Source organism: Vidua macroura, chromosome 26, assembly GCF_024509145.1.
Source record: "Vidua macroura isolate BioBank_ID:100142 chromosome 26, ASM2450914v1, whole genome shotgun sequence".
NCBI classification, from domain to species: Eukaryota; Metazoa; Chordata; class Aves; order Passeriformes; family Viduidae; genus Vidua; species Vidua macroura.
In genome coordinates this window covers 1,075,564-1,126,545 of record NC_071596.1, presented here as the reverse complement: position 1 = coordinate 1,126,545, position 50,982 = coordinate 1,075,564, and the positions used below count along the sequence as shown (strand labels likewise).

The 50,982-nt window shown below is 43.8% G+C and overlaps 1 protein-coding gene across 5 annotated transcripts; it reads left to right on the top strand.

Annotated features, from left to right (window-relative positions):
* The first annotated feature begins 8,264 nt into the window (after positions 1–8,264).
* CERS4 (ceramide synthase 4) lies at positions 8,265–50,202 on the top strand. Of its 5 annotated transcripts, XM_053999659.1 has the most exons (12): positions 8,265–8,337; positions 8,659–8,994; positions 25,189–25,362; positions 33,866–33,983; positions 36,394–36,512; positions 38,479–38,536; positions 40,967–41,017; positions 44,672–44,764; positions 45,390–45,518; positions 45,773–45,879; positions 46,248–46,404; positions 49,076–50,202. In XM_053999659.1, exons 3-12 carry the CDS (start codon positions 25,190–25,192, stop codon positions 49,265–49,267), a joined length of 1,197 nt encoding a protein of 398 aa, XP_053855634.1. In that variant the 5' UTR covers positions 8,265–8,337; positions 8,659–8,994; position 25,189; the 3' UTR covers positions 49,268–50,202. The 5 variants fall into 5 exon arrangements, with proteins under 5 accessions (XP_053855634.1, XP_053855632.1, XP_053855633.1 ...); XM_053999657.1 differs by lacking the exon at positions 8,659–8,994 and having other exon boundaries at positions 8,296–8,337; XM_053999658.1 differs by lacking the exon at positions 8,265–8,337 and having other exon boundaries at positions 8,652–8,994.
* The last annotated feature ends 780 nt before the right edge of the window (positions 50,203–50,982 follow it).

The following is a 50,982-nucleotide window of genomic DNA, read 5'->3' as shown; positions in this document are numbered from 1 at the left end:
TATTTCTTAAAGGTTATAGAGTGTTACCTAATGGCCTATTGTTGATCAATTGCCTGCTGTTCATCCCCTGTTAACTATCTGTTGTTCCTTCCCTGTTAATTACCTGTTGTACATCCTGTTTGAAATCCCTCCCTGTCGGGTTGGGTCTCACCCCTGCTGCTTCCTAGAAAATGGCACCCGGGACTGTGAGGAGGAAGTGACATCAGAGGCAATATGCAAATGAAGAAACACACCAAATCCAGCACCGAAAAACCCCTAAAACAGCGAGCCACAATGAAATTGAAGGCCCCAAACAACTGCAAAGGGTGAGCAACTAGTTCTAGTGTCTGCGGGAACCTTTTTTAATCTCTCACTCCAACCTGCAGAGATGTTGGCTAGAATGAGGACCCGAAGCCACAACTCCAATTTCGGAATCCCACTGCTCCCATGAGGAAGGACTCCCCGGCTCTACCTGCATGTAAAGCGGACAAAACTGCATTCCTCCTCCTCCTCCTCCATGCCAGTCCAGGAAGCAGCGGCGGCGTGTGTGTGACCCGTCAGGCCCCCACCCAACCTGGCATTTTAAAGGAGCACGATCTCCTGCCTGATCTCCTGCCCGTTCCTATCAGTTAAGGCTTATGCTCACCAGAAGGCCCCATGGAAAAGGCACAGCCGCAGACTGGACGGGTGGGAGGCAGCTGGGAGTGAGAAGAGACTCAGCTGGAAGTGAGGTTGTGATTGGCTGGAGGGACACATGGACACTGCATAAGCAGGAAGCTGATTGGCTGGAGGAAGCATGGACAGCATATGAGCAGGAAGCTGATTGGATGGTAGGAGGCGTGGACAGCAGCATGGCAGCTGAGCCAGCCAATGGGTGCCTTTTTTCTGTTAAGTTCTGCTAAGTCTCAGTTTGGTTTCAGTTATGTCAGGTTAAAACTAAAGGTGTAAAAAGGGGCTGATTTCTACAATAAAGCAATCTCCTTTGGATGCATAAGGGGGTCTGTGTTGCTTTGTTCCCCACTGCTACAGTTTTCCAGCTGCACAATGGCTCCCAGAGTTAATTTTGTTCCCAGTGGCTGGTACATCGTTGTGGTTTTCTGATTCATGAAGAGAATAATGTTGATCACACACTGATTTCGTCGTTTCTCAGTTGTGCTCATCCCAAGTCAAGGACTTTTCAGTCTCTCATGCTCTGCCAGTGAGGAGCTGCACAAGAAGCTGGGGGGGAGCAGGGCTGGGAAAGCTGACCCAAACTGGCCAGCGGGATATTCCACACCACAGAACGTCCTGCCCAGTGTGTAAACAGGGGGCAGCTGCCCAGGAGAGGCTGATTGCTGCTCAAGAATGAGCTGGGCATTGGTCAGTGGATGGTGAGCAACTGTATTTGGCTTTACTTTTTCCTCTCGCTTTTTATCCCTGTCTCCTTTTCACAACAATTATTAGTATTGGGTTTATTATTATTGGTGGGGTTCTTTTGTGGGTTTTTTTATTGTTAAACTGTTCTTCTCTCAGCCCATGAGCTTTAACTTTTCTTTCTGATTCTTCCCACCAGAGGCAGGATGGAGGTGGGTGAGGAGCAGCTGTGTGGTATTTAGTTGCCAGCTGGAATTTAGCCATGACACATGCTCAGGGTCACAAAACAGATCCTTCCATATGTCCAAACATGGGTCTGATAGATTAGCAGGCATCAACAGGTCTGTGAGAGTGAGGCTAGAAACTGTGCTGATTTGGCACAGCCTAGTTTTTAGTATTGGAGAAGAGCCACAAAAGTAGCTTCTATGAGAAGCTGTTAGAAGCTTCACCACGTCCGACAGAGCCAGTCTCTGATGACTCTGAAGATGGACATGCTGCTGGCCCAACTCGAGAGGTTGGTAATGCTCTGTGGTGACATATTTGAGAAGGAAATCAAAATTATGCATGGGAAGCTTTTTCTGAGGGGTGGCAAGGCACCGCTGCCAAGGGCGATCCTGGCACCGGATGTGGCCATACAGCTACCACAGCCACCACAATTTTGGCACAGCCTGCTGCAAGCCTTGCCCGCCTGGCCACTCCTAGCCAGCTGTGCCACAGGCAGAAGGGCAGGGGTGGCGGCAGTTTCTCCTTCCCGGTGCCCGGTGCAAAGAGAGGCAGTGAATGGTGCCAGTGCCACGGCAGCCACCACTGCCAGACAGTGGCAGGGTCGCATGGCTGGCAGCAGAAGCATGCCAAGTGATTCCCCAATGTGGAACCTAGACGAGATCAACTTCTCAGCCCTGCAGGATCCTGCAGGAATCTTTGAATTCGTGGGATTTGTTGGCAGTGGTACTTATGAGCAGCAGGTTTTTATCTTCTAGTCAGAGAAAGAGGAAGAAGTGAAGACATGTGGAAAAAGACAACATGGTGGCACCAAGGTCAGTGGAAAGAAAAAAGGGGAGGAAGTGCTCCTAGTGTCAGAATCGAGATTTCTCTGCAAGCTGTCGTGAGAGAGGACTGTGGTGAAACAAACTGTTCCCTTGTAATGCATGAAATCCACAGGGGATGAAGAGATCTACTCGCAACCCATGAGAAAAGGTGCTCATGCTGGAGCTGGTGGATGCTAAAACAGCTGTGGTCTAGTGGGAGACCTGAACAAAGAGAGACGGCCCATGCTTCCAAACTAGAGAAGCCTAGCCTTAAAAGAATACATCCCATGGACTAGTGCATGACATACAGTTTTGGGAAGACTCTTTTGCCTGTGGGAGGGGCTTATGTTACAGCAAGTTGGGCAGGACTGCTACTTGTGAAATTAGAACCACACTGAACCACATTCACTGAGACCTGTCTCCCACAGGAAAGACCCGCCAGTATAGCAGAAGAAAAAGACTCCTCTCCGTAAGCAAACTGTAGAAATATCTCAAGTGATGAACTGAAAAGCTTCTTTTACTCTTCATTATCCTCCCCTGACTTTGTTAATATTAAATTTACTTTATACCTTTAAGTTTGAGCCTGTTTTGCCCTTAGAGTGTTTTCTTCCAATTCTTAGCTCATGAGCCCTTCATTATGATTTTCATGCGTGCCTGATGTCTTAAGCAGTGTCAAACCACAATAGAGGTAAAGTCCTTTTTCTTGAGTGCCCCCAGTCTATAACAGCAAGGATTGCAAATGACACAGGATTTATGAGCTGAAACCTATGCTTTGAATTACATTTGAAAACAAGTTGGTAACCAGTACATTTTAAGACCATCTTCTCTCCTCTTCAAAGGGCCACACACTGCAAATGAATGTTGGCATAGCACATCCTGAAACAATTTACTATAGCTGTAGTAACTGCATTCCTGTTCCCATAAATTGGGCCACACAATTTAAAAAGTATGTGAAGGTTCTCGAATGAGTCCACAGGAGGGGAACCAAGCTGGTTGGGCTGGATGGCATGCCCTTGAGGAGCAGTTATGGGCTCTGGTCTTGTCTCCTTTGGGGCTGAGGGATGACACTGTTGCTCTCTGCAGCTTCCTGAGGAGGGGATATGGAGAGGGAAGTGCTGAGCTGGGATCCAGGCACAGCACTCCTGATAATGGTTCAAAGCCATTCCAGGGAAGGTTCAGACTGGACATGAGGAAGCATTTCCTTATGAAAAGGGTGGTCAAACCCTGGAATAGGCTTCCTTGAGAGGCAGTCAATGCCCCCAGCTTGTTGAAGAGGCACTGAGACAATGGCCTTAAGAACAAACTTTAGCTTTTGGACAACCCTGAAGGGAGCAGGCAGGTGGATGAGATGGTTGTTGTAGGTCTCCTCCAACTGAAATATTCTAGTCTGTTCAGTTCCTAGGGCTGGCTGCAGGGGTGCAGGGTCCTATCTGTGCCATGGCAAGGTTTGGTGAAGCCCTGGCACTCTCTGGAGCAAGAGCCTCGGGGTGGGTATGAAAAAATGCAAACTGCAACACTTGGCCACCAACTCCTGAAGAGATGAGAGATGTGATGAGGACTCAGCAGCCAGTGTTCTGTTTGTGGTGTTACCTCAAGTAACACCACTTGCACACATTCATTTCAGTACTTCTGTATGAGTGTCAGAGAACCTGTGAATGAAATTCAAAAGCAAATGAATGGAAATTAAGTCAGTTTTGTTTCTAATAAAATCACCTATTCAGTATATCATCCTGAGTTTTGCTGCACTGGCTGTGCAAGGGAAGGGGAGGATGTTCTGACACTCCAGCAGGCTCACTTGGGAGACTTCACCCTCTTCAACAAAAATATCAGCAAGGGATCCTTAAGTGTCCAGTGACATGAGTCCTGAGGTCCTGACATTCACCCTGAAAATGGTGCTACAGGATGAAATCACAGCAGGTATGGGCAGAGCCAAGCAGCACAGAAAGGGCACTGGATTGCTTGCTGAAGTCACAGAGTCTAATATTAGCCACAGGTCAGATACTTTAGAAAGCCTTTCAAGAAGGACAGAGATTGTGGGACAGCTTTCCTGCCTGTAATCCCCTGGAGCAGCACACTGAATAGCAGGTCTTTGAGGCTTGTAACCCAAATCCTGCCAGGCTGCACAGAGAGTACAAATGGCTCTTGGATACTTCGGTCTGTACCTAAAATAGGAACAAAGCTGCTCCCATGTGCCTCCCCACAGAGCTGGGGGAGGGGCTCACACGGTATCTGAGAGTACCCATGGTGTCTGCATCTCTCCTATTTCTACTACACTCACAAAATTGTACCTTTCTCTCAAGATACTGAACTTTGGCACCTTCTAAGCCACCTTCTCTGCGCACCCAATGTTGTAAGGATATCCAAGGACAACCAATTCAGGCTGATAGATGGCAGGAAAAATGTGCAAGTAAGACAGTGCAGCAGCTGCCAGCAGCAGGAGCGGGTAAGTGAACTGCAATAAGCAGCGATGGGTATGGGATGTGGGACGTGCTGTCTCTGCACAGAGAATCTGAGGTCCCTCTGTGACCCTAAACATTAGGGTTCAGAAACCAAATGGCACAGTAAGAGCAGACACCAGTGTCAGAATATTGGGGTGGGGGTGCCAGCGGGAAAGACAGTAAGTGGAGCTGTGTCAATGGGCATCACCTGTCACTGCAGGATTTAGGACAGAGTCCAGGTAGCAAACAGCTGCTGAGAGACAGATAAGGGGACCTGATTTAGCCCAAACAAAAAATTCTGCATCAGGCTTGAACAAATGAAGAAACTAAATGGCACAGAATTCAGGATTATCTAAGTGGGAAAAAGGAAAGTACATACATGAAAATATCCATACAATTGTGTTAACAGTAAGCTGCATGTTATCTTCCTAGGGAATAGTATGATCAGCAGTAAAGGAATGTCTTGAGATGGTGTTGACCCTCAAAGAGGAGCTGTTATTCCAGAAAATTCATAGAAGACATTGCTTTTACAGGACTAGCCATTGGTAAATGGAAAGAGACCTAAAAGATTTTAGATTTTCCTAATAAAGAACGTTCTTTAAATCCCACCATCTTTGTATTTCAGGGTAACTAAGATGGCAGAGACCTGTTCAAAGCACTCCAAGCACACTCTCAAGGAGAGTACATAATTTATAAAGGTCCTGTGAGTAAAACTAAGCTCTTGCTGCTGTAATGTGCAGGCTTTGATGGCATTCACAGATTCAGGCTCTGCACCACTGGCTCATACATTCCATTATTGTTGTACAGTTTTTTTAATTGCTAGACTCCTTCTGCTTTAGTCATGTAAAACCCAATACCCCATTGGCCACAGCCAGTGCCAAAATGATGCCACATCTGGTGCCATGAGCAAGCAGATGTGGAGGCACCCAGGTGGAACTGGAATTTATAGCCTCTACAAAAAGAATCCACAGCAGACTTGGAACAGAGATACCTGCTTTCTGTGAGGACAGCGGGGATTTATTTTAATGACCTGGCTTAGCTGATGATATGAAGACTTTAAGACTACTCAGACTGTTAGTGTTGGAAGTGCTGGCATGAGAAATGTCACCAATTCAGAACATGAGTATTTCTAGAGAGGAGGTTTAGTGCAGTTAATCATGGTTAGGCTCCTCTTGAGAAGCATCAGTGATGTGTCAGCCATAGTATCTACTCCCTGACACTCTCATTGCCTGACCACAAACATATGCCTCTCCATGATCTACAGGAAAGTCAATTTCTGAGTTTGTCTGCTAGTGATAATTTCTTCAAACTCCCAGCTTACCCTGCTCTGACAAAAAAAAAAAAAAAAAAAGCCATAAAGTGATAATAGAAAGGCATTTTCAAAAGGATAGTCCTGTTAGCAACAGCATCTTATCAAATTTCAGGTGTAAATAATAGCACGTTCTTCCATGAACTACCTGCGCAGTTCCAATTAGACACTGTACCACAGCATCCTCTCTCCAGACCTGAGGAATTGTCCTGAAGACAAGCCTCCTCCTTTCTTCATAAAAAGGATGTATTTCAAGAGTAGATGAACAATTTCCATGAAAATGCTGTGTCCTGATCTTGAGTTATAGTGGCTTTGGGATCCATCCTAGGATGGAGAGGTGCATGAATAAGACAGTAGGATTAAGTGTCATGAGAGTCACAACTCAGAAGTGACTTAAATGCAAGAATCCACACAAGGTGAGATTTGTTGATGGGCAGATGGACCAGTAAGGCTGCAATGGCCAGCAGCTCTGCCCAGATCATGTGCCACAGCAGGCACAAGCATTCGCTCACCATTGCCAGACCTAGGCACTCACTCTGGGAGTACCAGTGCTCAATTGCATTTGGAGTTTCATAGAATTACAGAATGGCTTGGGTTGGAAAGGACCTTTAAGTTCATCTCATTCCCACCCCTGCCATGGGCAGGGACACCTTCCATTATCCCAGGTAGCTCCAGGCTGGCCTTGAACACTTCCAGGGATGGGACAGCTACAGCTTTCCTGGGCAAAGTGTGCCAGGCCTCACCATCCTCACAGGGAAGAATTTTTTTCCCAGTATCCCATCTAACCCTGCCCTCTGGCAGTGGGAAGCCATTCCCACTTGTCCAGTTCCTCCAGGCCCTTGCCCAAAGTCCCTCCCAAGCTCCCTTGGAGCCCCTTAAGGGACTAAAAGGGGCTCTGAGGTGTACCTGGAGCCTTCTCCAGCCTGAACTAATTTTGCTTACCTCAGGTCCTGCTGACTAGGAGGAACTTCATTTTCCCACTCGAGGGTGCTGTTCCCATTGGCAAAGGGAACACCCATCTGCTTTTCCAGTGCCCAGCATCACATCCCAGAGCTCACAGACAAAATGGCCATCAGGCTTGCTCAGAGCTTCATCTGGACTCACTGAACACGATTTCAGAGGGTAACATTCTCATGTACTGTAACTAGAGGACTTGTTTGACCTCTGAACACATTTTCATCCTGTTCACAGTGGGCATCTGCTGGATAAATGATTACATTTTTATAAATCTGTGTATACTCATAAATATATTGTCATATAAATACTAACCCAGCAGGGGTTCAGCAGTCCATATTCTGAAATGGTAAGTGATTTTTAAGTACCTCATATCCTAATTGTTTCATGGAGTATTGAACAAACCTGATAGGTAAGAGACTGTGTGCCCATCTTTGTCCTTCAGACCCCTTTGGACGTCTCAAGGTACAGATCCCAAAAAAACTGGTATCTTTCATGGCTTGAAGGCAGCACTCTGCAGAGGGATTGAGTAGCAGTATTCAGCACTTGTAATTCTACACTCACCATGATTTATGATTATGGACTGCTGAGGCATGCAGGGTTAGCACTTCTGACCAAGGCTCTGCTCTGAGCTGTGCTCTGCTCACAGCTTTGCTGTGTGGAGGGTTGTGGTGCTGCTGTGGCTCTGTGTGCTGGGCACCCTCTGGTGAGGACACAGATGGGTCCTCCTGAGTGGGAGGACTTGGGTCACACCTCTGTAACTAAAAGAGTCACAGTGAACGCAAGGAAAATAAAAGGCAAACAACACATGAACACCTTCCTTTGCTCCAAGGGTCTTAGATGGTTTTGTTCCACCTATTGCACACACTGAAACAAGCAGACTTTTGCTTGTGGAGGGCCCAATCCCAATCTTTTGGAAGTCAGTGGGAGTTTTCGTTCACATCAGTGGTCTTCAGATCAGCCCCAGAAAAACTGGCTTTATAAATATAGGCATTGCAGATCAAGCACTGTTTTAAGTTGGTTTCAGTGATACCACACGATGAGCCACTGGACGACCACCTGCTTGTAGGTGTACAGGGGTCCCCTGGGGCTCTGACATGGCCAGAGTTTCCTGGCAGGATTGTAACTCCAGGGCCCCAGTACTTTGTGCAACTATGTCCTCTGATACGTGTGTGGCAACGTGGCTACTGTAACAGAGACTGCTTACAAGCCATCCCTTTGCCAGCAGCTGGATTGCACACTGCCTAGTGAGAATGGAGCAGGTGGACTCAAATGGGTAAGCAAGAAAACTATCAGCAAGTCTCTGTGTTTGTTTTAAAATTGTTCACATTTCTGTCTGCAAAGGTATTTATAACCATGTTCTTCATAACCGGGCTGACTACAGCTTTAGAAAAGTCTGGCAAGAAAGAGCTGATGGACAGCATTTCAGTGAGACAAGGGAAGAGCCTTAAGTGCTCCAAGAATGCATTATAGCACAGGAACAGCTAACAGGAGCTGTACTCCCAAGGCTTGAGAGCAAGAATGACGGAGTCGAATTTTTTTTGGCCTGCGTAACACGGGACAGAATAGATCATCTTAAGGGTGTTTTTTTTTCCAGCCTTGAAATCTACACAGCTGTACTGCGCTGATTCCAAAGCTGTGGCCCACAGAAGGAGCACTTTCTCCCTGTTTCGACTGAAATACTATGTATTACTTCAACCACTGTTTTCCGTGTAAAGAGCAGCTGCAGTTTCGCTGAAGGAGCCCCGGGTCCCCCGCGCCGAGATCTCCCCGCGAGGCCGCCCTGAACCGGGGCCCGGGCGGGCAGGGCAGGGCCGGGAGCGGAGCGGGGCAGTGCCGAGCCCGCCGCCGGCTGCTCCGCCCGGGCGCGCAGGGGCCGCTCGTGGGGCGCGGCGGAGCCCGGGCCGGCGCCGCCCGGCGCGGGAGGCCGGAGGTGAGCGGGCAGCTGGCGAGGGCCGGGGGAGCCGCGGGCCGGGCTGGGGGAGCCGCGGGGCTGGCGGGGCCGTGAGCGCGGCCGCGGGGCGCAGGCTCCGCTCAGCCTGCGGCGAGCACGGGAGCGTCGCTTTCGCCCCGTGGCACGAAAAACGATGGAACTGAGGGAAGATTTTCTTGCTGGCAATGAAAACTGTTTGCAGAGATAAGGACGGCAAAGCTGGGCAAGAGGCTGAGGTATTTGGTTTGTGATTTGAATTGTTTTTAGAAAGATTTATGTAATGATCAAAATTCAAGTAGGATAACGACAAAAAGCCAACCTAGCAAACCAACCAACCCTAATTTTAGACTGGAGTTGCCAAAAACTTCAAATCAGATACTTGACGGCAAATTCCACTTCTGGAATCGTTTCAAGCCAGACCAGCTGGTAGGTTTTAGGAGGTAATGGCAATGGGATAAAATAAAGTTTTATTTGTCAGGGCATGAGGTGTTTTTGGAGCAGACCAGTGTTAATTTGCAGTCTGACAGCTGAATTTTAGCTCACCAGATTGGAAAATGCATCTTTATCTATATCATTTTATCATAATTTAAAGGTAATTCCTTCTTTTGAAAGTGTAATATGGAACTCTGTGAGATAAGTTTTGTCAAAGTCAGACGGAAGGTGTGTGTGAGAGGACGCACGTGGTGAAGTTTGTCCTCAGAAGGAACCTACTTCTCCTTCAGCCAACAGTGAGAACTGGGGTGAGGTGTGAAACTCAGCTGATGACTGATGAATCTACAAGCTCAGGTTATCAAGATAGCCATGAGGCTTGAAAATGCAGAGGAATTTTTTCTGTATTTCTGTTAAAAAAAAAAAGGCCAAAGCTTTTTTTTTTTTTTACCTGGGGGTTGTACACTGAAAGATAAGACTTTGTGAGATACTTGTGTTCAGAGCAGCAAAGAAGCTGCCAAAATGGAAAAGTGCATCTTATATTCAGCCAAAAGAGCTTTATACTGAGAATCAAATCTGCTGAGGCTTATTAGCTGTTAAAATCTATTGAAATTTGCATATAATTTTCTTAATCTAATTCCCATCTAATGTTAGAGTTAAGGAGATAGAGACTTCACAGCTTGACAACTGCTTCCAGACAGGAAGGAGAGTAAACACCTGAAATGAAAAATTACTATTGTCCTTTCCTTCTGTTATAGTCTACCAAAATCCACAGAAATTGGTTTATTTCTGCTGTCTCTCACACCACTAACTACAAGAGACTTGGCTCCTCTGTTCACATATGGCAAAGATTAGATTCATGCTGCCAATCTTTCATGTTTGGCTTAAGGTTTTCAGCTCTAATCAAAATAAAAAAAACTTCTCTGAGTTGGTGTCCTTTTTCCATGTTGTTGGACAGTGTCTGGGGAGACCCTGCATTGCCAAATGAGAGACAAGTGGTGCTTGAGGATGTCTCAGCTATCTGCTCTTGCTTCCCAAGTCTGTTTGGGGACACCAACCTGTCTGAACTCCAAAGGCCCACGGTTGTGTACTCGTGCAGGCATCCTCACAGGCTTCAAAGTTCAGTTTCCTGGTATATGCCTTTTTGTCAAAATAGAGTTGAAGAAAGCTTCTTTTTAAAGCTTCTCCTCGTGACGGAGCTTTTTTTCTTCACTTCCTGAGGTCACCAGATTGATGGAGCACATTTTCATTGGTTTTTTAACACCACTTACAGTTTCTGACGTCCTTTTGAATGCAGAACTTAAATGATGTCTGATCTGAAGGATAGCATGAGCTCTGGAGAGTCAACATCTTGACAACAGCCAATCTTTTATAAACCTGACAGTGTCCAATAAACACAAAAATAACTAAATTAGGCATTCCTGCAATTCATATTTTTTTCTGACAGGCAGCTAATGAGAATCATTGATCATATTCATGAGCCCAAGAAGGCTCAAGAAGCAAAAAGGTGTCAGGAAAGTCCAATTGCTTTCTGTTCTTTGAGATACATAACAAGAAAAATGATACCGTTTTTCTAAATTTTTATTCTTTATTTTAGCTCTAGCTTTTATAATACTCTAGACTCTTCCCTGCAGAGCTTTTGGGGGGAAATTGCTTTCAGGCTCAGAGAGTTATCCAAATTTTTCTTTTCTGACATGTTTATGGCAGAGAACAATACTTTACAGGGCAGGGAAGGAAGTGAAAGCCTCTGTAGATCACTTATTTTAGCATTATTCTAGGAAGTGGCTTATGTGGGCTCAATACACAAAAGTCAAACTGCAAAGCTGCTAATTCTGCTTGTGAAAAGTGATTATGGTAAAGGAGTGTTTAGTCAATACAGCTTCAGGTGACAAGGCTCCAGCCATCTGGGTGCACGCCTGAGCATGGTCTCATTTTGTTCCAAGGCAGTTCCAAGGTAGAAGTCCAGGGGACTTCTCTTTTTGGAGAGCACTGTGCACAGAACTACTATGTGAGTTGGGCTTGTGACCTGTGCTTGCAGCAGATCGAGGGACCTCACAGCTGAGCTGTAGCAGCTGGGTTGCCACCCGCCAAAGCCATGATGATTTGTCCAGACTTTGGAAGCAGTTGTTGTAAATGAAAGATCCCTCAGGGAATCTTTGGATCCTAATGCATAGCAAATTTCTCTGCAAGAGGGTAAAATGCAGCTAGAATGTTATTTTACACTACTTTTTCAGGTCTAAGATGAATAGGGGATAGTTCTATAAGTTTGTTACTCACTCCTGAGAGAAATAGGAGAAAAATGCAGGCATGGTGTTTGGTGTGATATGATGCAGAGGGTCCCTGCAGTTGTGTATGTACACCCAGAAATTGCTTGGGGCTGAATCTATCACATATTTAGGCTTAATTTTCTGGTTGGCTTTTGTTTTGTTTGTTTTCTTTTTTTGTTTTATATGGGTTTTTTTTAGTTTTTTTAGGTTCCTTTTGCAGAGGCCAGTAAGGATTTGATGATATGAATTCAGATATTTCCAGCTATGATGTAGCAGATAGGCATTTGGAGCTCAGTAGAGGTACAGTTTCATTAGCTTGACCTGCATTTCTGTAGAGAGAGGTGCCACCTTTGCCGGGTCTGGGCCACTTGTCATTTCCCCTTACACCTTGCATTGAGCCTGCACATATGATTTTGAAGCCAGGAAGTGAATTGCACTGAGGAACTGGCATGAGGTAAAATCACCCCCAAGTAAAAACAAAAAAAGTTTGGTTTAAACCTGAATCTTTTTCTCAAGCTGGTTCTCTGTGAAGCCTCACAAATTCCTGGGTTGTGGCAGTGATGTGGGAGGGCTGGCCAGGAGCGGGTGGAGGCCAGGGTCCAGTCTTTGATGGCTCTGTTGGTTTACACTGGCTCTCAGTTGTAAGGAGCCTCTCTCAGCAGGGGAATCTTCATGCTGGAAAGAGCAGCAGTTTCATTTTAAGGACTGTAGCGGATCTCTCCACCCACTGATAGAATCTTAAAAGTAGTACATCTGTTTCTTTTACCACTGTGGTCCTCCAGTCTTAGGCTTTGTTCAGGTGAAAGTAAACTTAGAAGAAAGAAGATTATGGAACATGAAAGAACTGACATGCACAATTTAGAACAAAGTCCATCGTGATTTTCTGTACTGTAGGGTGTAAGTAACATGTACTTGTTCTTTGAAATGCTGAAAACTGAGTCATTATATCGCAGCATTTTCTGAAAAATCACAAATTTGTTTAACAAATTTAGACTCATTGGATGTATCCAGATTTTACTATGACATAACAAGTCCACACTAAAATCCAGTGGGGGTGCAGTTGAACTGAGGGGCGTGCAGTTTTGAACTGACTCCACTTTAGCTGTGAATTTAGAGCCTGTTGATAAGAACAAAAATGTCATGAGATTTCTGGAGTCAGAATTGTTTATTATGCTCTGTGTTTTATATCCTGCTTGTATTTCTAATGTCTGTTCCAGATTTCTTCCCTGTAGGAAAAAAGCCATGCTTTCATGTAAAGGAAAAGCAGAAGTCAAAAGGCTTACTTAAAAATAGATTGCTCTTTCGGAGGCCAAAATCTTGTAATTATTTCTTACTAGTAAAATTAATTATCTTCATTTTAGTTAATATTAATTGAGTAATTGAACACTTCAGTGGAGTCTGTTGCAGGTGTGGAGTTTACACATTTCCAACACCTGCAGGTTCTGTTATAAAAGCTGCAGCTCATGGAGTCCCTAGACCTGGAGTACACCTGAGAGGAGCTGTAGGGGAACCTCTGCCAGGAGCTGGGGCAGGAGCTCCAGCCTCCTGCCCAGGAGCGTGGGCAGCCCTGGAATGCCCAGTGCAGGCTCTGGTTCTGGATGAGTTCCAGGAGCTGTTACTCAGCCCAGGCTGGGCCTGCTGTGAAGGGCTGAGGATGCAAAGCCTTGTTCTCCACTGGATGCATCCTGGCCACCTCAGCTGTTGGCAGAGCTCCTGTCCTTGTGCCTGCTCGTGGTGTGACTCAGTGCTCCTGGTCTCACATACTGACATGGCTGTGGGGTGTTTTCCACCTTATCTAGGTGTCTGCAAGTCTGTTCTATGCCCTTGGCCACCCTCCTCATTCAAATAAAGGTTTGCATTTTATTGTGGGTCTCTGCTATTTGCATGTATTCACCTTTAGTATATTTGTATTGAAGGTTTCATATTTAATTCTACTGGCACTCTATAGCAGGTTCCTCTTAAGTAAAAAGAAAAAATGTCATCATTTTCCCAGTTTTGAAATTCCACTTAAGGCTGTTCTGTTGGGGGTTGTTTTTATAGCGTTGTCATCTTTGCTGATGAGTACGCCTCAGCAGGTTTGTCCAGAATTAAATAACAATGTCAAGAACCCAGTGCATGTTCCCCACTCCTTTTCCAATATGCTTTAGTTTTAATTAATCCAGGAGTTTTATTTGGAAAAATAGGAAATACGTTCAAAGAGGACTGCAGTAATTCCATAAACTTTGAAACTGATTCACCTTTTACTGAAACTGGTTTCAATCAGAACTAGTGTCTTTGTTTTAAAAGTCAGTTCCAAAAATAAAGAAATTCTTCAAATATTTTTCTTTGTGAGTTTGCTGCACTGGTAGTCACAGGTTATGGCATATGCCTTCCAACACAACAAATGCCAAGGCTTTGAATCAAAACAGATTCAAAACAGGAAAAATAAAATGTGAAAGAGGTAAACTACAGGCTGTGTTCACATTATTTTGTTTGTAATGAGCAGTGTTACTTTTATCCCTGAGGTACTATAGGAGCTTTTGGGACAACGGCTTCCCTGTTGTTCATCTGCCTGTCTTCATACATATTTGAAAGATCCTTCTGCAGGGTTTGAAAGATGAATTGTCAGAGTTTGTGTTTAATGTTTTCAAAGAAAAGATCAGAGGAATTTTTCTGTTTAGAGAGGATATTGAATTAAAAGCATGAAAGCAGAATTCCCCAAATAATAATTTCTGTGTGACTTTCCTTGTAAAGTTACTTGTGGTGAATTGAAGCAAGGAGAAAGTGACCCTCAGTATCGGTATTTTAAAAATAAACCCTGAGCTCAGCCAGCGTGAGTCAGGGCCGTGCCGCAGGAGCTGGAGGTGCTGATGGTGTGCTGGGGGATCCAGCTGGCCCAGGCCGGCACTGCCGCCTGCTCGGGGCCGGGGTCTTCACCCTCTGCGGCTGCTGCAGCCACGATGGCGTTGGCTCGGGCAGGGCAAAACAGCCGGCTGCAGTGAGGTAAATTAATATCTCTTCTGCAGAGGAGTTGGCCCAGGGAGCAATAAATGGTGTGTCAGAGTTCTCTCTCAGATCCTTCAGCAAACACAGCAGAGCAGGAGGAGTCCAGCTTGAGGAGTGACTGTGCTCATCAGAAGACCAAGAGGACCCCCAGGGCTGAGCAATCCCAATGAGCCCTGTCTGTGTCCAGCGGGATCACTCATTGAAAGGGTCCCACTGCACATGTAGTTAAGCCATCCCATAATGCCAGAATTGCTTGATAAATAGCACAGTGTGGTTGCAGCCTTCAAATCTTGACAAGGAACACACCATCCTATAGTGATTTGTTTATGTAATAGGTAAAGCTCCACTGGAGGCAGGTTCTCTTCGTGTTAGGCACTTTCCAGCAGAGAAAATAGCACATTGCCTATGGAAATAACCATTCTGCTTTATAGGCTGCTCCTATCACAGAGATTTTAAGTTGTCTGTGCTATTCATATTCATATTTGTTTTTCAATGAACACCATCATGTGACAGATTGCATTACTCATTAAGTAATAATGCTTGTGAAAAGTGACTCTCAATGCTTTTAATCTTGGAGAAAGGGAAATCTTTCTATCAGTTGCTATCTCAATGTTTTTGACATATTTTGCTTTTGCAGTAATGTTGGGAATGTAGATGTTCTCAGATAAGGTTTTAAGTTTTGCGTTTTGAAATGAAAAATCATGAAAGCATGTACTAGTTTTACAGGTTGGAGTATAATTTAAAAGAATCTTAATTTCAGTGTAATTATTTTTTTTCCCTAAGCTTTGGTACAGGTTGGGAAATTTGCAGGAATAAATACCTGGGAAACTGATGGAATTGTTGATACTGAAATTTAAAGCCAACTCATAGAAAGTAATTAAAGCCTGTGTGTTCCCTGCATAAGTGAGGAGTTGTGTGAAGTCATTCACTGTGTGTGTAGGTGTACTGCACTGTAATACGGGATGCCTCCCTCAGCTTCATGCAACAGATTAATCCCAAGTGATAGGTAAGCACGTTTCAAATCTATATGGGCATTCAAGATGATCCAATTCCACTTTTCTGTTTGATCTTTGCAAGGTCTGTGGCAGAGGTTGCACAGATTGGTCCCTTAGGCCTCCTTATTTAACACAGCAGGTTCTCTTGTTTTGACCCAACATCAGCTGTTCAGGAGTTCAGTGCTTCGCTGAGGGGGATGCTCAGAGGTGCTGGTGTGATGAATCAGAAAACTTGTCTGGGGAAATGGCCTGGCTGGGGGAGAAAGAGGGATAAGAGTGTTTGATTCACTGTAGGAATTGACTGTATGAGTTAGGAGCAATGGTGATGCTTTGGGCTGCAGGGAAGTAGGAATTGTAGGTGAAACTATGGATGAAGAGCTTCTGAGGGCTGCACAGACTGTGGAACCCGGAGTGTGGCTGAAGGCAGAAGGACAGAAGAGGAGGAGCTGAAAGGGACCAGAAGGGGTTGCCAAGGGTGATTCTTAGAGGATAGGTGAGGAGAGGGCCATCAGACCACAAAAGTATAATTATTTAGGAATGTTTATGCTTCAAAAGGGCTGGAAAGTGAGGTAATGCACTGGAGAAGCATTGCACTGACCCATGAGCTCATAAGAAAGAGGCTTTATTGAGAGCTGTGTTGGTATTTTAATGTGACTCGAGTATGACTTGGAAGCTTGAACCTCCCACCTGCTTTTTGTTATTCTCAATTTTTAAGTTAGAATTAAACTTTTTAAGTCTTGGTATGTGTTTGTTGAGTAACAGGATTAGTGATAATCAGTTGAGTGATTTCACTTGGTAGTAGAAAAAGTGTCAGAGGTATGTATTGTCATTAATTATCTGGACAAGTATTTTTTGCTTCTCCAGCATACACCTGAACATCCATGCCCATAAACTGGGTTGAAAGGCCAGAACTTGCCTTTGGAAGAGTTTCTCACAAGGTTTTTGCTGCCCAGGCTCAAAGTCTTGAGCCTTATTCAGTGTGTATTCTCACAGTGTGATTCCTTTTTGTGCCTTTCTTTTCCAAAATCTGTCAAAAGGCTTCTATTGGTGTATGAACTGCTTGTTGGTACAATCTTTGTGGATAAAAAGCATTTCTAATTAGAGGCTTTTTGGCAGTTTTTACTGTCTCTTAACTCAGATTGAAGGACATGATCTCATTAAGATTGCCTGACTCTTTCTTTGATACTGATAAATTTAGAGAAAGAACAGGTGAGCAGTTCTAGAAGTAATCTCCCTCTTGATTCTTTGAGTGATCTTCCAACCTGTCTTCTTAGCTCACTGTGGCCTGAGGCCAATAACTTGAATTTCTTCCTCAATTCTATCAAGTGATGTCAGACAGTGATGGCTGTTTCTACAGTGAGACTGGAGGAAATAGTAGATGTCAGGAGAAAGAATGAAGGAAAAAAATGCAAAGAAATTGATAAGTAGTTCATTTGGGGTTTATAGGTACCTCCTTCTTATATTTTCCATTTGCACTCTTGAGAAACACACATAGGTCTGGGACTGTGTGTTTTGTGGAGATGTTGTAGCTGGTGCTTTGAGTGCCTCAGTTGCTTTACTTGGATGTCAGTGGTGTCTGATGTTCTTGATAAGCCTTAACATGGTCTGTAGCTTTCTGCACAGTGATGTGGCCAAACAATCAGCATGCAGTGTCCTGTGGTTTTTCGATTATTTTTTTTGTTTGTTTGTTTGTTTGTACAGTTAATGTTCAGTAGCAGAACATTGTTCCCAAGTGTCAGGACAACAAGGTTTATATTACCTCACTCTGCCCTTGGAAGGTATGTTACTTCATGTTGGCATGTAACAGGAATGTTATTTCTTTTAATAATTCAGCCATAGACCAGGTACCAGCCAAACAGCAAAGGTCTTCAGCTTTTGTCTCTGTTGCTTTTACCCTGATAATTTAATACAGTACTTTGTTTTTCAGACTAGTTTGATGAGTGCTGCAGTTCAGCCCAGGTTTTTTGCAGCATTAGTAGGGAAGTATCTCCAGGTTCTTGGAGGAAAAATATGGCACAAACAGCTGTGGTATTTCAAAATTTGAATCTACCTTCTTGGGTTTTTCTTAAGTTTCAGGAGAGGAGATTTGCGCTTCTTCAGGGATCTACTTGGCAGGAGTTCATGGGAGACTCTCCTGGCAGGTAAAGGTGCTGATCTTCCAGAACAGCCAGATCCAAGCACGTGTAGTCCATCACAACATGCAAGAAGGCAAATAAACATGGTCGGAGGCAAAGGAGCACGAGCATGGAAATATTGTTTGAGCTTAAACACAAGCAGGAAGCATCAGGAAGGTGGGAGTGGTATGAATGGCCACAAGCAATACAGAAATGTTGTCTGGGGAAAGAAGGATGCAGGTAGGAAAGCTAAAGCTCAGCTGGAGTGAGGGACGTGAAGAGCACCCACAGCAGCTTCTGAAAGTGCATTGGTAGCAAGAGGGAGGCTAAGAAAAATTTGGGCACAGTGCTCTTATCAACTACTGACCAAAGACATGGTGAAGCCAGAGGTATTGGGGGGCTTTTCCGGCCTTGTTTTTAGCTGAATAAACTAATGCTTGTTTTTCACTGGGCACAACCAGGAAGTTGTACTCATTCCCCTCAGTGAGGGATGATTGAATGAGAAGAGCTGTCTGATTTGCATTCTGACGTGGTGAGTGACATCAGCTGAAACCTGTGCTGTGGGTCATACCTGCAGTCTGCTCAGAGCCCGGCACTCGCAGGCAGAGCAGCCCAGCAAGGAAGGAGCTGGCAAGTGGAGCATAAGGTATGGGAGGTTAGTATGTAATTTATGCTGGGTAAGGAAGATGTTCTCTGCAGATCTAGGTAAAAAAGTTTGTCTATTTTGGAACTTTTATTTGCAGTTTCAAATGTTTGATTGGGCATTTTAGGGTTTTTCTGGAACAGAGGTCTCCCAAAAGATGGTGTACATGAAAATTTTTGCCTTTGAACAGAACAGCACATGACTTGGAAAATGAATTTATTCTTGTGTAAACAGCAGACATGAAATAATTTGGTAGGAAATGTCAGCTGGTAGATCTAAGTGAGGGGAACATCTGAAAGCTAGGGTGTTGAGGGTAACTGGACATTGGTGTAGAAAAAAGGCTGCACAAATAATTTCAAATTTTCAATTATCTTCCAAAGAAGAGGATATGGAGAATGGAGTCTGGGTGAGGAGGGTCAGCCTGGAAAACATAGTGTTGCTGATTTTGAAGGTAAGGAAGTTGTGGTTTCATTTCTCTTGCTACTGGTGAGAGTTGAAACATCTTATTTCATGCAAAAATAAATGGAGGTTCTGTCAGAAACTCTAGTTTTAGGGAAAGGAGTGTGTAGAGTCACAAGAGAAAGAGATGAGAAGGCTGGGGAACTAGAGAAATAAGGCAGAATTAGTTGCAGGTAAAAAGAGATTGATACCAAAACCTGTGCATGTGATTGGAGATTCTGCATCAGTTATGGTCAGAGATACCAGGCTTGTAAAAATCTGCAAAAAAAGTTCAAAGAAATGGAAGTGTAGAGGGTGATGGGTTCTGTAGGAATGTTACTTTGACAGGGTGAGGAAGCATGCTAGGAGAGCTAAGGTCAGTCAGTAGTTCATGGACTGGTACTATATGGAAAGGTTTAAATATTTTTTCATTACCATGGGAGGACCTTCTTAGGCATTTTTCTTAATTGATAAATTTCAGCTGAGTCCCTTGGACACATTGTCCATCAATGATTAAATTTGCATTATAAGAAAAGCCTTAAAATGGTGAAAAACCAAGAGAAACATAGTTTAAAAGGGGATCTTAGTCAAGGGAAATGTTGTTTTGAATAAGGTGGTATCTGAAAGCAGATATGACTCCAGGATGGGTAACAGAGATGAGGAAATGGAAATCAAAATCAAAACTGAAGTGAAATTTGAAAAGCTTAATGTATTCCCTTCAGGCAGGAGACTCTAGCTAACTAATCTCTGTCTCAGTATGCTACATGTAATTAAGAATTTTGGAGCAAAAATTTTTTATCCATAAATTTTACCAAATCTTTAGTGATTTTTTTATCTATAAATTTTACCAAGTCTTGATATATATTACAAGAAATGCATAAAAGATTTTAACAAAGAAAACAAACAAAAACCCCCAAACAAACAAACAAACAAACAAAAATAATTAAAAAAAAATTATCCTAGAACGATAATACTATAATACCAGCATTGTGATCATTAGTGTGAAAGTTTAAAAAAAGAAAAATCCTTGGAGATGGACATTAAGATATTAAATATAATATGAGTGTTCAAAAGATAGCCTGTGCTATGTTAGTCAGAGCTTTATTTGTTATTTATTTCTGCCCAAAAGAGATGCAGTAATTGTCATGTCTAAACTAGTAACTTCTCTTTGGTAGCTCTAAAAAGTAGTTTTAGTTGAAGACATCAAGATTATGGGAAGTACCAAACAAGAAACTGCCTAGAAAAGCTATCAGGAGAGAATTTATTCATTGAGTTCTTGGCTAATTGATTTCTTAGTAAAATGAGTTAGAGGTTCAAATGCGTAACAGGCAATGGAAACTCAAATTTAGGCAATATGGACCAGAGTAGGGCAGGAACATAATGGCTCTTCCAGGTTGAAATAACAGGAACCTTTAGAACTATATGAAGGACTTTGTTTCTTGACCCCAGTTTCTCGGGAAGATAGGACAAGCCTCTCCATTTTGGTCTCCAGCATATCAAGACTGAAGAGACTGTTTTGTTTTCTTTAGCATTAACCCCATGGAAAAATAAGGCAACTTGACTCCAGAAGCAGCATAACTGCATCCTTGTGGTGGTGTGCTTCCACATCAACCAGTGATTTCCCCTGTGGCAGTGCTGTGCTGCAGGGGATAATTGCATCCTGGGAAAACTGGCCCTACCAGGAAGGCTGCTGCAGGAATCCCTGCACTGCTCTGGCAGCCAGGCCATTAACATGATGCTGCACTTAAACTAACTTGGCTGACCTAAATGGCTTGGCCCAGAGCCACCCAGGGATGTTTGTACCTTTGGCATGGTTCACCCACAAACCTGTATAATCCACCAGCAGACAATGGACCATGTCTGCTATAAATGAACACTCAAAGGCCTCTGTAGCCAGTTCTTTCCAAGATGTGTAAGCTGTTTGTTTCATCTCCACCCTTATCTGCTATATTCACACATGTAAATTTACATGAATAGTTGTGTACCAATACAGTAATATTTTGCTTGGGAATGGAGTCTGTAAGTGAAGCAAGAGAGAGTAACTCTGAAGATGTAAGGAACAGTTAACATTGCCTGTGTAAATCTGCTTAGCCATTTTACCTGTGAGACAGGCAGTAACCTCTTTAGCTGGGTGCCCTGCTTCTTCTCAAACAGTTCTGCTTCCAAAGCGAAACCAAGCACAAACCTGGCCCTGCAAGGTTAAGTGCAGTGGTGTTCTGTGGCTCGGGGTGGGGAGCCCTGCTGTGCTGCTCTGCTGCAGGCACTGCGGATGCAGCAATTCCTGCTCTCCTTGGAGCAGCTCAGCAAGCCCAACAGCAGAAACCTTTGTAATGCTGAGGATTCAGATGAAACCACTATGTTCACAAAAACCAAAAAAAAAAAAAAAAAGCAAGACCAGGAAAGACAAGATTCAACAAAGTAAATACAGTGGATGGGGCCACTGGGCTGCAGAGTCCAGTTGCTTCAAGACCTGTGTCACCCCAAAGGAGCTCAGTGAACTCCACTTGGCTAGTCTCCTCTTGGTGCACTATGGGCTCAGGAAGTGCCGAAGCCTTGTCCCCCCTTACCCCATGGTTTAGCTGTGATACTTCTCTGGTTTTGATTTCATCCTTACATGTACCTTTCTACAACCAACCTAAAGCTGTTCTTTCAGCATTTACTATTTTGTTGGCTGTTTGTGAAGTCCTTATGTTGATCTGTCCAGTGTTTCCCACTGTTGTTTGTTATCTCTTTTCTTGCTGAGCTCTGTGTGAGGGGGTGTCTTCTCTGTTAGACCTTTGTTCAGAGCTGAAAGGCTTGGTTCTGCACGTTACAAAGCTACAGTGCAGAATAGATGCTGTGTGAGGTGTAAAGAACTTCTGAGAAAGAATTGGGCCCACTTACACTTTTCTGTGAGTGCTCAAAGGGCCTTTTAGACACACCATTGTCTTCAGCTTTCCAGCGGCCTTGACTTGAGAACTTGACCTGTATAAATTGCAAAAGATATATGTGTTGCTTCATGTAGTACCCTGTTCTGTATTTTTGCAATGTGTGAAGACTGCTGCAAAGATGAAGAAATATTTCATGAGGGTGATCCTGACTATCTGTATTTTGCACATGAGAGTCAATTATTACTGCCTATTTGCTTCCTTAGCACACTGAATCTATATATCCCCCTAAACAAATTGGACATCTATTTTGTATTCTCCCGCAGAGTCCCCAGTGGAGTTCAGCTGCTGTTCTCTACCAAGTGTGGTTTTGTGTTGTTGCCAGATATATACAATTCTGGAGGGAGAATGTGGGATTGTGTAACCGCAAAGCTGGCTGTGATGTCAGCTTTCCCCAGCATGCCTTCTGTCTGCACAGTGGGAAAACCTACTGAAGAAATGTTTTTTGAAGAGCTGAGCCAAGGAGGAAGTCTAATTTCTCCCTGGAGTTCTCCTAGGTATTCCTAATGCTTTTCCCAACTAGAGCTGAGATTTTTAACTGCTGAGAAAGTTTACCAACATTTTGAGGTTGGTATGTTCAATGCCTGTAAAGTTCTTTGCAATTCAGGTAATTTTACCCTTTACTTGGTTTATCAGGCTGGTATCCTGTACTGTCTGAAGTGCACAAGTTGTTTTGGTGTAGTGTCACCATGCTTCATGGTGACAGGATGTTGAATTCATCGTAGGCTAAGCCCATATACAGTTTGCTTCTACATAAACATATTCTTCTTTAAAAATGTAGACTTTTATGGAGAAACCTGGGCTCACACAGTCTATAGGAAGTTTGGGGACATCCTGAAAAAATGGTTCACAGAGGCTTGCGGATTCAGCACAGCCATCCTGTCCCATGGGCACAGGGCTGTGTCACCCAAGTGGAGCTGTACTGGTGAGTAGCATGTTTACTGAGTAGTCTGAAAAGATTTTTCACCTTTCTGAAAAGCAGCTGTGTATGTGTGCTTCAGCTAGCTCTGTCACCAGTGAGCTGTCACCAACATCCATGGTCCTGGCTTCAGGTGTTTTTGCTGGAGCACTAAAGGCAAAGGGAGGGAACTGTCCTAAAGGACCCTACAGCCCTGCCAGAGGAACAGTGGTTGGTAGCAAATGTTCCCACCTCCAAACAGCCTTGGTGGGGACAGTTAGGTTATACTCTAGGCCCCTGAGAGCTGTAGAGACTTGAGATTTGGCAGGCAGTTCAAAAACTCTTGCATCCTGTAGTCAGGCTCTTAAAACAGGATTTGAAGAATCTATAAACCCTGGTTGTCTCCATTTTGTGTGCCAATGTTTTTTTTCTCCTGGCATTGTCTGGAAGAAGAACTAGAAGAAGCAATGGAGAGCAGCCTTGAAGTGGCATCAAAACTGCAGTTTCCAGAGACCCAGAAGCTACACCAGAAAGAAAATACTGTTTATTATTGTCAACCTGAACTCTAGTAAAAGACCTGGATGTTCTTTTCAGTGCTAGTGAAGCCATACTTCCATTTCTTTTGGTTGCAGTTCTTCAGTATGTCAGGTTCTTGATTTTTAGGAGGATTTTTATGCTGTGGGTTTTACTATGAAAAGCTGAAATCAGGCAGTGCATGGTGGAGGAGAAGAATGCATTTCATAAGATGGTTTTTCTTTCTCTTTGGGGAAAAAGGGAAATGTTTTCCTGCTTTCTATATATGATATATAAATACTATATATGATATATGCTTTTCTACAAGTGATTAGAAAATTTGCATCCACTTTGCAATATGTCAATTGCACATATATTTTTAATCAGCTTTGACCTCAAACTGAATTGGATGTGCACATGCCAGGAGAAATTAGTCAAATTTGAAGAAATAGCATCCTGGTTTTCCCTGTTGTAGTCAGATCAAAAGACACATTGAGGGGAATAGTAAAGTCCAAATCAAGAAAAGATGTTACATTTCCTTCCAGTGCCTGAAGGGAGTCTGCAAGAAAGATGGAGAGATACTTTTTACAAGGGATTGGAGGGACAGGACATGGAGGAATGCCTTCAAACTGAGAGACAGTAGATTTAGATTAGATATTAGGAAGAAATTCTTCCCCATGAGGGTGGTGAGGCCCTGGCACAGGTTGCTCAGAGCAGCTGTGGCTGCCCCTGGATCCCTAGAAATGTCCAAGGTGATGCTGGACAGGGTTTGGAGCAGCCCTGGACAGTGGAAAGTGTCCCTGCCCATGGCAGGGCATGGAGTGAGATTGAAGGTCCTGTCTAACCCAGCCCATTCTATGACTCCATGGCTGTGATTCAGAAAATATCCCTCAGACACCAAAATTGTAGAATGAGTTTAACAGAGAAATTGCATCAGAATTACAGATATCTTCAAAATAAAATGACTGATTAATTTTTGATTTGATAAGCAGTTCTTGCAGAAAACAGACCAGGCCTTGGGACTGTGCTTGAAGAGAAGCTTTATAATACTTGGGCCAGACTCTTAAATTGTATGCTTTTCCCCTAGTTTCCTCAGATGGCATCTCCTGTGCACTGTTCTGATTCTCTCAATGGGCATTTCATTCCCATTTCCTTCTTCTGTGCCTGCACAGAGTCTGTTTGACTTCAGAGCTTGTGTTTGGGATGTTGGTTGTTACCAGCTAAGAATGAGCAACGTGTATTGGAGGGCGGTGCAGCTCATATTTCTGTATGAGGTAGAGTTATCTAGAAACAGTACTTGTGTGTTGAATTGTCATATCAACATTCTGCTGTACATTTTGCTGCTAAATTCACTGATCATATATGTAGATTCCACAGTCAAGCATAGTCTTTAACATTACATTAAGAACCCAGCAAAAAATCTACCTAGCACAAAAATTCTTACCTGAAGTACCTTCCTTAATAATTCAAAGCAAAAAGCTGATTTTTTTTTTCTTTTATAAGGTGAAATCTCAGAATAATAAGTATAGTGCATACACAGAGAGAGAGAGAGAGAAAGAGAGAGATAGTGGAATTACAATCTGTAAATAGAAACAAATAAATACAAAAGATCAAACACTGAAAACTAAGGATGTATACATAAAAAGTAGAGCAGACTTACCGCATCCCCACAATACCAAGCTATAGAGAGGAATCTGTGAACCTGAGAAGTTTGGCTCTAATACCCTGTTGAATTTTGAGGCACTTTTCTCCATTTTACCCCTGTTTTGGTTGGGTGCCAGGAAGTCAGCATTTACCAAGCACACGATAAGGATCTGTGAACAGGTTATCAGTTCCTTGGGCAGTGCTGCATCCCACAGCTGCTCTGCTTCCAGAGCCAGATGCCACCTCAGCAAGGGTGTAATCCTTCCTTGGCTGCACCAGCTTGTGCTGACAGGTTTTCTTGTGTGCAGGGCTCACTTTATTCTGGTCTCTCCTCCTTCCAGGATGGCTCGCTCTCTGTATGAGTGGTTGTGGCAGCACGAGTTCTGGCTGCCCCCAGGAATCACCTGGGAGGACATGCAAGAATCTGAAGACACTCATTACCCTCAACCTCGTGATCTCCTGCTCAGTATCCCTTTTGCTTTAATCTTGGTAGTCATTCGATGTGCCTTTGAAAGGTAAGTTATTTAATACTGTTTGTGGTTTCTTAGGTACAATGGGAGCAGTTTGGGTCCAAAAGCTGGCTTTATTTTCTGTGCCAATGCACGACTGAAGAGGTCCACAGAGACTCCATGTCACAAAGTCTGCTGACATAGATACATTTTTCAGCTCCTTCTTTTCAGCCCTGTGTACTGGCTACAGATGTGTGTTGAATGTAGAGCACAAACCTTATCCTTAGGGTCTATTGGCAAGCATTGTGACTTTGTACACATAAAACAGATCAGTGTAGGTGAGGTTTATGTGTGTGTTTTGCTGGTTTGTGTATGTTGCATGTTCTTTGCTGTTTCTAGATTGAGTGTGGCAGAAGTCATGTTAAGACTCAATCATACAGCTAAATCTCCTTTATCTTGAGTCCTGGGGATCTGGAGTATTGCATCTGATAGATAAACCTGAACAAGATGTATCAGATTGGGCTGAGCCCTGTGCCTCAGCATCAGCACTGCCTAGCACAGGGGGGTGTGTGGTACTGACCCCCAGGCGGGCTGGCAGTGCCACTGCTCTCCTCTGCTGGGGACAGACATTTGTAGCTGCTTCCTCTGACTTGAAGTTGCTACAGACCCCTCAGTGCTGGGCTGCCAGGATTTCTGCTCCTCTCATTCTGCTACCAGATCTGCTTTTGGGGCTGCTTTTTGCAAACTCTGTGATATCATACTCCAGTGCTGGCACAAGAAGTTACTCTGACTCAAGGATCTTTCTGGCCAGAACCATTTGAATGTTCCACACATTACACTTCAGGACAGAAAATTTGGGCATTATGGCAAAAGTATAGCAAGAAATCAAGAAATCCTGCAGGTGTCACTAGCTCTGAGTTTAATCATTAAAGTCCTGAACTGGTGCCACTGCTTTATGCAGTTTGGTCAGTAGTTAATGTGGTTGGTGACGCATAATTTGCTGGTGGAAAACTGAGATTTACTACAGCATTAACAGTTGTTAAGACTGCAGAGCAAGTCCCCTTCGTGATTTTGAATACACTTTAAAGTGTTTTTCAGTATATTCAAAACCCAGTATTCTTAGTAGCTCTCTGAAGAGGTAATCATTTGAAATCTTCGGTGGTTTAAAGCTTAGAAATAGGGGGGAAATGACATTTTAAAAAACATTTTATCTTTTTTTTTTTTGAAAAGTGTCTGCACAACAAAATGGAAATGGACTTTTCTGTAGACTAGAAAGATGTTTCTTCTGCAGATTCTCTGTGACACAAGGGTAGCTTGGAAAAACATATAGAAGTTGAAATTATTCAGAGCTCTCCTATAAGAATGTTTTTATCTAAAAATACTGGCTGTAAGTTGGGGTATTTTATTAAAACCAAATGTGTGAATAATTATTGAAATAATAATTTTAGGATGATACAAATTTGGAATTAAAATCTCCTCTTTGTAAACAATATGCTCAGTGTGCATTCCATAATTTCCATGTTTTTGTCCTGCACTTTCTTGGGGACATGGCCATCTTGGTTAGCTCTATTCATGTGGAAACCAAGGTGCTCTAGGCAGCCATTAAAACACAAGTGACTCACATTTCTTCCCTGCTGGTGCACGAGGCCTGGCTGGATTCCCCTCAGGTGGGCCCTGCTGGTCAGTGACACAGATGTGCTTCTGGTGTGGCATTGGAAATTGGGCCCTTGTGCCACTGACTGGCACTTGGCCAATTTATGGCTCCCCCATGCAAGACATGGCCAGGAAGGAGGAGCCAAACTCTTCCCTGTGGTGGCTCATGACAGGACACGAAGCAGTAGGCACAAACAGAAATGCATGATGCTTCATCTGCACTTACAAAAACTGTCTTCCTACTGTGACGGTGGTCAAACATTGGAAGAGTTTCCCCAGAGAAGGAAGGAGTCTGCATGGGCAGAGATACACGAAACCCAGCTGGACACAGCCCAGGCAGCCAGCTGGAGCAGCAGGGTTGGGCTGGGTGATCTCCAGAAGCCCCTTTCAGCATCTCTGATTCCGTGCTTCTGTGACTCTGTCCCTTTATTTGCCTACCTCCTGCCACACCACTCCCAGTCAATCTAAATATCTTTTTCATCTGCTTTTAGATGCTGATGGCCAAGTAAAAAGATTTTTTCTTTCCCATGCAAGCGCTGCTTCAGCTGGGAGCGTTTCCACAGGCCTGGTCCTACTCATTAATTTTAAAGCTGTTTTGATTCACAAACTTCATTAAATAAAAGCTGCACGTCACACCCTTAAAAAAGATAACATCACAAGCCCATTTTACAGGTCCAGGAAGCCTATAATCATAGCACTATTTTACCTATGCAAATTACAAGCCGGTGTTCTGAGCTGTATTCTTGTTTGTCCTAACTCTGCAGTAATTTATTTCAGCATGACTTTTTCTCATTCTGAATCATTACTGTTTCACATCCAGTTCATCCTGGAGAAGAAAGCTTCCTCTGGGAAGGTGAGGTGTGAATCCAGCCCTCAGTTTCTCCATTGCCTTATCTGTATCTTTAAACAGTGGCACTGGCCCAGTTTAAAATAATTTACACCAAGTTTGTGAATTGCAAAAGGAAATGCGTGTTTATTTCTCATTTTCTGTGTAGATAACCCTGACTGTATATCTTTGGACACCTGGTCTGCAGATTGAAATGAGTGGCTGTAACTAGTAGACAGATTTGGGTTTGGTGGCTGTAGCTTGCCCTCTGGCAATTTATTCTGCCCTCAGCCACCACTAGCTATTACTTGCAACTCTGCATTGGGTGCCAAGTTTTTCTCTCTCTAGATAGTTCCTGGTGGTGCCTGCTTTGGGATTTCAGAGATGTCATAATGTGTTCATATGATCAGAACTCCAGGTAAATAAAAAGAGGCAGGGGAAGTCTGGAGGATTTTCTGCAATGTCTGCATCAGCTGCTGTGCTGGGACCAATTGTTTCATCCTTTTTTTAGGCATTAAACTTGTGAAAGGAAGGATTTTTCCTCTCCTTTGCACCAGCTGGCTGAACTGGGGAAAACTGAGACAGCAACATTCTTCTAAGAGCCAGCGATGTTGGGGATGAGGTGCTGGCTGTGGGAAGAGGACCTGCGGTGTCTGGGTGTGGCCTGGGAGAGCTGAGGAGGTTGTGGGTGCAGCCCTGGGGGAGAAGAAACAGCTCACAGGTTGTGAAGCAATCCCCTGTGAGCTGGCTTGTGCTGAGGAAGGTGGGGAAAAGTGGATTCAGTGCTGGAGAGTAGAAAGCCCATTTCTGCTGCAGTGCTGGGCTATGCCACAGTAGTGAGGCAGGAACTGGGGGAAGCAATTAATGATGTCCTAAGAAAAGAGAGGACCTAGAACTTGGGAACCTCCCCTGTTCCTTTAATGTTTCCAGATTGCACTTGTGAGTAGGAGATATGTCCTGCAACCATAACTTGGAGCTTGATTTTACTTAGCAGGACTTTTCCCTGGACATAGTCCTGTAAGGATGTTGGCTTCTCTTCTAGTTATGTAATGTTTAAGACCATTTCTGTAAAAATCAAGTTCTTGGAAAGCTGTTATTCTGAAGGAGTATTGCAAAGTGTTTCTTGCCTGTATGGTTAGTAAAATGTGGCAACTAAAGTCCTTTGAGAAACAGTAAAGCCATTGAAAACCATTTTTTATATATAATTTTTGATTTGTCTGATTTTGGACTTGTCCAGGGATTTTTGGGTGTTGATCAATTGAAAGGAATTGTCAGTGAATTTCAATCCACACAGCTCCCAGATTTCACTAGAAGAGGATTTTAGTCAGAAATACTGGGTCTCTTTGTGGGAGAGTGGTGCCCGGATGTTGAAGCGATACGCGGAAGAAATCAATAGACTCCATGAGCTGGGGTAGTTATGAAGTGGGTACGTATGTCAGCGCCCGGCACAAGTGAGATAGCTCTCCAAAACTTGTGCCCCGAGCCTCAGTCTGACCCACACCTTTATTCCCAAAGCTGTTCCATATGCAATACATTGTACAACTTTTTCATGCATATTCCACCCCTGGCCCCGCCTGTCCTCGCTTCTCATGCGAAGTAAGTCCACGCCCTTCTGGGCACACGTGGTTTGCTGTGGTGGTCGTACGGGGGTCTCTCGGTGGTCCTGAGGCTGAAGGTTGTGGTCTTCCTCATGATTGAACTTTTGAACCTTTCCTCTCTGCGCTTGCGCTTTTGGTCCTTTGGTGCTTATCTGAGTACCTCTATCAGTCTTGATAGGCTTGGAGACAGAGGAGCTTCTTTATCTGGGTTCTTTGCCTCTTCTGGTGTTGTTCTTTATGCAAGAAGCTTCAGAAATTTGCATTTTCCTATGCCCTTTGTACCAGGCAGTGGTTTCTTAAGTAAAAGGTTAAAATTCAATACATAACTCTACAAGCTAAATTATAAATGCTTAATTCATTTTGTTAACTTAACTCCAAAAATCTCTGTTTCAATGTGACTCATATGTTGTACATTTAAAGAAATGGACACTCTTGATCAGCCAGGAACAGATACTTGAACTCAAAACCAGAAGAATGAAAGGACACCAATTCTGAGTATTTTATTTAGAAATGTATATTTCTAAAGTTTATTTTGCATAGAGACTTTTGTTGTTGATAAATAATCAGGAAGGATCTGGAAACAGTTTCCTGTTAAGGTCTTACAGGCAGGGCTTGGTGCAAAGATGAGGGACACGTTGCAGCATTTAACTGAAAACAGACCTGACTCAGTTTGGACAGCAGCACTGCAGTGAATCCAGGCCTTGAATCAAATGGCACAGTCAGTTTAACTGGTGTGAAACATCTGCAAGCAGGGGAAGGCAGAAACTATGCCAGGAGCACAGTGATAGCCCTCTGCCAAAGAAAAGCAGGAGGCCAAAAGAGACTGTGCAGTTCAAAGAACAGAAGTTCAGATTGCTGCTGTCACTGGTTCTGCATTGCTTAGTACTTGAAGGTATTTGCAAGTGTCACCCTTTAAAATATTTTTTTTAAGAAATCCACCCCCAAAGTTATTTTTTTTTACCTCAGACTAGCTCTGAAAGCCTCTCCAGAAGGAGTGTAGCCCACTTTTGAAAGGTGTGAGCAGTTTAACCCCATTTATGATAAATCCACTTAGTTTCAACTTCAGGAGGTTTTGCACAAGACAGCTTGTTCTGTGATTACTCAATAAAGTGCCTTGGTGAGACCTCTGTCATGTAAAACATGGAGTGAGAGGTGCTCTCTGATGGAGGAGTAAGCTGGTGATGAGAATCATCTCCCTGACTGTGTCTGACTCTGAGAGGGGCACAGTTTAGTCCTCAGATTTACTCTTTTGTCTTGCAGAGAGCTGATAAAGTGCCATGATGAGGCTGTCCCTGCCACTGAGATGACATATCTGTGATGTTGAAATCAGTACAAGCATCATCCTTTTAGGGCTGTGCTTGGAACAGGACTTAACTGAGAACTGAGTCAGAGCATACAGCCAACATGTGCAAATGTCCCTTAGGAAGAATTTCAGGCCTTAGTTTCCCAATGATGTTCATAAAAGTAGGATTGGTTCCATAAATCATGGGTAAACTGAAAACCAACAACAAAGTAATTGTAACTGGTTACACCCTGTCTTCATCCACTGCAGCTGGCTTGTTTCTGTTACAGTGAGGTTTTATGCCATGACCATAAGAAATCAGCAGGAAATATAGACAAGTCAGGGATTAAACAAAATTAAGAATTTTTTCAGGACACTTTTCTGTAAAATAAATTTGTTGGCAAGCTGCATTGACACCTGACATTGTCTTTGTTTAATGTATCTGGAAAATGTCATACATTTTAGTTCCCAATATGGCCTGATAAGAAGTGGCAATAAGATTGTTTTCAACAATAGAATTGATTGCATCTTCCTCTTGTACTCATGCCTGTTCTTTGAAAGACAAAGATCAGGCCCATTGTTTAATATAAGAACCAAGATCTAATGCAGAGCTTAAAGTAGATGTTTTCCCAACTTCAGTGGAGTTATGGATACTACTGCAATACTGTGTTACTGTTCTTAGCACAGGACCCGCTGGCCCAGTATCCCTCTTCTTAAAGCATTCACTCCATATAGAAAAAAGTCATTACATGCACTTAAAACATTCCTTGAGAGCAGTCAGAGCCAAACCCCAGAATTCACAGTGATGGCTATATTCCTTTGCCACCCAGCAGCAGTGCCAGAGTGCTGCTAAATTTCACTGAAACTATCAATGCTTACCCGTGTTTTTGTGATCACTATGTGTCTTGTTGCCAGTGTTATAAATGAAAAATGATCCAGCCAAATTAAAAAAAAAAAATAAAAATAATTTATTTTAGCAATAGAGATCTAACTTAGCCAGCCACAAGGAAAAAGACAGTGCCGAGCTCGGGATCGGCGCTGGGTGCGAGACCCAGAGATCAGCCTCAGCAGAGGTTTCACTCTATGCTCCACACCACCATCCGGTACAAGCGATTTTTATAGGGAAAATTTTGCCTGAAGCCAGGATTTCGGCATTCAGTCCTTTGTTTCATTCAGAGTCCCATAAGTTGATGAGATTTCCTTGTCGGTGACAAGGCAGAACAATTCGAAGTCCGGTGCCGTTGAAACTCTTGATGAAATTTACGGGAACACGGTATTCACATGTATCGGCCCGGGGGATGTTCCTGATGCCCATCTCGGGTCGTTCACGCCATGATCAGCGCCTGGGTGTCTCCTTATCGCCTCAGATAAGGCCCATCTCCTGGCCAGCCACATCCCTTTGCTTGTAAATCGGGTTTCAACACACACCTGGTTTTGCCCGAGAAGGGGGGCTTCTAATGCCAAAGGGTACATTCTAACAACTATTTAATATTATATACATATCATGACAAAAATGGCGCGAATTATACCTGTTACATATGACACCAGCAAGCACACTTAGCCCTGGCCCTTCTTTTATGGTAGAAATACGTAATTTTTGTTGGTCTTGGTACATCTTTGAATGTTCCTCTAGCCAGAGATGCCAAAGGAATTTCCCAGAGATAATGACAAAGAACAGTTGATACATAGGCAGGTGGGTTGGCTGTTCAAAAGAAAAGTGAGAGCTGTTATATGAGTGAGCAAAATGTGTACCCATTCTGTGGTTTAACAGAAGTTACAGCATTCCTTAGGTAGGGGGTCTTTTAATAATTTTTTTTTTTAATACTTGTTAATTAAATTAAGATATGAGTTATTGAAAAGAAAACTTCTAAAAGACCCATCTGGAGGATTCTAGACCTGAAATAGTCCCTAAAGAAATGCATATGGAGTATAAGCTCTATGACTAGCCAAAACCACAGGTAACCACACCAGATAATCACAGCCATAAATATATCCCATACTCTCTTGAAGTAGAACACCTTTAAACACCTACACAGTGAAATAGCTTTTGCAGCTTTTTTAAGCAAAGTGAAAGAAAAAAAAAAATCTTCTTCTGTGTCCAAATCATTAGGGAGAACAGATCAGAGGACTTGCCTGGACATCAGGAGTGACCAGGCAGAGCAGGTGTGGGGCTCAGCACTTGCTGCCTCTGCTTGGTGCTGTCAGCTCAAAGCAGCTTCAGCACCAGTTTGCAGTAACACAGAGACACTTCCCCAGTGGCAGTATGTAAAAGGGAGTAATTAATAAGAACAGCTAGTTCTCGAGAAATTAAAGTAAAATTCAGATGATTTGGATATTTAAAAAAAAATTTTTGACAGGTTTCTTCTTTGTGCTGTATTTATGCAAGATCTCACTTCACACCTTCGAAGAGGATGTTTCCTACTGCTGAGGTAGAGAAGAGAGCTGGTAGTAGAGGAGCTGACTTGTTGAGCACAGGAATTCTCTGAGCAGTTTTCCTTGGATAACATTTTTCTATTTATGTAGGTGTTTTTTTTTGTTTGTTTGTTTTGTTTGTTTGTTTGTTTGTTTTGGTTTGTTTTGTTTTTGCTTTGTTTCACTGTGAAAGACTGAAGATGCACAGCTAGTGCAAACATCCATTCCTTGTGACAAGGTTTCTAGTTGCCACGTCCTTATTTCCTTATTTTGCAACTGTGTTTGATTTATATTAGGAAACATGGAGGTAAGTTATTCAGGAAAGACCAAATGGCTTCCTGATTCAGCAGGACATTTCTTCTGCATTAATAATACACCTCTGGCAGAGCCTCCCTCTTGATCCTGAGCCAAGGCCTTAGTTCAGGTGGATGCCATGTATGTTCCATGTTCTAGATGGAGCAGGGAACAATATTTAGGCCTTATCACCAATGTGGTTCTCCCCATCAGCTGCAAGGACGCCAGAGACACGTGACTAGTGATTCAGAAGCTGACAAAGGAGGATATCACATTTGCCAACCTCATGTAATTTTGAATATCACAGCACAGAGCTCAGAGCAGTAGGGTGCAAGTCCAGCAGTTTCCATTGTATGTTTGTGATTTTACCTGCTCAACATGATACTCATGTTTAGATTCACATGTGGGAAGCAGCTGTTATGTACTGCATCATGTTTTAACAGTGCTGCAAAATCAGAAATCACTGTTCTATTTTTGGTTGACCCTTTATGTTCTCTTTTGCAGAGCCATAGCCCTGCCCCTCAGTACCAAACTGGGTGTGAGAGACAAGCAGAGACCAAAAGCTCAGCCCAACCCCATGCTGGAAACATTCTATAGTACATGGTGCAAGAACCCTAAAGAGGTGAGTCCCTTCCTTCTTTGCTTTCCTGTAGATTTTGTGTCTTTAGCCAAAGAAAATCCCATTTGGAATCCTGAAGTTTAGCAATGCCATTAATATCTGGAAGCTCAAGAAAGGAAACACTGGTTACCTGAGAGCAGTGTGCCAGGAGGGTTCTCCTGCAATGCCATCAGCTCTGAGTTCTGCTTCTGAACACCTGGGAGGAAACTGCTCCCGAAAGGAACAGTGACAGCTCCTGACCCTGCTTACCCTGTACACAGCACAAGCTGCAGCACAGGGGGCTCTGCCTGAACATCAGTGACACTTTCTTACTGTGAGGGTGCCTAGGGAGGTTGGGAATTTATATCCTTAGGAAGACGCAAAGCTCTCTGGACATGGTTCTTGACACCTGTCTCTAGGAGGCTCTATTTGAGCAGAGCCCGTTGGATGAGGTGATCTCCATGGTCCCTTCCAACTCCAGTCATTCTGTGATGGCTTCTTTTCATATACTGGCAAATCGTCTAAAAAATCAGCTGCCTTGAGCTCCCACATTGCTAGTCCTGCAGCTCAGCCAATGTGTCTTGCTTGGTCTCATAGGCCTAGACTGGGTCATTCTGTTGCCATGCAATCCATGAGTTTGAGATTGGCCTTGCAAGAAGTCAGAGTCTTGGCCATCATCACAGAGACTGTGAGGGGCTTCAGAAACCTGCAAACACAACTGGTGGGTAGGTTTCCCCTGAGGGATAAGAAAAGTGTTCTTCAAGAAATTGGCAAGATGACCCAGAGTTATAATGGCTGCTGCTGATGGGAAAAACCACTAGCAGGATTATGAATTGTCACGCAATATTAGAATTTAACCTGGTCAGTGAAGTCCCTGAGTGTGAACTCTGTGGTAGGAAAAGCAATCTGATTTTATTTCAGCTTGTTTTTGTAGACTTTCTCTTGGCCTCAAAGCAATAGCTGTAAACTCTTACAGAGGATGGGTGAGTAGGGTGCTCACCATGTGTTCCAGTCCCAAGGAACAATCCTACTCCAAACACATTGCTTCACCAAGGCTGTTGCAGCATAGTTTTGCTGCAGTGGGGCATGAGGAGCCCCAGGTCATTCACTACCAGGTTAGAAATAAAGGAGAAGCTAAAATGAAAATGCAAACATTGTTCTGGGTAGTGCAGCCAGCCCATCTCTGCAGCAGTGGGAAGGAGTGTGCTGAGGGACACTTGTCAGTGTGGTTGACCTTCCTCTTGCCTTTCTGTCCCCAAAATCCAAACATTTCTCAGTATAACCGCTTCTACAGCAGAGATCTAACTCAAGACCTGGCTTTGCTAGCAGGTTTTTCCCACACCTGCACCCCTGTTGCACTGAAGTGGTACTTTTCTCCCAGCAGATCTGGGGTACTGGAACAGATCCTCACCATGAGACAGCAGTATAAAATAAAACAGGAACTGCTGCCTGGCTTTCTCCACTCACTGGGTACACCTCAGCCAGTCTACTGGCTCCATCCCCTCCCATGAGCTCTCAAACCACTGTTAGAGGCAGTTTTTACTTGTCCAGTACAATATGAGATTTTACAGTTCTTGGCAGCCATTTCCTGGGAGGAATTCCAAATGATGGAGCAATTGGAGAATGTAAATTAGCATCTCCATTTGTCTCCACCTCCGGAACAGGGCTCAAAAAACAGCGTATCTGAAATCAGCATATCTGAAAATTGGTAATCAATTTATTTTTGTACAGCACGCTCAAAGTATGTCAGCCACTCTCACATGATGATACCAATTCAGGTAAATGCATTCCATGAGAAACTATTGCTTTACTTAAAAAACAAGGTTACTCATGATGACACTTCCAAGTAGGAATATAAAACATGACAGACTCTTAACAGCCTAAGGACAAGAAGGAAGGTAATTGCAGGATTTCTGTGAGTTATATATTGAAGAATTACCCCTAACAGGTTTACCACAAGAGCAGAATATCCAGTAGGAAAATGTTGCCTCTGCTCATGACATCCACTGTGATACTGCGTCAGAATTGCTGAGAGGTGTGACAAGATTCATAAAATATTATTTAAGCTGCAATGATCTTTAATGGAGTGACAGATTGGAAGGATTTGGTCCTTGAGGACAGGGTAAGGCAGTGATTAGGCAGCAAACTCATGCGAGGAGACAAGACCAGTTTGAAACTGGGGAAGTTAACATAAAAAAAAATGAGAAGTTTCAACATTAGTATTTATAACCAATTGATTAGAGGTGAATGGAAAAATTTTCTGCTATCCAAGATCTTTATGCTAGGAGTGGACAGCTTTCAGAAAGATGCCTTAGCCTGAACAGACTTAGGCTGGCCCGGGGCTCCAGCTGGGCTCTGTGGTGGGTCAGATGAGATACTGCCCTGTCTGACCTTTGAATCTGGATCTTAGCTTGCTGCCTCACCTGTTTTCCAGGGTGATCTGCTCAGTTTAGCCAAGCAATGTGACCTGCCAGTGAGGAAGGTGGAGAAGTGGTTCCGGCACCGGAGGAACATGGACCGGCCCAGCCTGTCCAAGAAGTTCAGCGAGGCCTGGTGAGCAGGAGCACAAGCCATGAACTCAGGTTTTCACCAGACCTGAGCTCCACAGACAGCTCACTGCCTCCCCCTGCCCTCCGTCCCTACACAGAGATCCCAGCTCCCTGTTTGCCCTCCATCCCTATGCAGAGAGTATCTTGGTTCTTCCCTGACCCACTTGGCTCTGCTATAACTCTCTGCTGTTTCTCTGTTACAGAAACATTTCTTTCTTTTCCCCTTATTTTCAATCCCAAGTCTCCTTTTACTGCTGTACCTTTATTCCTTACTGGGCCCTTGTTTCTGACTTTTCCTGACTTTGTCACACTGGCATCCTGCTTTGACACACATTTGAACCTGAAAAACTCTCTACTCTCTACATCTTAGTGCTTTGCTGCTGCTTCAGTACCTACTAAAAAGGCATCCTTTCTGTTGCCTTTCCCATAGTTTCCCTTTCTGCATAGATTCCTTCTGCTGCACCTTTTCTGCAACTATTTTGCACACTGTTGCTTTCAAAAGCTACAGGCAGCAGGTTGGATTGGATTCTGCTGCCATTTGTCTTCAGCATCCTGAAAGTCATAAACCGGCACCCTTCCATGAGGGTGAGCATGGAAGTTTGTGAGCAAAGAGCAAAAACTTCCTAGGAAACAGCTGTGTGGAAATCCTCCTTGTTATGTGGAGGCACAAAAATCTCAGGACAGACAGATCTGAATGTCAGTCCTGGCTCAGCTTTCCACAGAAAAGGAGGATTCTCCACAGGTTTGTTGGAACGCCTTATTTACAAGGGGCTGCTCTGCTGTTTGTGTAAGGAATTGGGTTCCCCCAGGAAAGTCACATAAGCAAAAGAAATCATTAAATACCTGGAGTACTATTCATCTATCTAAAAGTGTGTATCTGTATCCATAAGATAGGCATCAACTTTGGGCTCATCAGCACGTGCTCCATTTAACAGTCCACCTGTAATTCAAAACCCTTGCCTAAAAACCCTAATTCAAAAAGAAGAAAAGGATGTGTATTCTTTATTTATAATATTCCATATAGTTAAAATATTTACAAAAACAGTGAATAAGGAGTTGTAAAGCAACAATTTTTATTCTGCCTCCATCTGGATGAAATATCAGCTCTCCCTGCACTCTGATAACTTGTAGTAAATAGTAATAGTAAGTAGGAAACAGTAAATCCTTTTCTGCCTCAGCCCCCTGAGGATAGTGTCCTTCCCCCTCTGTGGCCATGTGCAGTCTGTAGACAGAACGTCTCTCTGATGGGATGTAGCAGCTTTACAGAGTTTATTTTTGTCTTGGAAGTCCTGGGGCTTTCATTGAGAGGTTGAGTGTCTCAAAATGCAGTTATGTCTGAATTGTTATGGAGATTTTAGGAAATTAAAGGACTAGTTTAGACAGTTTTACTCCTTTTAATATTTCCTGTGGTTTGTTTATTAATAACTTGTTTATTCTGTTGGGCTGAAATTCCCCCCATTCCTTACTATGTGTGTGAATATTCAGGTGACCTGCCTTTGCCCACTGAACTGGGCAAAAAGTTTGTATGTACCTCTGTGTGGGTTTAATGTTGGAAAATAATTTCTGACTCCTCACTGCATCAAACATGACAGTAATTAGTTACTGTACATGATAACAAATATAGCAGGCTGGATCTCCCAAGGACTAGGAGAGAGATTGGCACTGTTTCACTTTTACAAATGCATCTGCTACTGCTGGGAAGCTTTGGGATTATTCTACTCAGGATTTTAGTCAGCAAGATTCTTGTGTCCTCTGCCATCTCTACAGCAAAGGAATTGCTCTTTGTGAAGCCTGTGAAATATGCTGATAAAATGCAAAGAGCTGATCCTGTTTTGGTCAAACCTTGAACATAGTAACATGTGTCTTTGCCGTAAAAGTGTTATTCTTTTAATTAGTGTGAGGATACACAGACTTGCAGCTCAGGGGTTAATGAATGGCATTCTAATGTCCTTTGTTTTGTTTGTTTGTAGCTGGAGATTTACATTTTACATCACTTCTTTCTTCACTGGACTCGCTGTCCTGTACGATGTGAGTACACACAATCACCTGCTGTTCTACCCAGACAATGCCTGCAAGAATGGCAGAGTTGGTTGTCAAACATGCCTTTTCAGATCTTCTTCTAGAATTTTTCCATGCAGGTTGGTGTGTATCCCCTGCATAGCACACTTAGGAGACCACAGACATACTGGACCATACTTATTTTAAGGACTCCAGAACCAAGATGTTTCCTATTCCTCTGGCAAAGCAGAAGGCAGCTGGGATTGTATAAAAGTAAATTTCTGCAGGGTAGGAGATAGAACACTTACCTAAGCTGGAAGCTGCACTGCCTGTTTGTGTATTGTATCCAATATTTCTTTAAGGTAAATAAATTTGGCTTCCTTTGGAGCATGGATTGCAATTTAATAATTTTATCTGATAATTTTCTTTTCCTTACCCAGGGTGTGACTGGTTCAGGCTCATGCCTCAGCCTTTTCTCCAATTTGATAGTGAGTTCTCTTGATACAATTTGTACTGCCTCACCAGGCAGAAGTGGTAACAGGAGCCATGGGTATGCTCTTGTCCCTGAGCTGTGGTCACTGAGCTGGGACTAGGGCACTGGCCATCTGCTGCCTCTGTTTTCAAGGTTCCCCTGACTCTTTTGCTGTGTCTGGTTCTCTAGGTGAGCTTTGCAAAAGTCTTCTGGTAGGGTCTGATGAGTTAAGTGATGTAAAATGTGCACATCCCAAGGCAGCAGGCACAAACTCTCCTTGTAACCTCTCACTGTAACATGTGAAGGACTTCTAACTTACACAGACTTCCAAGTCAGATTTTAAGGTACTCAGAGTATGAGGATTAGATGATGAGGTAGCTGAGGAGTGAAGCTGTCTGAACCTGAGCTGCAGTGTTCTGTGGATCTGTACATCAAAACAGAAGACTGTTCTTTGAGACCAGCTATTGAAATTTGGTCTGGATGACCTGCTTAGCATTGTACAAGAGCCCTGTGGCAACAAAATCATATTCGTCAGCATGCTGTCTGTCCATTATATGGATGAAATACCATTTTCACTTTTTGTGACCCATGTCTTTATTCAACACACATCTTACAATTTTCACAAAAAAAAGGGAGACATCCATCCTACATCCTACATCCATCTAGACAGCGCCTCTAGATCCTGTAGCAAATATGCTATTCTGTTACCTAAACTGTACTAAAATGACTACTTTAAAAAGAAGGACAAAGAACCAACATGACAGGCATATATACCTGTGAGATTTCCTGACTTTCACATGTTTACTTTGTAACCTGAGTAGCTTTTAAACATGGATTTGTTTTTGTGAAACCACCTTCTTTCTTTAGGAAAAAAGCAAATGTTTAAATTCTGCATTAGTAGTTTTGGACTGATAGCAAAAATCTCTGCCCGTAAAACAGCCTGTAACAAAGGAAAGTTATCTTCCAGTAGGCCGCCAGAAATCAGCTATATTTGCTGAGAACAGAGGAATGATGAAATTCAGGGATCTGGAGTTCCTTTCTAGTTTAGGTAAAGAGTATGCCATAGTTGTTTCATAGTTTTTGCTTTGTGCTTTCTGGTTCTATATCACACATCTCTCCTGGTTCTACACAAGTATTTGCTGTAAATTCTATTCCCAACCTCACTCCCAGTCAGCAGGGACTGTGTCTGTTCCAAATTACCACTGCACCTAAAACTACTGCCTCCTGCTTTGCCTCTGCATCGCCCACACACCAGCGGTGCTCAGTGGGAAGAAGAAATGCTGCCTTCTTGCCTCAGCTCTGATACCTGGAGCCCTGTAGAACTTAAAGAAAACTAGGTGCAAGGCATTGCTGTGTTCTGTGAGCTCTGACCCAGCCTGGGCACAGCTCCAGACAGAGCATGCTCAGTGCAGGGAGGACCCTTGGGGACCTTAGTTGCCATGTTTCTATGAAGGTTTCAACACTGCCAAGTTCTAAACTAACAATTTTCTATTGAACAGAGTAGGATATTTTCAGAGGTTCATTACTTAACAAACTGCAGCATAACATTCACTGTTAAAGGAAAAACCACATACCTGACACACCAGTTTTCAGCCTTCTATCCACATTTAAGTGTCATTGTCTAAATCACAGATATTTCTATTTAAATACTTGTAAGATTATTTTTAAATGCTCAAAACATCACCACCACCTCAAGCTTGTAGAAGATGGCAAAAAGTTGGGAGAGGTCTTCTCTGAGCTATTTTATTTGGAACGGCTAAATAGTGTGTGAGATTCCAGGCAAATAGCCACAATTTGGAAATGTCACAAGCAGATGCAAGTCCTTGTAGTGGAAATGTCTTGGCAATTGGATTCTAGACAGTGAGACCAACTCTGCCTGTAATAAAATACAACAAAGTCTACAGTAGTAACAAACTAAAGGAATTAGACAACTGATAAGAAAAGAACTCCTCTGATATTCTCACGTACATGTTGCATTTTTGTTGCAGAAGCCTTGGCTTTGGGACCACAGAGAGTGCTGGACAGGATATCCACAACAGGTGAGTCATACAAGAAAGAAAATTGCTGTTAGAAAATTGCTCTCATCTGGAGAGAACATCTTTGTACCTGGTATCATCTAATGCAAGAGAAGATGAATTGGCAGAGCACTTTGTCACTACCAAGAGAAAATGAAGACTTATGTTCCAGGGATTTTGTTTGACAGTCAAAGCTAGAGCAAGACCCCTTGACTGTGTGTGGAGGTTGCAAACCCATAAAGGGAAAAGTAATGCCCAATTCTAACAGTGTGAGGCAGAGGAAATGTAACGGGACAAATGACTGAAGAGTGAGGCAGTGCCTTAGAGGATGAGTCTCTGAACAATCCAGTATTGCAAGAAGGCAAAAATTTTAGGGGCAAATCTGTAGTTCTTTGTAAAAATTAAACCATACAAACAAGTGGGGCTTGAATAGGAATGTAAGACTGCAAGGGTCACTCAGCTCCCTCTGTCTCCTGCTCTGTACACCTGTGGTACATGTCTTGTCAAAAACAGTGGGAGCCTCCATAATGGCACACTGTGATGGACTGACCCTGGCTGGCCACAGTGTACCCACCAAGCCCACTTTTCTCTCCCCTCCTCAAATGGAAAGTGGGGAGAAAATATAGCAAAAGGCTCGTGGGTTGAGATAAGGACAGGGAGAGAGCATCCCTGGTTACCATCACAGGTAAAACAGGCTTGACTTGGGGAAAAATTATTTTAATTTACTGTTAATCAAATAAGAGTTAGTTTAAGAAGAAATAAGCCCAAATCTTAAAAACACCTTCCCTTCCCTTCTTCCTGGGCTTAACCTCACCCCCACATTCTCCACCTCCTCCCCTGCAGTGGTGCAGCGAGATGTGGAATGGGGGTTGTGGTCAGTCCATTGCACCTTGTCTCTGCTGCTCCTTCTTCCTGCTCTGGTAGCAGGGTTCTCCAGTGGGAGACAGCTCTCCATGAACCTCTCCACTGTGGATCCTTTGCACAGGATGCAGTCTGTTAGGAATGGACTGCTCCATCGTGGGTCCACCACAGGTCCACAGGTGCTGCCAGGAGCTTGCCCCAGCACAGAGTCTCCACAGGCTCAGAGTTTCCTTAGGCCACATCCCCCCGCTCTAGTCAGGGGTCCTTCACGGACTGCAGGTGGATTTCTGCTCCCCGTGGACCTCTGTGGGCTGCAGGGGCACAGCCTGTATGACCATGACCTGCTGGGAATCTCTGCTCCAGCACCAGGAGCTCCTCCTCCTGTTGCACTGACCTGAGGGTCTACAGAGCCGTATCTCATAGTCTCACACCTCTCTCCACACTCTTTCCCAGCAGTTTTTTCCATTCTTAAATACATTTCCTCAAGCCAATGCCACTATCATTCATGGAGCCAGCAGCAGATCCATCTTGGAGGTGTCTGGAGCTGGCTCTGTTGGACAGGGAGCAGCTTCTGGCATCTCACAGCAGCCGCCCCTGCCCCCACCCCGCTACCAAAACCCTTCCATGTAAATCCAACACACACCAATTTTCCAACATTTGTAACAACCAGAAAAGACCAAAACCAGGGCTGGTCATGTCCCACTGGCAAAGAGCAAGTCAAGGACAAACCTGTGTATTAGCAGGAACAACAAATGTATTAATTTACAATTTCTACTAAACAGACCATGTCCTGTGCTACAGACAATGACAAAAGAAACACCAGTTCTTCCAAATAGTCTGATCTTTGGGGGAAAAGAAATAGCTTCTGATCCAGACCTCCTGCTAGGATAACCTGGAGTGTGACCAGCACATACCAGCTAGGGAGATGTTCATATCCTCCCTGGAAGCCCCAGGGCATCCAGCTGTTCTTCCTCTTGTGGCCAGTTTCTGGTGCTACAAAGGAAAACAAAGTAAAATTTATGAAGGCCATAAATAACGAGTTGGTATTAGGGAGGACAATACTTCATGTTCCTTTGAAAATGGTTGCAAAGCCCCTTTAGTGATAGTAATTATTTATCAAATAGATTCAGGTTTAAGGAGGTCATGTAATGCAACAACAGCAAAAATTGCATGTTAAGTAACAAGATCTTGCTGAGTGGGTCTAAGCTTTCCGTTTCCCAGCTGTAAAAGCCCAGATAATTTACCCAAAAGAATGTGAATTACATTTCCTGCTGGGGTTGGATTTTTCCCCCCATTAGTTTGATTAAACTGGAAATTTGTGACAGAGTGCAGAGTATCTGATGCGTCTTCAAGCCTAAAAAGGGAATGATTTATTCAGCTACTCCTTTTCCACCAAAATGAATTTGTTTATGTAGTTTTTAAAACTCTGTACTGTCTGCTCAGGAATCTGAATAATGCTGAAGAAATCCTAAAAATATTAATGATCTTCATGGTGGTTCCCTAAATGTTTGACTTGGTAAAGTTGAATTTCCCCTGCTGTTTGATTTAATCTTGGCACAGATGACATTTAGTGAGTGAGTGTGTTGTTCAGTTGAACTATTTCCCCCTGTAGCTGCAGGAGCTAGCTTTGTTGATTAAGTTGTAGTATTGGGTTTTCACTGCCTGTTTTTGGTAGCAGGAGGCTACAGAGGTGGCTTCTGTAGGAAGTTGCCAGAACCCTCCTCCATGTCCAGCAGAGGCAATCCCTGGTGGCTCCAAGTTGAACATGCCACTGGCCAAGGCTGGGCCAATTAGAAATAGCGGTAACACCTCTGTGATAACAGATTTAAAAAGAAAGAAAAAAAAAAAAAAAGTTATTGCACAGTTGTATTTGCAGCCAGAGAAGAGCAGGCTGAGAACATGGGAGAGGAACAACTCTGCAGACACCAAGGGCAGTGGAGAAGGAGGGGCAGGAGGTGCTCCAGGTGCGGGAGCTGAGGTTCCTGTGCAGGCTGTGCAGGGTGAAGCAGCTGTGCCCCTGCAGCCCATGTGGATCCACAGGGGATGCAGAGACCCACCTGCAACCCATGGAGGAGGAGCCCACACCAGAGTAGGGGGATGCCTGAGAGGAAGCTGTGGCCTCGTGGGAGACCCATGGAGAGAGGAGCCCTGCTCCCATGCTGGAGCAGCCTGTCCTTGAAGGAGTCACCCCATGAAAGAGTGATCCCCACTGCAGCAGTTTGGGAAGGACTGTTTTCCATGGGATGAACTTATGTTGTGCCAGTTCGCAGAGAGCTGTTTCCTGTGGGATAGACTCACACTGGAGAAGTTCATGAAGAACTGTTTCCCATGGGAGGGACCCCACAGTGCAGCAGGGGAACCATTCCTCTCCCTGAGCAGCAGGAGAAGCCATGGGTGCTGAACTGACCATAACCCCCATTCCCATCTCCTTGCATCACTGGGGTATGAGGTAGAGCTGGGAAGGAGGGAGGAGCAGGGGGAAAGGTGTTTCTAAGGGTTTATTTCACTTCTCACGATCGTGCTCTGATTTTGTTAGCAATTAACTTAATTCATATCTGTAATTAGAGTCTGTTTTGCCCAGGACTATATTTGATGAGTAATCTGTCCTGGTCCTTATCTCAGCTCATGAACCCTTTGTTATATTTTCTCCCCTCTGTCCAGCTGTGCATGGGAGTGACAGAGTGGCTTTGGTGGCTGCCTGGCATCCAGTCAGCATCAACCCACCATAGTTGTCTTTTGCCTTGGAAGGAGTTTTCACTTGCAGCCCTTGCATTAATGTATCTGGTGGGTGTTTCCCTGTGTCTCCCTCTCCCACAGCCTCTCCAGCCCTCCCTGTTCTGGTACTACATGCTGGAGCTCTCCTTCTACTGGTCACTGGTCTTCACCTTGCCTTTTGACGTGAAGAGGAAGGTGAGTGGCAGTCTCAGGGGAGAATCAAGTACAAACAGGACACAAGCTGAACACTTAGGAGAGTGATCTCTAAGAGCATGTGTACAGTGCTAGTCAAGGTTTTGTGGCACTCTCTCCTTGCTCATTCACAGGAATTTTCATTCCCACTCATTGGCTTTCTCTACTCTGGGAAGTGGAGAACACCAACCCTGATATAGAAAGGTACAAAGTACTGCAGAGTTCTCAATCCAAACTTAAAATCCAAATATAAAAATTGCTCTTCTGTAATTCTTCTAGGCTGCACTGATCATAGAGACAGGAAAAGAGGTGGTTCTCTGCCAGTAAAGATGCTTGTGTTCCTGGTGCCAGTGTCCCAACAGACATCAGGCCATGACTGGTGGGGGGAAAGAATGTTCTTTGTTGTGAGATCCTCAGTTTACACCACGAGCTCTTCATTCCTGGGTCTCTTGGTTGCCTACATTTCTAGAATGCATTTGGAAAAATTATTACATGGGCAAGACTTGGTAGTGGGAGGTTTCTTAAGCACTAGGTAGAGAGATATCATTGCTACCTGCAGGAGCCATGCTTGGACTGAGGCAGGAGGTGCATTATGTATTTTATGCTCTGCTGTTCCTCTTCTCATCAGGATTTCAAGGAGCAGATAGTCCATCATGCTGCAACCATCTTCCTGATCAGTTTTTCATACTGTGCCAACTACATCCGCATTGGGACACTGGTGATGGTGATTCATGATGCTTCTGATTGCTTCCTAGAGGTGAGCCAGGCAGACCCTAATCAGCAGTGGTGCTCTTCAGTCACAGAATGTCCTTCTATCTAACACAGGCCAAACACTGGGGTATTCCACAGATCCTTCTGCTGCTCTGCTGACCCAGCAAAGGGTGCCCAGCTGAGAGCTGGGCAGAGCTGTGGTTACCTGCATGCAGGTTGTGTCATACCTGTCTCATTAACCCCCTGGAATGCGTGCAGATGCTGTCTTGGCTGCTGTATAATTGTTATTTCTCCTTCCAGCCAACTAAGATATTCAATTACATGAAGTGGAAAAAAACTTGTGACAGCCTCTTTATGATCTTCTCAGCTGTTTTCCTGATCAGCCGCCTGGTCATTTACCCCTACACGTGAGTCTGCTGCAGTGAGGGACATAGAAAAGCTGCTTTCTGAGAGACAGGACAATCACCTGGGTGCTGCAGCCTTTGTTTTTTGTCCTGGAGCATGTGTTCCTCCCCTTTGCACATGGGTGCCACATGGCTGTTGTACTTGCCTTGGGGGTAAACAAGGCTGCTCTTTGGGTTCATGGAGCAGTCCTGGAGCCCTGGGCCAGTGGCTTCATCCCGTGTACACTATCAGTGTACACCTGATAGCTGGGATAGGTAAAGATGGAAGCGGCTGATCTGAAACGTCCTCTGTGACTACAAATTTCTGGGGCTTAATTGTGGCCCTGTTAACAACAAGCTTTCTCTGCACTGCAATCCCCTCTCTTTTTCAGAGTGCTTTATAACACCTACTATTACTCCATGGAGATATTCCAGCCCTTCTTTGGATATTACTTTGTGAATGTTCTCCTGATAATTCTGCAGCTGCTCCATGTCTTCTGGTCCTGCCTAATTATTCACATGGTCTGCAAGTTCATCCTCCAGGGCACGGTATGCATCAGTTTGTGCTATCCTTTACATCACATGGGGAGGGAGGGTCCACCTAGACTGCTTGAGAATACAGGGGTCCATCTGGCATGGATTCCTTATTGTTCTATTGAAATTATACATGTATGTTTCCAACAGTGAGATGGAAGGAAATGCAGTTATATTAGGGAAAGTTGACCAAAAAATTTTTATTAATCACTACAATATTGGGTCCACTTCTGATGCTTGTATTCAACAAAAGTATGGATTGGACTCCAGGAGAGATGTCTGTGAACAAAACCAGTGACATCTGAGTAAAAATCCCAACACTTTGTGCAGTGTGATTTGCATTTGTAACAAGACTAAGAAATCAAGGAAGAGGAAATTGTCATGATTGGTGAGGTCAGTGCAGAAGTGTTTCCCTTACTGTAGAGGATTTTTTATTACAATTGTGTTACGGTGCTGTAGATTCCACACAGTAGGTATTTCTGTCTCAAGCAGCTGCCTGGGCTCTTCCTCCAGCAGTGGAGGGCAACAGGCGTGCCCAAATTATGATCCATTCCATACTTCACCTGGCAGTGCTGCTCAACAGGCACAGAGCAACCAGAGATGAGTATCTGAGCTCCAGCTGTATAAACTGAAATGGAATGCATCCCACATCCCACTCTTTCTGGCCTGTAGTATTTGCTGCAAGACCAAAGTGCTGCTCAGCATGAAATTCTTCCCAAAATCAAAGCCATGACTGGCCACATGCCAAGGATGCAGTCCAAAGGTGACCAGTCAGTGCCTTGTGGGAACTGACCTCAGAGCCCAGGCTGATTTGTTTTATTAGTATCCAACTGAGGAATTCTGTCTTACAGGAACTGAGAGCAAGCATTAAAGGCTCCTCTTTATCCTGATTGTTCCCATTTTCTTTATCTGCCTTCCCTTAAGGTAGTACAGAGCAAATTACTTGCAGATCAGGAAACAGGGCTGGAAATGAGGACACAACTGAAGACAGCCTTTTACTGTTTTCCTAGTTTTTGTGAGGGCTGAATTAACCACTGCAGTTACTGTAGTGTAAAATGATGAGGTAATAAATAGTCTTATTAGAAAGTAAAAACCATCAGGGAGGAAAATCCTGAAGCGTATCCAGAATTTTTCCTATTTTATCTAAAATGGATACGCCAGATTTGTTATAAAAATATATTTGAAAACTTTCTATACTGAGCAGTAAAAAGCAAAAAAGAATTGTTCTAGACAGATCTGTTTCAATGACAATATTTAGTAGCCCAAAGCAATATCAGCAAGAATACAGGACCAGGAAATTCTCTCTTTGAGAGCCACGAAACTTTTGCTGCAATCAGTTAATGTTCTTCTTGCAGGCCTTTCTGGTCTCCACAGTTTTCCTCTCTGGCTACAGGATAATCTTTACCACCTTTTCACATGATGTTTCCTAATCCCAAGTAATTAGAACTCAGCCTAGATCCTGAAGTACAAGTTTCATTCCCTCATAGAGGGAGCAGCTTTATAGTTCCTTTGGGAATCTTGCCAGATTTAAGGCCTCAGCCACATTCTCTGGCTATAAATGGATATATTTAGAAATATTGACTACGATTTGTCCTTATGCTGCAGGTCCAGACTCCTGTATATTTCCTGATCTGTCAGTTCCAGAGTGATCCAAGGTGCAGGTTGTCCACAGCAGATACTATCTCCCACCCGTATTGTCCTTGGAGGCAGATTGAATTCAGTGCAAATTTAGATTTTTACAAATCCTGTCTGCATCTGGTTGTAGTGATCTCTGGAAAGAGCATGAGCTGAAATAGAGTTCTCAATATGCACTGGGAGATCTCAAGAAGAATGGACAGCCATAAATGGAGACTAAATTTCTGGACAGCACCTGATTTTCCCCTGAGCAGTTTCTAAAGCTGATATCACAGAAGGGGTTTGCAGATTTCCCTCTGTCCAACAAGGAGTGTGACACTGAATTTGTCCCCAGTATTGGCATCTTATATGGCAGAGTAGAGACAGCCTGAGTAGCCTGGAAGTGCTGAGCTGCTTTTTTCTAAGCTGTCGTTTTATCCCGTTATTTATTTTTTGCCTTCCTTTTAAGGCAGTTAATTAAATACTTACAGAAGTGGATTACAGGTCTCTCAGTCAATAAACAGCAAGAGGAAAAGCCTGACCATAAAACTGAATGTAGTCAGAGTGGAGTGGCTTTGTGTTGAGCCTTTGGGAAGCATGTGTTTCCAGCCTGTCCCAAGCAGTATTGTCAGCCTGTAGCCACCCAGGCCATGTAGGCAGAAGTTAGCTCCTTGTCCCTTTTGGAAAGTGTAAAATAACTTGATTAGCTGCCTCCCCCATCCTTCTCTCTCATGCTGATGACCACAGCAGTGTGGATCTCCTCAGGCTCACACAGTTGTCCTCAGTCCTGAGCATTTGTGGTTTTGTTCTGCTTCACAGCCTGTAATTCCTAATTTCAGGAATTATGTGTATCAGGAATATGTATCAGGATCACAGATGAGATTCCAGTGAGACTGAAAGCAAAGAGGCAGGGAGAATCTCTTCCCAAGGGTAATGGAAAAGCTGAAGGGACAGAGCAGGACTGTGCTGAGTGGCTGGCGCAGCAGGTGCATGGTCAGCCTGTGGCTCAGCCATCGCTGCTGCTTGTGCAACTGCTGTGTTTATCTGGCTTCTCACTCACCTGCCTTTGTAGATGGAAAAGGACATGAGAAGTGACACAGAAGAAAGTGACAAGGATGAAGAAAGAGATAAAATTAGAGAAAAGGAGAAAAATGGGATCACATGTTTCAGCAACGTCACAAGCAATGGTTACATCCAGAGGAATGGATCTGAGCCCCTGGACAACAGAGCCCACCGTGCCAATGGCCATGCCAAGGAAAGATAGCTGCTGTCCTGTGCTGCTGGCTTGGCCTCCAGCGACCCCAGGCCACCATCTGTAGAAAGAGTTTTGCTCACTGTGTAGATTAACTGGAGTGCAATTGCAGTATTGTAGCTGAATTCCTGCTTCTCATAAACCAAAGTGTTTATTGTCAGTGGATATTTGAAGGAATTTTTTTGTCTTCCTTCAGTAAAAGCTTACTATAGGTTGTAGCCTCAAAACAGATAGCAAGGGATCAAAGTGGTTTGACTTGTATTGAGACTGTACCATAATTGTTGTCAATTGTGTTAATCTTGAAAAATACTTTAAAATAAGAAGGTGGATAAACTCTGGCAGTGTCAAGTTTTACCCACCTAATATTTGATAGGAATCATTTTAGCCTGGATCAGCCTCTGGAGGCCCTGGCCTATTGCCAGTGATTATTATGGCTGACAAGTGACAAATCTTACCACTGGGATACCTCTTCTGAGAAAACAGGTGCCCTGTATACATTTACGAAATTAAAACTGAGCATAGTGAAATGAAAGCTTTTGGAAAGGCATAAGATAAAACATACTCTTCTCAAAGGAAGTACTCTTTGTGCCAGTGACCAGTTTTTTGTAATGGTATGGATCTCAGTCCCTGCTTATTGCCCCTAAGGAGGGAGCTCCAAAGCCCAGGCTGGAGGAGTACTCACACAAATCACATTGGAAGAGCTGGGAAATCCAGACAGATGTTTTTCAACACTTAGGAGTTGGACTTGATGATCCTTGTGGGTCCGTTCCAACACATAATATTCTGTAATTCTGTGATAATTGGTAGTTGGAAGCACGTGTTCTGTATGCTGTGATCTGAGGTCTCACCTCTCTGTAGGTGCTGTGCTCAGGAGGGATATTGAAATGATACATCATTTTGTACTACTGAATGTAAATGTTCTTTATAAATTACTTTAAAAGGTTTGATCATCTGGTCTCTTTTCTACTTCTTTAACCACCAGGAGGTAAACCTGGCTGGCTGCACCTTACAGGTGGATGTGTGATGAGGGAGACCCATGTGGGTGCCATTGCCAAGGGGAAGATGTTGCCTGCACAGGACACACAGCCACACTGAGCCATGCCAGTAAAGACCTGCAGCTGCCAGGTTTGTGTCCTGCTCAGTAAGACTGTGTTTGGCCCTGGAACAAGGAACAATTTGGGACACCCCTACACTAGATCTAGGGGCAGGCCAGGTTACTTGGTACTGCCAGGACAATGGCAAGTCCAAGATGGCAACACTGGGGAGGTGCTTTGGCCTTGCAAGGGTAGGAGGAGAGAAATTAATATCTATTCTTCTTCTTTTGTGAGGTTTTAGGAGGTTTGGGAAGATCCCTGTTGTAAAATCACATCACCTCTCCTCCGAGGAGCAGAATGCTTCCCAGAGGCTGCATAATGCTCAGTGGAGCCAGTGTATGTTAATGCCTGCTGGATTTGGTTCTCAGGGCTTTGTTGTGTCCCTGAAGATTGAGATAAGCTTGTTAGGAGGCAAATCTGGTTCTTATGAAAGATACATCAAGTATGCGGGAGAGCTGTTGGATTTGAAAATTACTGAGTGCTGCCTTTAGCTGAGCATAACAGTGATGAGTCATGAGATATATCAGCTGCTGAATTTGTTTTCTTGCCATCAACTTGCTAAGTCTTGAAGAAGCATTCAGCTTCCTCCCTGCACTGCTCCATCTTCTCTCTTTATGTTTGCTCCAGGGCTGG

Excerpts from the sequence above, each read along its gene's own strand:
- CERS4 (XM_053999656.1), top strand. The coding sequence starts at position 22,635 with ATGGTTCACAGAGGCTTGCGGATTCAGCACAGCCATCCTGTCCCATGG. Across the intron at positions 22,718-25,188 it reads ACCCAAGTGGAGCTGTACTG|GATGGCTCGCTCTCTGTATG; the intron begins GTGAGTAGCATG and ends TCCTCCTTCCAG. Across the intron at positions 45,519-45,772 it reads CTTCTGATTGCTTCCTAGAG|CCAACTAAGATATTCAATTA; the intron begins GTGAGCCAGGCA and ends TTCTCCTTCCAG.